Genomic DNA, 72089 nt, shown 5'->3' with positions numbered 1-72089 from the left:
AAGTAGTAGAGATATACTCCCTCTGTCCTAAAATACACTAGTGTCAAAAACATTCTTATATTATGGGACCGAGGGATTATTTATGAGTATCGGTCATGTTGTTAGCTTGTAGCGCCCCGGGACTAGCACTATACAGATCTAGCCAAGTCTACTAGCCTCCTCATAGAATTAATCCCAAGACCATTAAAACTACACACGATTAACACATCATAGCATGCCCGTCATGGGGAAGATATGGTATCACAACACAGTTTACAAATATTCCACATACAACAACAATAATACATATACAGTACCTCATACAACCAAAATCACACATACAAAGGAAATGAATAAGTAAGAATAAAGATTGCCTTAAGAAGGCTGAAATGAAAGGAAATGCGTCCATTACTCTATCGAGACCGCTGTCTAAAGGGCAACCAAGCTAACGTTGTCCATCATTGGGTACTCAACAAGTCTCATCACCAAAGGTACTAGAACTAACAATACTTATAGGTGTGGTAGTGGTAAGTGGCAAGGTTGCACCAAGCGATTAAGAAATATACTACATTAATGTCTATTAGATTCGGGATGACAAAGCATACATGAAAGGGGTCATAAACTAGTCATCTATTCGCCTGCCTAAGCATTCATAACACTACCTTGTCCTCTCCTTTGGAAAGGATCCCCTCGACGAAGAGACAATCAATTCACTCACATGTTGGCAAGTTTTAGTTAAGTTAATTAAGGTTATCTATGGAGCAACATCATGCTCCAACTCGTCTATAACCATGGACACGGATTTTCGAAAAGATTTAACTCTGCAAGGGTGCTCCAACTTCCTGTTATAGGTATCACACACATGAGCCTACCCAACCGGCGAACCAAAAGGTTAGTCACAACAAGACCCTCTAACTAACCACAAACAAATCCAGGCGGCCACCCTCTGAGTCGACACCTGAATCGAGAGCTGGACGTGTCTCTGAATTGGACTCTACCATCAGATGAGGTCAGAAGTGATAGTGGTTGAGTCTCAGGTTGCCACCCCTATATCCCCAATTGCGGACCAATAAGGAGCTCCACCCCAGTGGCCCAAGTTATTTAGAAAAATTCACGGGGCTTGGAACCCCAACAAAGAAAATGCAAGGTTGTAAATGGAAAATCGGTTCGGGCCACCCAGATATGTTTAAAGCTAGTTGGGTAAGTCAATGGGAACCCCATAGAACCCCCACACATCGGTTGGCGTGTGTAGCGCCCCGAGACCGATGTGCCAGGTGTCCTCCAGTTATTCGCTGTTGTTGCCTTGCCATATTGCATTTGTGCTTGTGTCTGTTTGCATTCTCATAATCATCATGTGCATTGTCATATTCATGCATGTTGTGTTGTTGCATGCTCCATGTGTGGCTCTTGCACCATCACTCCTCTTTCCTTCCCTTTCTTCCATTTTTGCAAGTGCCATTTTCCCTTCTCTTTTGATGTTCATCTCTTCTTCAATATTCTAACACCATGTACCTAGCCTCTCTGTCAAATTTCTTCTTAATTGGAATTGTTTTGGTTAAGGTTTAAAATGGTTCAAGTTTGAATTTAATTCAAACTTGAATTATTTTTACTTCCTTTAAAAATCTCCAAACCAATTTTATTAAATAGAGCACATTTTCAGGATCATGAGTATATTTTTATATTTCTCTAGCTCCTCTCCTTTTTCCCCTGCTCTTTCCTTTTTCTATTTCTGTCAGAAGAAATAGAAAAGAAAAGAAAGCAGCAGTGAGTAGAGCAGCAGCCCACTAGTGCCAGTCCTTCCCTGGGCTTCCTCTCGCCGAACAGGACCAACCTTGGCCTCTCTACAGCCTAAGACCGCTCGGCCCATCCATCACCGAGGCCCAGCCTTTGTGCCCTCCTAACCCTAGCCGCCAGGGAGCCCGTTCCCTCGATCCCCTCTCTTTCCCTTGCGCCGCCAGAGCCCCGCTCGATCCCCTCGCGCACCCCATCTCCCTCGAACCCCTCCTCCTCTTTCTTTCCTCCCAGCGCCGCACAGGGAGAGCACCTCCCACTCCGCCGCCTCGCTCCCTTTCCCCGTGCCTCTCCCGTGCGCGCCGCCTACCCCGCCGGCGACCAAAGCCCCCGCTCGCCTGCCCGTCCCTCCAGTTCCCTCGTCGCCCCGCCTCTGTTCGGCTCCCTCGCCGGAGGCCGCTACCGCGACCCTGACGGACACCGGTTCCCGAGCGTTGCGCCCTCAAGGTCCCTGCCTCCACGCCGCTGTCCTCCATGGCCGCTGCCGGCTAAGCTCGAAGCTCCGCTGCTACACCTCGTCGCCGGAGTGTCGCCCCTCTGCCTCCCCTGCAGCTGCTCTCCGGCAGCTCAGCCGACCTCCTCTGCTCCGCCCTGCGCATCCTTACCGTCCAACCACGCCGCCGGACTACTACCTTGCCTCCCCGACCCGAACTAGCTCAGCCCCGGCCATCTTCGGCGCCTCACCGGCCGGATCTGACTCCGGTGGCCCGTCCCCGTCGGGATGACCTCCACCACAGGCCAACCACCAAGCCGTAGGGGCAACGCCACTGCTGCCTTGTTTTTTTCCGCTTCATTCACCTCCGCGTTAGACCCGCTCTGCCGCTGATCACCACCATCGCCTCTTTGTTGCTGCTCAACTGAGGCCCTTGTGATGCTTCATTTCATAATAGCAAGACCATCAAGATCGAGACTGCCCGAACTATGTCATCACGCTGGTTTGTCAAGCGTCGTTTCCAAGGATTATGCCAAGTACACAAGTAGGCGAGGACGCCAAGACCTCCGAGACCGACTTCATGGCGCCAAGTACCAATACGAACGCGAATGACTACAACCGAATTGTACAACTACATGACGCCCGCCAAGTTCGACGACGCTCGCCACCCGAACGACTACCGCTGACGCGTACCTCTCCGTCGCCGTGGGTTTCGTCAAGTTCAATGGTGAACCCCGAAGTCCTCGGATCCGTCAAGTGCAACAACGACTGTGTACTACTATCGGCGACCTTGAACGACTACGAGACGAGACCCTCTACTTCCCCTCCAAAATGTGTACCACTACGCCGCCCTAACGTCTAGGGAACATGTACCACGACCATCGTTGAAGACCCCGTGGACGTCAAGTTCCATGTCGTGACCCCGAACATCTACGGACATGAACCACTACTTCCCTCGGCGTCCCGAGAATGTCTAGTTCCCCTACACCGCATCGAACTCGAACCCCTCCGATAACGCACGCTTCGAAGGTATAACCCCGAGACGACCGCCCGTGGATGAATGCATGTGTGATGTATGAGATGCTCATGCTTGCTCCGTGCTCGAATTGTCGGTGCACGTTGCCCCCCCTTTTGCCTTGCCACCGACATGTGGGAACCCGGTAATCGGGAGCACCCCACCATCTTTTTGCCCGCTCCCGCCACCCTTCCTTTACACTGGTATCTCCGTGATCTACCGGAACCGATATATTGCCGTGGCATCATTTTCGGGTTCGTCGCCGTGACATCTTTCCTTTCCACCACGGTGACAAATGCTTCTTAATGCTCTTGTCAACTTTTAATAAACCTTGCATAAACTTGTTCATGTCATTCTCATCAGGATAACAACAATTAAAATGTTTAAATTGTTGTTGCTAAATTACTAATGCATATGGGGATTTACCGGATTCGTTATTTGTTATATCTGGCCCCATTTAAATTTTTTAGATGGTGTAATTTTGTTTTGTTTCACCTCTTAACATGCTGAACAACATTTAATTTTGTTGGGTACATAACCGAGAGAGAACTAAATAATTGATGTGGTGTTCCGTCAATATGCAACGGAGTTGCATATTGAGCTCCACTTAATTTGTAGGATTGCTTGTGCATTTTGGCATGCCATGCTTCATTAAACCGGACATGCATCATACTTGGTTGTGCATGATGTCATGTTTATGTGATGGTTGTTTACTATGTTGTTTGCTTCTTTTCGGTGAAGCTTCTTCGGCTTAGTTCCGTTAACGTCGCGTTTGTGAGGACCCGTTCGTCTACGTCCGTTTGTCTTCTTCATGGACTCGTTCTTCTTCCTTGCGGGATTTCAGGCAAGATGACCATACCCTCGAAATCACTTCTATCTTTGCTTGCTTAGTTGCTCACTCTTTTGCTATGCCTATGCTGCAATACCTACCACTTGCTTATCATGCCTCCCATATTGTTAAACCAAGCCTCTAACCCACCTTGTCCTAGCAAACCATTGTTTGGCTATGTTACCGCTTTGCTCAGCCCCTCTTATAGCGTTGTTAGTTGCAGGTGAAGATTGAAGTTTGTTCCTTGTTGGAACATGGAGATGTTGTTCCTTGTTGGAACATGTTTACTTTTTGGGATATCACAATATCTTTTATTTAATTAATGCATCTATATACTTGGTAAAGGGTGGAAGGCTCGGCCATATGCCTGGTGTTTTGTTCCACTCTTGCCGCCCTAGTTTCCGTCATATCGGTGTTATGTTCCCGGATTTTGCGTTCCTTACGCGGTTGGGTTATAATGGGAACCCCTTGACAGTTCACCTTGAATAAAACTCCTCCAGCAAGGCCCAACCTTGGTTTTACCATTCGCCACCTAGCCTTTTTTCCCTTGGGTTAGGCCAGCCCAAGGGTCATCTTTATTTTAACCCCCCTCGGGCCAGTGCTTGTCTAAGTGTTGGTCCGAAACAGAGCCACTTGCGGCGCCACCTCGAGGAAACTTGAGGGCTAGTTTTAGCTGTACGTAGTGTTCATCCGGTGTTGCCCTGAGAACGAGATATGTGCTGCTCCCATCAGGATGTCGGTGCATCGAGCGGTCTTGTTGGACTTGTTTTACCATTGTCGAGGATGTCTTGTAACCAGGATTCCGAGCCTGATCGGGGCTTCCCGCTAGAAGGAATATCCTTCGTTGACCATGAGAGCTTGTGATGGGCTAAGTTGGGACACCCCTGCAGGATTTTGAACTTTCGAAAGCCATGCCCGCGGTTATGGGCAGATGGGAATTTGTTAATGTCCGGTTGTAGAAAACCTGAAGTTGGTCTTAATTAAAATACATCAACCGCGTGTGTAACCGTGATGGTCTCTTCTCGGCGGAGTTCGGGAAGTGAACACGGTGTTGGAGTTATGCTTGACGTAGGTTGTTTTAGGATCACTTCTTGATCATAGTTTTATCGATCGTGCCTTGCCTTCTCTTCTCGCTCTCATTTGCGTATGTTTAGCCACCATATATGCTAGTCGCTTGTTGCAGCTCCACCTCATACCTTTACCTTTACCCATAAGCTTAAATAGTCTTGATCGCGAGGGTGTGAGATTGCTGAGTCCCCGTGACTCACAGATACTTCCAAAACCAGCTTGCAGGTGCCGTTGAACCGTGCAGATGACGCAACCAAGCTCAAGGAGGAGCTCGATGAAGATCTTGTCCTTCGTGTTGTTTCGTTTCCAGTTGATCAGTAGTGGAGCCCAGTCGGGACGATCGGGGATCTGTGTAGCATTTGGGGTAGTCTTCTTTTATTTTGGCTCCGTAGTCAGGCCTTGATTGTAACTGGTTGATGTAATGCTTTATTCATGTAATTGTGTGAAGTGGCGATTGTAAGCCAACTATGTATCTCTTGCCCTTATGTATTACATGGGTTATGTGAAGATTACCTCACTTGCGACATTGCTTTCAATGCGGTTATGCCTCTAAGTCGTGCTTCGACACGTGGGAGATATAACCGCATCGAGGGCGTTACAAGTTGGTAATCAGAGCCTTCCCCGACCTTAGGAGCCCCCCTGCTTGATCGAATAGCTGGCGTTGTTGAGTCTAGAAAAATGTTTTGAGTCATTTAGGATTATATATATCGGAGAGTTTAGGAATTCTTTTTACTCCCCAGTCCCTTCATCGCTCTGGTAAGGCATCCTGACGTAGAGTTTTGACTCTCCTCTTTTCAAAATTTCACTAAATTTTTTTAGGATCACGCGGGTATCTTGGAATCGTTCCGATCGATTTGTGACGAGAACATTGTTCTTGGTGCATCCTGTCATTTAGGGGTTGTGGCAGTGTCCCGGGGAGTTGAGCTCCGAGTTGTTGTCATCACAATTTTATCGTTGCAATTCTGGAATACCTGAGTTTAGTTTCGCCGACATCGAAAATCTCTTTTATGTAGTTGTTGGTGAGATAACCTCGATGTCACCCAGTACTGGGGCGGGAGTTCGGGAGTATCACCATAACTTGTATAACGGATGCTTTTCGAAGGTTGAGATAAATGATTTCCGAAGGTTTCTTGGTTATGTGTTGAAGGATGGATACAACTGGATGTAGGATTTGTTAGTTTTGGGTGAGATATTATGCTTCCCATGTATCCCAACACCTGATTGCATAACTGGAAAGTTTCGGGAGTTTATAAGTGGGAATTCAAGTAGCTCTTAGGATATCTTTCCGACATGTGTATGATTTGAAATTGGGGTTCGACGTCTAGTGGTCCGCCTATTCACGGTTGGTTTTACAGTGGTCTCGTTGTGTCTTAAAGAGTCCTTGGCTATGTCGACTCGGGGACGCTTCATATGTCATGTGCACTGCCTTGTACATGATGGTGCTGTATGATCAAGCCCGTGTAGGCCCCACCATGAAAACTTCGGATGAAATCTCTATCATATGTTTGTTCCGGCTTATTCCGCAAGCCAATCCTTTGTTTTGTTTTGAGTTGTAGTATTCGAGTTGCTTCGAAGTCAAATGTTGATTCCATACCTTTCCCAAATGGTGTTCTCAGGCTCCTATGTGAATACTAATCCTTCTTGATCATCAAGATTGTCTTGTCAATCCTTTTCACCGGCGTGTTTCTCTTCAAGTGGATCCGATCATTTCAACATCAGCAAGATCAATTATCTTTTCTTCTCAACGGTGTTCGTTTCATTCTCAACGGTGTTTTCCCACCCTCCCACCCTTGTTTTCTTGAAGGATTCAGATTTCTTGATCAAGTATCCATCTTATTGATGTGAAGTCTCTTCATTCCTTTTCCATCAATGTTCTTTCCCAGTGATGCTCATGAAGATTCTAACGGAGCCTCAAGTTTATCATTCTTTGTTCTTTTATCTTCTCCGGTGGAACCAATTCAAGCATTGAAGATCATATCCTTTCATCGTTTCAAATGTCTGCTCTTGTCGGTTCACCTCATAATCATTCCCCGCTTGCTATTCTATTGTTCCGGAGTGCTCAAGATATCTCGAAGATTCGTGTTTCCACTCTGTTTTCATTCAAACTCTTTTGAGGATGTTATATCATTCAAGCCTTTTAATTCAACCGGTGCAATCTCTCTTTTCAAGTAATCTTTTCAACGGTGTATCTTTTGAGTGGGCCCTAACCCACATGTTTTTTTCCAGGATCTTACCTGACTCTTCTAATTTTCGCGGAGCTATCCTGAAATTCTTTCAAAGTTGACGTAAGAATGCATTATCATCAGTCATATGTATTTCTCTAAGATCGGTCAAATTCTTTTCATCGTTGGCTCAACCTCTTCGCTTTTGATCATCCCAGAGTATCTCAACAATTGATGGTGGTGTTTCTCGTCGTCATTCTCAGATTTTGAAGACCAAAGAAGATTAACTTTTCTCTCAATCTTGCTCCATTCTCTTCAAGATTCATGATTCTAGCTTGCTGCCATCCTCTCATAATTGTTTTGATTGTGAGTATTCTTTTCTCCTATCCGGAGCATTTCATGAGTTGTTTTCCATTTCTTTACTCTGAAGCCCATCATTTTAGAAGATTTATTCATTCTCAGTTTTTAGCCCTCATTCTCCAAATCTTACTGGTGCATCGCTCAAGTATTCTCTAATCAGTTCATGATCTCTTCGTTCTCATGTATCTAAATTCCCTCAAGCGTCTTCATTCGTTTTCTAATTCTTCCCAGTGTTTCTTTATATTTTTTTCCTCGTTCATTTCATAATTCTTCCTGGTGTTTATTTATCTTTTCTTCGTTCTTTTCAATTCTTACGGTGGTTCTTTCAAGATTTTGTCTTCCTTCGTTCATCATATCAATTTATTCGTCGTTTCAACCCGACCGGTGGTTCATGGAAGACCTTTCCAAATTGACGCTATATCTATCTTAATCCTTTCTATGGGAATAAGTAGTATGTCAAATCCGTTGCTTGTCATCAATTTAATTGGTGAAGGATAAGCATAATGTAATTCTTATTCTTGTTTCATCGAGTGAACTCAATTCCCTATTCCGGAGGCTCATCAAATTCTCGGTTTCAATTGTTTCATCTTCTCTTTTTCCCGGAGTTCCAACCTTTTTCAATTATTTCACCATGGAGATTCATTTAAATCGGTACAAGGATTCACCTTGTGTTTTCAACTACCCTTTCTTTCCGTTTGATCATTCTTTTGTTTAACGGAGTTCTTCATGGAGGTTCTACATGATGGTTCATCAAGGATTTAATTCCTTCTCGAAGTGCTCATCAAGATTCTTTTCAGAGGAGCTCAAGCATTATTCATCTTGCATCCCAAAGTCCAATTCGTTCTATCTTATCTTTTGAGGTGGTGTTATGTCATTTTTGATAATTTTCCTATGCGTTTCATGATTCACAAGTTATCAAGAATGAGATATTTTAAATCCATCAATCTCGTCATTGGAGTTATCTTCATCTATATTTCACCTAAAGCTTTCCCTAAGGATTGTTGCTATATATGGTGCTTATAAATGATCCAAGTTCTTCATTTATCCTCCCGATGAAATAAGTTTTCTCGTCTCCTTAGTCATATCAATCCAACTCTTTTTCCCGTGAGTGGCAGGTTGTCACCTCATAATTTGAGATGTATTCCATAAGACCATATCAAGCTTATTCTTTTCGTTGTTTTTTTCCAACAACTCTGTTCTAACATATGTTGTAAGCGTGCTCTCTCAAGATCTTGGTTCCCTTCGTTCATTCCATTCCATTCTTACTTTTGTTCCGAAGGCATTGTGATGTTTCTCTCTTCAACCTATCTTCTTGTTTTATCAGGATCGTGTTCTTTTCGTGCTTATACTTTTAACCGGAGTGTTGTGTCCTCTTCTCAAGTATCCTCTCATCTTGTCAAGTTCAATTCCTTCCATTTATAGGCGGAGTGCCGTCCAAATTATATCATTCTTATTCCTTCTCTATCTTGTTTTAACCGGAGTATTGTGCCCCTTTGTTCAAGTTCTTTTCGCCTTATCAAGCCTTGCATCTCTTTTCAACCGGAGTGCTGTCCGAATTTGTTCTTCCTTATTACTCTTCCCTACCGGAGTGCTTTCAACTTTGTTCTTCCTCGTTCCTCTTTCCTAACGGAGTGCTTTCAACCACGTTCTTCTCCGTTGTATTCTTTTCTCTAAATGGCTTAACCTTTTCAAGGTTCTTTGGTTTCACTCGTTTGCCAAAGGAGCAACTTAGTTTTACCTCTTCTCTTTCTCTTCCGTTTTCCCTCCGGTGCCATCCTAGATCTCGGAACGAGATCCTCTCGTAGTGCTGGAGTGTTGTAGCGCCCCGAGACCGATGTGCCAGGTGTCCTCCAGTTATTCGCTGTTGTTGCCTTGTCATATTGCATTTGTGCTTGTGTCTGTTTCCATTCTCATAATCATCATGTGCATTGTCATATGCATGCATGTTGTGTTGTTGCATGCTCCATGTGTGGCTCTTGCACCATCACTCCTCTTTCCTTCCCTTTCTTCCATTTTTGCAAGTGCCATTTTCCCTTCTCTTTTGATGTTCATCTCTTCTTCAATATTCTAACACCATGTACCTAGCCTCTCTGTCAAATTTCTTCTTAATTGGAATTGTTTTGGTTAAGGTTTAAAATGGTTCAAGTTTGAATTTAATTCAAACTTGAATTATTTTTACTTCCTTTAAAAATCTCCAAACCAATTTTATTAAATAGAGCACATTTTCAGGATCATGAGTATATTTTTATATTTCTCTAGCTCCTCTCCTTTTTCCCCTGCTCTTTCCTTTTTCTATTTCTGTCAGAAGAAATAGAAAAGAAAAGAAAGCAGCAGTGAGTAGAGCAGCAGCCCACTAGTGCCAGTCCTTCCCTGGGCTTCCTCTCGCCGAACAGGACCAACCTTGGCCTCTCTACAGCCTAAGACCGCTCGGCCCATCCATCACCGAGGCCCAGCCTTTGTGCCCTCCTAACCCTAGCCGCCAGGGAGCCCGTTCCCTCGATCCCCTCTCTTTCCCTTGCGCCGCCAGAGCCCCGCTCGATCCCCTCGCGCACCCCATCTCCCTCGAACCCCTCCTCCTCTTTCTTTCCTCCCAGCGCCGCACAGGGAGAGCACCTCCCACTCCGCCGCCTCGCTCCCTTTCCCCGTGCCTCTCCCGTGCGCGCCGCCTACCCCGCCGGCGACCAAAGCCCCCGCTCGCCTGCCCGTCCCTCCAGTTCCCTCGTCGCCCCGCCTCGGTTCGGCTCCCTCGCCGGAGGCCGCTACCGCGACCCTGACGGACACCGGTTCCCGAGCGCCGCGCCCTCAAGGTCCCTGCCTCCGCGCCTCCGTCCTCCATGGCCGCTGCCGGCTGAGCTCGAAGCTCCGCTGCTACACCTCGTCGCCGGAGTGTCGCCCCTCTGCCTCCCCTGCAGCTGCTCTCCGGCAGCTCAGCCGACCTCCTCTGCTCCGCCCTGCGCATCCTCGCCGTCCAACCACGCCGCCGGACTGCTACCTTGCCTCCCCGACCCGAACTAGCTCAGCCCCGGCCATCTTCGGCGCCTCACCGGCCGGATCTGACTCCGGTGGCCCGTCCCCGTCGGGATGACCTCCACCGCAGGCCAACCACCAAGCCGCAGGGGCAACGCCACTGCTGCCTTGTTTTTTTCCGCTTCATTCACCTCCGCGTTAGCCCTGCTCTCCCGCTGATCACCACCATCGCCTCTTTGTTGCTGCTCAACCGAGGCCCTTCTGATGCTTCATTTCATAATAGCAAGACCATCAAGATCGAGACTGCCCGAACTATGTCATCTCGCTGGTTTGTTAAGCGCCGTTTCCAAGGATTATGCCAAGTACACAAGTAGGCGAGGACGCCAAGACCTCCGAGACCGACTTCATGGCGCCAAGTACCAATACGAACGCGAATGACTACAACCGAATTGTACAACTACACGACGTCCGCCAAGTTCGACGACGCTCGCCACCCGAACAACTACCGCCGATGCGCACCTCTCCGTCGCCGTGGGTTTCGTCATGTTCAATGGTGAACCCCGAAGTCCTCGGATCCGTCAAGTCCAACAACGATTGTGTACTACTATCGGAGACCTTGAACGACTACGAGACGAGACCCTCTACTTCCCCTCCAAAACGTGTACCACTATGCCGCCCTAACGTCTAGAGAACATGTACCACGACCATCGCTGAAGACCCCGTGGACGTCAAGTTCCATGTCGTGACCCCGAACATCTACGAACATGAACCACTACTTCCCTCGGCGTCCCGAGAACGTCTACTCCCCCTACACCGCATCGAACTCGAACCCCTCCGATAACGCACGCTTCGAAGGTATAACCCCGAGACGACGGCCCGTGAACGAATGCATGTGTGATGTATGAGATGCTCGTGCTTGCTCCGTGCTCGAATTGTCGGTGCACGTTGCCCCCCCTTTTGCCTTGCCACCGACATGTGGGAACCCGGTAACCGGGAGCACCCCACCATCTTTTTGCCCGCTCCCGCCACCCTTCCTTTACACCGGTATCTCCGTGATCTACCGGAACCGATATGTTGCCGTGGCATCATTTTCGGGTTCGTCGTCATGGCACCTTTCCTTTCCACCACGGTGACAAATGCTTCTTAATGCTCTTGTCAACTTTTAATAAACCTTGCATAAACTTGTTCATGTCATTCGCATCATGATAACAACAATTAAAATGTTTAAATTGTTGTTGCTAAATTACTAATGCATATGGGGATTTACCGGATTTGTTATTTGTTATATCTGGCCCCATTTAAATTGTTTAGATGGTGTAATTTTGTTTTGTTTCACCTCTTAACATGCTTAACAACATTTAATTTTTTTGGGTACATAACCGAGAGAGAACTAAATAATCGATGTGGTGTTCCGTCAATATGCAACGGAGTTGCATATTGAGCTCCACTTAATTTGTAGGATTGCTTGTGCATTTTGGCAATGCCATGCTTCATTAAACCGGACATGCATCATACTTGGTTGTGCATCATGTCATGTTTATGTGATGGTTGTTTACTATGTTGTTTGCTTCTTTTCGGTGATGCTTCTTTGGCTTAGTTCCGTTAACGTCGCGTTTGTGAGGACCCGTTTGTCTACGTCCTTTTGTCTTCTTCATGGACTCGTTCTTCTTTCTTGCGGGATTTCAGGCAAGATGACCATACCCTCGAAATCACTTCTTTCTTTGCTTGCTTAGTTGCTCGCTCTTTTGCTATGCCTATGCTGCGATACCTACCACTTGCTTATCATGCCTCCCATATTGTTAAACCAAGCCTCTAACCCACCTTGTCCTAGCAAACCGTTGTTTGGCTATGTTACCGCTTTGCTCAGCCCCTCTTATAGCGTTGTTAGTTGCAGGTGAAGATTGAAGTTTGTTCCTTGTTGGAACATGGTGATGTTGTTCCTTGTTGGAACATGTTTACTTTTTGGGATATCACAATATCTTTTATTTAATTAATGCATCTATATACTTGGTAAAGGGTGGAAGGCTCGGCCTTATGCCTAGTGTTTTGTTCCACTCTTGCCGCGCTAGTTTCCGTCATATCGGTGTTATGTTCCCGGATTTTGCGTTCCTTACGCGGTTGGGTTATAATGGGAACCCCTTGACAGTTCGCCTTGAATAAAACTCCTCCAGCAAGGCCCAACCTTGGTTTTACCATTCACCACCTAGCCTTTTTTCCCTTGGGTTAGGCCAGCCCAAGGGTCATCTTTATTTTAACCCCCCCCCCCGGGCCAGTGCTTGTCTAAGTGTTGGTCCAAAACAAAGCCACTTGCGGCGCCACCTCGAGGAAACTTGAGGGCTGGTTTTAGCTGTACGTAGTGTTCATCCGGTGTTGCCCTGAGAACGAGATATGTGCAGCTCCCATCATGATGTCGGCGCATCGGGCGGTCTTGCTGGACTTGTTTTACCATTGTCGAGGATGTATTGTAACCGGGATTCCGAGCCTGATCGGGGCTTCCCGCTAGAAGGAATATCCTTTGTTGACCGTGAGAGCTTGTGATGGGCTAAGTTGGGACACCCCTGCAGGGTTTTGAACTTTCGAAAGTCGTTTCCGCGGTTATGGGCAGATGGGAATTTGTTAATGTCCGGTTGTAGAAAACCTGAAGTTGATCTTAATTAAAATACATCAACCGCGTGTGTAACCGTGATGGTCTCTTCTCGGCGGAGTCCGAGAAGTGAACATGATGTTGGAGTTAAGCTTGACGTAGGTTGTTCTAGGATCACTTCTTGATCATAGTTTTATCGATCGTGCCTTGCCTTCTCTTCTCGCTCTCATTTGCGTATATTTAGCCACCATATATGCTAGTCGCTTGTTGCAGCTCCACCTCATACCTTTACCTTTACCCATAAGCTTAAATAGTCTTGATCGCGAGGGTGTGAGATTGCTGAGTCCCCGTGACTCACAGATACTTCCAAAACCAGCTTGCAGGTGCCGTTGAACCGTGCAGATGACGCAACCAAGCTCAAGGAGGAGCTCGATGAAGATCTTGTCCTTCGTGTTGTTTCGTTTCTAGTTGATCAGTAGTGGAGCCCAGTCGGGATGATCGGGGATCTGTGTAACATTTGGGGTAGTCTTCTTTTATTTTGGCTCCGTAGTTAGGCCTTGATTGTAACTGGTTGATGTAATGCTTTATTCATGTAACTGTGTGAAGTGGCGATTGTAAGCCAACTATGTATCTCTTGCCCTTATGTATTACATGGGTTGTGTGAAGATTACCTCACTTGCGACATTGCTTTCAATGCGGTTATGCCTCTAAGTCGTGCTTCGACATGTGGGAGATATAGCCACATCGAGGGCGTTACAGGGTGCTAAACATGGAACATAATAATCAGAGCTTGGTACTTAGGGCGACTAAAATGGAACAAAACAACAAGGCATAAGGCTCAACGTTCCACCCTTCGTCTGGTGCACTACCATATCATCATATCATATAAATCATATAACTTAACATAATAGCATGATATCCCAGATAACAATAACCAAGGTAACCACATGGCAGTAGACAGACTCCGCAAACCATGTGCATGATACTAAGAAAGGGCTGAGCAAGCGGTAACATAGCCATCACAAGGTTTGCTAGGAGGTGGAAGTCATGGTTGTATAGTGGCAACAACATAGGTTGAAGTATCTGGAAGGTAATGAGACAAAATGATAGCATCACAAATGTAGCAAGCAAAGCTAGTAATAGTATCAAGGGTGATGATCATCCTTGTCTGAATGCCCCTCGGCTTGGTGAGAAGGCGGATTCCCTGAAGTGCCCTTGCTCGAAGCTCACATCATCTCCGAGTCCTATCCGCGGAAGTAAACTATCTATCTAATCAATTTTAATAGGGTACACAATTTATACATAGCATTTCCTAAAATATCCCATGACAATTAATTAGTTACTTAAGGTTTTACCCTGAACATCATTTTGAAGTGGTTTACTGGAGAAGAAAATGGCATGGTTGCATTCTACACATTTTATGGTCCAAAACCATATATAAAGTTTTGTGATTTGAGTTACGGCTAATTATTTATAGCATGGTCAAGTTTATGCATTTTTCTGTAATTTATTAATAGCGTAGAATATAATAAACAACACATGGGCCTAAACAGGCGCTACTGGGCCGCGAGACTAAGCGTGAGATAATATGCGGCGCTCTTGGGCGACAAAAAAGCAGCAGGTGCTATTGGGCCACAGCCCACAGGGAAGAGAGAGGGCGCCAGGGGAGGTGCTCACCTCGTGGGTTTTGCGGCCCATGTCGGTGATGCGGCCCAAGGGGCTCACACAACTACCGTCGGCCGGCACCGAAGCCAAACTGTGTATGGACACCACAATCACGCACCGAAAAACTGCACTCACCTTTTAGAACAAATACCATTCCAACAACGACCCAACATGATATACGAATGAAAAAAAACCGCTAGAACATAATTAAAACCCAAGCTAACATAGATAAAATGAAAATGAAACAACCGACCGTAGTAACCTACTAGAGAAAAAAGTGTTAATTCCATTTAGTGAAGAACGGTGTGGAAAGCACGCGTTAGCCTCTAGTGAACATGTATATTCTATGGGATTTTCTAAACTATTTGCAATAGCTAGCCTTTTTGATAGGCTCGTAGAAAACGACGTACTCATTTCTTTCTTCATCAATCGTGGCGTGCAAATTAGATGTTAGGCTTGCTTTTAACACCTATCATGGAAAGATTGAATTAACACCAATCATGTAACAAATTGTAATGGGCTTCAAATAGGGCCATGTTAGGCCTGCTTTTAACTTGACCTAAAAGCTGTAGGTACTGTAAATCTAAGTTGTCGGTGCAACAAACCTCTGTATGTTGCCCAGACTATACACAGGCACCAGGGAAAAATTACTACAGCAACAAGCATCCAGGACAAGACCAAGCCAGAGACATAGCTCTTTGAAGAATCAAAGGGTAGATCAAGAAGACCAAGACAAAGCCAAGGGAACAAGTGTAACGCCCTCGATGCGGCTATATCTCCTACGTGTCGAAGCACGACTTAGAGGCATAATCGCATTGAAAGCTATGTCGCAAGTAAGGTAATCTTCACAACAACCCATGTAAATAAATAAAGGGGAAAAAGATACATAGTTGGCTTACACTCGCCACGTCACTCAAATACATGAATAACATTACATCATCCAATACACTCATGGTCCGACTACGATACCAAAATAAAGATCAACCCCCACATGCGACAAAGTCCCCGATCGCCCCAACTGGGCACCACTACTGATCATCTGGGAAAGACACATAGTAACAGCGAGAGTCTTCATCGAACTCCCACTTGAGCTCGGTCATGCCATCTGGAACTGTATCATCGGTCCCTGCATCTGGTTTGGAAGTAATCTGTGAGTCACGGGGACTCAGCAATCTCACACCCTCGCGATCAAGACTATTTAAGCTTATAGGTAAGGTAAAGGTATGATGGTGGAGCTGCAACAAGCGACTAGCATATATGGTGGCTAACCTATTTGCACAAGCGAGTGAGAAGAGGAGGCAAAAGCACGGTCGAACATCTATGATCAAGAAGTGATCCTAGAACAACCTACATCAAGCATTACTCCAACACCGTGTTCACTTCCCGGACTCCGCCGAGAAGAGACCATCACGGTTACACATGCGGTTGGTGCATTTTAAATTAAGTTAAGTTTCATGTTATCTACAACCGGACATTAACAAATTCCCATCTGCCCATAACCGCGGGCACGACTTTTGAAAGTTCAAATCCCTGCAGGGGAGTCCCAACTTAGCCCATCACAAGCTCTCACGGTCAACGAAGGATATTCCTTCTCCCAAGACAATCCGATCAGACTCGACATCCCGGTTACAAGACATCCTCAATAATGGTAAAACAAGTCCAGCAACACCGCCCGCATGTGCCGACAAATCCCGATAGGAGCTGCACATATCTCGTTCTCAGGGCACACTCAGATGAGACATCCTACGAGTAAAACCAACCCTCAAGTTGCCCCGAGGTAGCCCCGCAGTCTACTCGGTTGGACCAACACTGAGAGGAGCACTGGCCCAGGGGGGTTTAATAAAGATGACCCTCGGGCTCCGGAAACCCAGGGGAAAAAGAGGCTAGGTGGCAAATGGTAAAACCAAGGTTGGGCATTGCTGGAGGAGTTTTATTCAAGGCGAACTCTCAAGGGGTTCTCATTATAACCGAACCGTGTAAGGAACGCAAAATCCGGGAACATAACACCGTTATGACGGAAACTAGGGCGGCAAGAGTGGAACAAAACACTAGGCATAAGGCTGAACCTTCCACCCTTTACCAAGTATATAGGTGCATTAAGATAAACAAGATAATATTGTGATATCCCAATAATAAACATGTTCCAAAAAAGGAACGATCTCCAATCTTCACCTGCAACTAGCAACGCTATAAGAGGGGCTGAGCAAAGCGGTAACATAGCCAAACAATGGTTTGCTAGGACATGGTGGGTTAGAGGTTGACATGGCAATTTGGGAGGCATGATAAGCAAGTGGTAGGTATCGTAGCATAGGCATATCAAAAGAGCGAGCATCTAGCAAGCAAAGATAGAAGTGATTTCGAGGGTATGGTCATCTTGCCTGCAAAGTACTCAGAGTTGCCTAGATCCTCATAAGCGAACTCAACGGGCTCCTCGTTCACGAACTCGTCTCCTGGCTCTACCCAAGCAAGAACAACAAGCAAAAGGAACACAATCAACCACGTGCAATGCTCAAGCAACATGATGCAAATATGGTATGATATGCGGGATGTGATATGTGATGCATATGCATGATTTGCAAAGGAATTAAAGAACCTGGCCTCAACTTGGAAATCCAAGAGTGCCATTGGAAAGGTGAGGTGATTCCGGTTGAAATCGATATAAAGATCACCGGAATCGGATGCACGGTTTGGAAATGGCAAGCAAAACAAATATGGCACCGGTCTGCGATAAACAGCAAGTAACCATCTAAATGCATCAATAAAAACATTCTACAGCACTCAAACATGACAACAAAATACATGGCAGGGATCCACTCATGATGATTGAAAAAAGATGAACACTGAACTACGGCTAATTCATCCATTAACAGGTTCAAACAAGCATGGCAAAAGTGCAAATGATAACAGGTTTCAGACTTAGTGAAATTAACACAAGTCTAGAATTTATCATCAGGAAGCAAACTTTAGAGCATGAAAACTACATTCTACAGGAACTTAACATGGCAAAGCAAGGCATAGCATGAAGCTATTCAAAGCACTTAACAAAAGTTCCTTAGTGACCTTGAGCCAAAAGGGATCAGAAAATACAATTGCAAGCATGTGAACATGGCAAAAACATAAACATATTCAGACTTGGTGAAAAACTGGAGCATGCAAAACAGTTAACGAGTACGCATGTTTACGAGCTCGATGCACTCACTACGGAGCATGACATGACAAACTAAGCATAGACCCATCAAGAAGACATGGCATAGGAGCTATACATGGCAAGAACAACATCATAGCATGCACGGATCAATAGCAACATCCTCGATAAAATCGCTAAACATGTCAACAATCTGCCAGGATCATTTTATAGCAAAAGTAGAGCTCGATTGACTCAAGCTAGGGTGCTCCATACATCCAAACAAAGACATGTATGGATAGAGCACCACAATGTTAACAAAACATCCTTACTGATCATCCTCAAAAGAGGCACGGATCACTAGGAAACAACATGAACATATGGCATAAAAATAAATACAGGACAAGGACTTAGAATAATCCTAAGTCCCTGAAATCAGTATCAACGATTACGTTACTTTGCAAGCTTGTGCTAGTCACCACAAATATCACAAAAATAAATGGCAAGCACCTCTGTAAAGATAACATGACATGTAACAAAACACATGTAGAGCTCAGGATCGTAGCATGCACACATAAATCATGGCAAAAATGACAAATGCCATTTGCTGAAACAGATTTGAAATATTCCTCACATAGCCCTCTTCCAACAGCATTTCGGGCATCAACATGAGCTCAAATGAAAATTATGCAATGATATGAAATGATGTACTCGTCGAGGCGAACATTTTTATATGCTACACGCATGAATCGGAGCTACGGATGCAGAGTTATGGCATGCGGAAAAATGCTAAAAGTTATAGGGTTTCGGGGCAAAAGTCAACCGAGGTATTTCCCAGATCTGGATCCAGATCGTGGCTTCACGCGAACTGAGGATCACCGGCCGGAGTTCATGCTCGCCGGAGTAACTGTAACCGGACTTGGAGTGGGGCGGCGCCGGGGAGGTCGGGGACGACCGGAGAAGACGAGGCGGTGAGGGCGCGGGCGGAGCCGCCGGAACGACGAGGTGGCCGCGGGCTCGGTCGCCAGTGGAGGGACTTGCCGGCGCGGGCGGAGGTCGGCGCCAGTGGTGGAGGCGGCGCCCAGAGAGAGTAGAGGCGGTGGCTCTCGGCAGCTTCCAGGCGAAGCGGGCGACGAGGAGACGAAGGCACGGGCGGCGCGGCTCTACGGGCCCTCGGGGGCCGGCAGCGGGCCGAGCGGGGCCTCGCGGTGCGGCAAAGTGGGCGCGGGGCGGCGGCCAACTGCGTTGCGACACATGGCGGCGGCGGGTCAGGTCGGATGTGTCCGGCCTGGCAGACTTCGTCCGGCGGCGCGAGGAGGGGGAAGGAGCTAGGGTTTGGGGGTGTAGGGATCCTGGATTTTTGTGGAGTGATCTATTTATAGAGGTAGAGGGAGCTAGGAAGCTCAGAATGAGGTGCGGTTTGCGGCCACGCGATCGTGATCGAACACTCTAGATGATGGAGAGGGTTTAGGTGGGTTTTGGGCTAGTTTGGAAGGGTGTTGGGCTGCAACACACATGAGGCCTTTTCGGTCCCTCGGTTAACCGTTGGAGTATCAAACGAAGTCCAAATGGCACGAAACTTGACAGGCGGTCTACCGGTAGTAAACCAAGGCCGCATGACAAGTCTAGTCCAATCCGGAAATGTTTAAAACCCGCACATGAAAAGAGGTAGAAAGGACCACCGGAGGACATAGGAGCGTCGGAATGCAAAACGGACAACGGGGAAAATGCTCGGATGCATGAGACGAACACGTATGCAAATGCAATGCACATGATGACATGATATGAGATGCATGACAAATACAAAACACACGGAGACAAAAACCCAACAACGAGGAAAAAAAATAACTTAGTGCCGGAAACGGCAAGAGTTGGAGTATAGATAAGGTAAATTACATCCAGGGTGTTACAACAAGACTTCACCAAGGAAAAAACCTCCCCTGCCGGGCAGGCGAGCCCGGTCTGGTCGAAGCCCCATTAAGAGCGAGTCACAAGATTTCCTCGGTAGGCCTGCCGAGGTCCCTAGGGGCGAATCTCCTCGCCAAGACTCCACCGCTCCACCACACCGCGATGCAAGTCACTTATCAGTGTGGTGTCGAGCCCTTAATTGATTAAGTGGCTGCCATTTGGCACGTGGCAGCCATTTGGAAAGAAGATTCACCCTGCATGACACCCGTCCAGAGGCATGTCATGCAGGCAAACAAGAGGGTGGTTGAGCGGCGTGGCAGCCTTGCTGGGCTACATCATCAGCATGACACCTAGCAGTGCATTTAATGCACTTTGGCCTAACTGCCAGAGTTAGGTACGATAGCACTGTTGGCTATCTAATCAGTGGATAATGACTGATTTGCCACTGTGGTAACCCCTTAGCCTATAAATGGAGGGCCATGGCAACCTAAAATAGGATTCGGACCCCTGTACACTCTTACGCGCGCAGCTGCTCTCCCCGAGGCAACCTTGCCGAGCTTGAGTGTTGCGTGTTCGTCACGGTCCTCCATCCAATCCACCAAAGCAGGAGTAGGGTTTTATGCTTCACAGCGGCCCGAACATGGGTAAAAAGCTCCCCGCTTCACCGCTATCGTGCTGCTCCACGGCCTCCGCTCTTTGTGCAACGTGCATTCCCCCTTGCCGAACCATAAGGGGCCGATGGACCCATAGGTGATCGTGTTCTGCCACAACAAAAGTGATTAAAACTTGCACAATTAGATGTGCTCACATGATCGATGGTCAGATGCTTTGCCTTTTTGTGTGATCTTTTAGTGTGTCTATCTTTTTTTCTATGTAATCTGTCATATACTTTTAGTTTACAAAAGATGTATTGTGAAAAATATGGAGTGCTTCAATGAGTTAACTCTAAAATATAACCTCTGTACAGTTTAGCAGCAGAAACTACAGATATCTTTCCTTCTAAATGCTACAAATTAACATGAACTTGGTCTATGAAAACACTCAAGTAACTAATCTTACATAAATCTCATCGATTCATTCTGTAGTAAATGATAATCTGGAAACTGAGGCAACCAACTGGGTTTCTGAATCCTAGTGTAGATTTCACTCGATAAATACGAGCCACTGGCCTTCCTTTCACCATTTTTTTAATATTTCTTATCCGTTTTACTGCATTGTAAGTAAATGGCCACCTTATGAGCATTCCCACAGGATACCGACAGCAAGGCAAACTTGCAACCGCCGGTGCAAGTCGGCGATGAAGGGAAAACTGGGCAGCCAAAGACAACTGATGAACCTTTAGGAGATTCTTGTTCATTTTTAGTAGCAGATGATGATAGTAAAAAGGTCTCCCATGAAGACATTGAACTATTAAGATCCAAAGATGTCTAGATTCTCTGTGATTTCTGTGGGGACAATGCTGGTAACTGGAGCTTCGGCTATTAGTAAATAACTAAACATTTTTTGTTGTTGCAGGTCCAGAATTTAATAGAACGATGCCTACAGTTTTATATGAATAGAGGAGAAGTTGTTAGGACTCTTTCTACTCGAGCAAGGATAGAAACTGGTTTTACTACATTAGGTTAGGTTTTCATGTTGAGTTTGTCTTGCAACTCATTTGGCAGCAATGCCCATTTCTCTATTACTTATCACACGGATAATAACAAAAAATAAAAGAGACAAAGAGACACGGATTTTTACGTGGAAACCCTTGCGGGAGAAAACCACAGACACATGAAGGTGCAATCACTATGAGAAGGAGTATTACAAGCACGAGACGACAGACCGTCTGAGATGCGACTACATGGGGTATATATGAGGGCAATACATGAGAGTCCTTGGAGGACAAGTAAAAGATTTGTGCTTGTACGCGTCGGTACAAACGCAAAGGCCCACACTATATGTACTACATCTAGTCCAATACGGTAGAATTTGGATCACAATATAACAATCTCCACCTTTAGCCAAATTCCCTCCAGTAGTCGAAGAAAGTAGACAACTCCATCCAAATCAGCATAAACACCTTGTGCGTCAAAGTCCATAGGACTAGTGAGAAATACTAACTAAGCCTGAGCAAAGCTCAAACTTATTGGTCAGAACTGGCTTTGTCATCATATCAACAGGATTATCATGAGTACTTATCTTGCATACATTCAAATTGCCTTCAGCAACACCATCTCGAATATAATGAAATCTGACAACAATGTGCTTTGTCCTCTCATGATACATTGGATTCTTTGTAAGATATATGGCACTTTGACTGCCAGAAAATATGGTAGGGCAAGATGAATCTCCACAAAGCTCAGTGTACAAACCTCTTAACTAGATAGCTTCTTTGCATGCCTCAGAAATAGCCATATACTCGGCATCAGTAGTGGAACAAGCCACAATAGACTGCAAAGTTTCTCTCCAACTCACAGCACAACCAACAATGGTGAAAACATAACCCGTGAGCGATCTTCTCTTATCCAAATCACCAGAAAAATCAGAATCAACAAAACCAACAAGTCCATCTCTAGTTTCCCCAAACTGTAAATAAGCATTGGAGGTACCTCGTAGGTATCTGAAAATCCATTGAACTGCTTTCCAATGCTTATTTCCGGGATTAGCCATGTATCTACTGACAACGCTCAATGCATATGATAAATCAGGACGAGAGCAAACCATGGCATACATAAGTGAACCAACTACACTTGAATAGGGAACTCTAGACATGTACTCCATATTTGCACTTGACTTAGGACATAAAGCTGATGATAATTTGAAGTGTGCAGCTAACGGAGTACTCATCGGCTTGGCATTATGCATATTAAAACGACAAAGAACTTTATCAATATATCACTTCTGACTTAGATATACTTTTCCAGACGGTCTATCTCTGGATATTACCATGCCAAGTATTTTATTTGATGGACCCAAATCCTTCATCTCAAATTCATTACTCAATTGCTTCTTTAGTTCATTAATCTCTGACATACTCTTTGCAGCAATTAGCATATCATCAACATAAAGGAGCAAATAAATAGTTGAACCATTGACAGTTTTCAAATAAACACAACTATCATAATTAGACCTTTTGAAACCTTGAGAGAGCATAAAGGTGTCAAATCTCTTGTACCACTGTCTAGGGGGTGGCTTCAATCCATAAAGAGATTTCTTTAACTTACACACAAGCTTTTCTTTTCCAGGAATAACAAAACCTTCAGGTTGTTCCATATATATATATCCTCTTCTAATTCTCCATGTAAGAATGCAGTTTTAACATCCAATTGCTCAAGCTCTAAATCATTCATGGCAACAATACTGAGTAAAGTGCGAATAGAGCCTGCTTTATATCTTGTCTCATCATTAGGAGAAACACCTTCTTTCTTCTTGAAAACCCACTTGCAACGAATAGGTTTCTTCTCTCTAGGTAATTTTACTAAATCCCAAGTGCCATTCTTTTCAAGTGATTCCATATCATCATGCATAGCAGTTATCCACTTATTACTATCAGCAGAAATAATAGCCTCGGAATATGAAGAAGGCTCAACATTACCTTCAATTTCTTCTATAACAGATAAAGCAAAAGAAACAATATTGCACTCTTCAATTAACCTGCCAGGTTTATTAATACCCCGTCAAACTCTGTCACATGCAAGATTCCAACTGGGCGGAACAATATGCTGATTTGGAGCGGGGGTGACATTATCATCATTAACGACGGGTTCATCATGTGCATCAACAATTTCATCACCAGATGTATCACCTAAATCAATAACATGCTCCACCTGAACAGTAGGCTCCTGAACAATAGGCTGTTGTTCACTCTCAATGGGAACATTAGTAGATGAAACATCATGTAACATAGAAAATTCATTAAAGATAACATTTCCGCTAATAACGACCTTCTGGGTTTCAGGATTCCACAATTTAAAACCTTTAACACCAGACTTATAACCAAGGAAGATGCAGTTAACATCCCTAGGCTCCAACTTTCCATTATCAACATGAGCATAAGCAGTGCAACCAAAAACTCTCAACTATGAATAATCAGCAGGTGAACTAGACCATACCTCAATTGGAGTTTTCTTATTAAGATCAATAGATGATGAACGATTAATGAGATAACAAGCAGTGGAAGCAGCCTCAGCCCAAAAACGCCTATGCAAACCTGCATTGGACAACATGCAACGGGCTCCGGAAATAATGGTCCTATTTGATGAAGCTATGTACCTAGGGTAGGGTCATGGATCTGTCCAACATACCCTCCCCAAGGACATCTCTACAAAGAATCAGAAGCAGTCGAAGAGAAACCATCATCCACTCGACCATGAAGATGTGCTCACTCGACCACCAGAAGATGAGAAACCCTCCACTCTGCAACGGTCAGGACTTGAACCATAGCTTTATGGGCATTTACAACACTTTACTACAGACGTTACTAGTAACGCCCCTCCTTTATGAGCATTGAACCTTGTGTAACGGAGGAGAGCTGGGGTCCTGGTGCACTCTATATAAGCCACCCCCTCCTCTGGGACAAGGGTTCACACTTTCTGTAATTTGCACACATATATTCAGTCGACCGCCTCTGGGCTCCGAGATGTAGGGCTATTACTTCCTCCGAGAAGGGCCTGAACTCGTAAACTCGTGTGTACAACTCCTCCATAGCTAGGATCTTGCCTCTACATTCCTACCCCCTATTCTACTATCAGTCTTAGAACCACGACAGTTGGCGCCCACCGTGGGGCCAGTGTCTTAGCGACTTGTTGGAGAAGTTGCAATTTTTCCGTCCCCTTCATCATGGTTCTAGGCGGAGGTTTGGCTGAGGGCCGCGAGATACATCTCAGCGCGCTCGTGTTTGTCGCCGACGACTCCGCTTGGCTTCAGGAGGCACCACTCGACGCTGACGCCCTCCCCGCTCACGGGGCGAAGCACTTTCGCGCGTGCGTCCGCGGCGTCCTCCTGCGGCAATCGTCGACCCAGTACCAGTCGACTCCAGCAGCTTTCCCCCTCCCTGCGACCCGCCAGAGCAAACGCACCGGTCGGTCGAGGCTTCAACAGTGAGTGAAGCATGCGGTGGCCCGCCAGTCGGCCACCCCTCAAGTCACGGCGATCGAGCCCGACGAAACTCTCTACGACCTGTTCGATCTATCGAATGGCTCCGTAGAGATCGCATCCGAGTGCGACAGTAGCGACCCGGCGGCGGAAGTTTTGATGGTCAATGGACCATGCAACCCTCCTGGCTTCAACCGCAAATACGGAGGCGACGGGAACGGCGATCCGTCGCGCATTCACGAGGAGTACCGCCCCGAACCCCTTTCTTCGCAGCAGAGGGAGAAACTTCGCCGCCGGAATATGGATGCATTGCATACTCCTATAGTTGGAGAAACCCCTGAGGCCTAGGCCTTGGAGCAGGCGCGCTTGGCCAACCTGGCTGAGCGCACTCGACTAGAGAACCTCCAGCGCGTACTCGACGATCGCGCTCGACAACGTGCTCCTGAGTCCAGTCGACGCCATCTTTTTCCACCTCCGACTCAGGTATACCGAACACCGATCCAGAATCTAGCAGCTACTACCGGGATAGCAGAGTCTATCCAACCTTCCCAATCAGAAGCTGGCCGAGATCTGGTGCAGATCAGAGCCTTGCTCCGGGCAGCAGGAGAGCAGAATACGGCCGTGTCTCAATCGCGGAATAGGATCCATAGCTGATCCATGGTCGCAGACACAGTTTAGTCGGCCCATAGCCCAAGATCGCCCCCGAGGTGTGAGGGACGTGGGGATCGGCGTGATCAGTACAGAAACCGAGAGCAGTATGATCGCCGTGCCGATCGCGATGATCGCCGTCGAGTGCCCACGCCTCCTCCAAGGAGTGGGTCATATGTGCCTCGGCCACATGAAGACAGATGCCCTCACAGTGTCGGAAGAGGTATTCCAGTCGACCCCAGGGAGCCAGGCTTTGATGCGAGATCTTTTCTCGTGCAGGGCTTGGTCGACAGAAACAGAGCTCACCGAGAGGGCCATGACAGAGATCCGCAAACTAGCAACAGGGTGCATGTCTCTGGTCCAGAGTGCTTCAGCAGAGCTATCAGAGCTGCGGTGATTCCCCCCAACTTCAGGTTGGCGTCTGGAGTTAGTAAGTTCAGCGGAGAGTCCAAGCCTGGCACTTGGCTTGAAGACTACCGAGTGGCTGTCCAGATTGGTGGCGGCAATGATGAAGTGGCCATGAAACACCTTCCTCTGATGTTGGAGGGCTCGGCTAGAGCATGGCCGAATCAGTTAGCGCCTGGAGCATCTATACTTGGGAAGATCTCGCCCAAGTGTTTGTCAGAACATTCGAGGGCACTTGCAAACGGCCGACAGGTTTGACAGAATTACAGTGTTGTGTTCAGAAACCGAATGAAAGTTTGAGGGATTATATCCAGAGATGGATCACCCTACACCACATGGTAGAAGATGTGTCAGATCATCAGGCAATTTGTGCCTTTAAGGAAGGCGTCAGGTATCGGGAGTTGAATATGAAATTCGCTCGGACAAGAAATATGACTCTGGCTCGGATGATGGAAATTGCCACCAAGTATGCCACTGGTGAAGAAGAAGAGCGACTCCGGAGTGGCAAGCACAAAGCAGTCGCCCACGAAGCCGGAGGAGGAAACTCTGGTCAGAAACAGAAGTGCAAGGCCGAGCCAGCTGCTCCGGGTGAAGCCTTGGTTGTGGTTCAAGGAAAGTTCAAGGGGAATCCCAAAGGGCCGTGGAACCCCAAGAAAGTAAAATATCAAGATGGAAATGACGTGTTGGATCTACCGTGCCATATCCACACCAAAAAAGATGAAGAAGGTAATTTCATTTACCCGAAGCACACCACTCGGCAGTGTCGGCTCCTAATCCAGCAGTTCCGAGAGAAACAGCCCAAGGAAAAGGAGAAGGAAGCAGACAAGGCTGAGGATGAGGGAGAGGATGATGATGGTTATCCCCGCATGAATTCCACTCTGATGATTTTTGCTGACGTTGAGAGCAAAAGTCGATTGAAAGTCATCAACAGGGAAGTGAACATGGTCGCTCCGGTGACACCCAGCTACTTGAAGTGGTCGCAGACTGCCATTACACTTGACCAGTCTGATCATCCAGCGCACATCGCCACCCCCTGGGAGGCAAGCACTGGTGGTCGACCCGGTGGTCGAAGGCACTCAACTGACAAAGGTTCTGATGGACGGTGGCAGTGGCCTGAACATACTGTATGCAGAAACATTGAAAGGAATGGGCATTCCGATGTCCAGATTCAGCGAAAGCCATATGAGTTTCCATGGGGTCATTCCAGGCAAGAAGGCTGCATCCCTCGGTCAGATTGCACTCGACGTGGTTTTCGGTGATTCCAAAAATTACCGCAAAGAAAAGTTGACGTTTGAAGTTGTGGATTTCCAAAATGCTTATCATGCAATTCTAGGCAGGCCATCTTATGCACGATTTATGGCTCGACCATATTACGTGTACCTCAAACTGAAGATGCCTGGTCCCAGAGGAGTGATCACTATCTTTGGTAACCAGAAGAAGGCGGAAGAATGCTTCCAGAAGGGCTCAAAGACCGCCGATGCCCAGATGGCCGTGGTAGAATTGCAAGAATACCAGAAAAATGCAGATCCGAGTGACTTGCTGCGAGCCAAGAAGCCAGCCACAGATTCAGCATTCCAGTCGTCTGGTGAAATGAAGTCGATTCACATTCACCCGACGGATCCCAATGCAGCTCCGACTCACATTTCAACCACACTCGACTCCAAATAGGAAGAAGAGCTCATCCAGTTCCTCCGTGAGAATTGGGACATCTTTGCATGGAAGCCTTCTGACATGCCGGGTGTTCCTAGGGGACTGGCTGAGCATCGTTTGCGAGTCGACCCGAAGGTGAAACCAGTCAAAGAGCATCTTCGACGGTCCGCCGCCCAGAAAAGAAAGGCAATCGTTGAAGAGGTGGCTCGGCTTTTGGCAGCTGAGTTTATCCAAGAGATTTATCACTCCGAGTGGTTAGCCAATGTTGTCATGGTCCCAAAGAAAGACGACTCACTTCGCACGTGTATTGATTTCAAGCATATCAATTGGGCCTGCCTGAAAGATCACTTCCCTCTCCCTCGCATCGATCAGATAGTTGACTCGACTGCAGGGTGCGAGCGTTTGTCCTTTTTGGACACCTACTTCGGGTACCACCAGATCTGTCTGTACGGACCCGACGAAATAAAGACAGCTTTTATCACCTCGTTTGGGTGCTTCTGTTATGTCACAATGCCATTCGGTTTGAAGAACACCGGAGCCACATTCATGCGGATGATTCAGAAGTGCCTGCTCACTCAGATCAGTCGGAATGTGGAAGCATACATGGATGACATTGTGATCAAGTCACGTAAAGGTTCCGACCTACTGACTGACCTTGCTGAAACCTTTGCCAACCTCAGAAGGTATGATATCAAGCTCAATTCATCAAAGTGCACGTTTGGAGTTCCAGGCGGAAAGTTACTCGGTTTTCTTGTTTCCGAACGAGGAATCGATGCTAACCCAGAGAAAGTAGGCGCTATACTCTGAATGAAACACCCTGTGCGTGTGCATGATGTCAAGAAGCTTACTGGTTGCTTGGCCGCCCTAAGTCGATTCATTGCTCGCCTCGGTGAAAAGGCGCTGCCTCTTTACCGACTGATGAAGAAATTAGACAAGTTCGGGTGGACCCGAGAAGCTGATGCAGCATTTGCAGAGCTAAACGCCCTGCTTTCCACCCAGCTGGTGCTTGCTGCTCCAATCAGCAAAGAGCCTCTACTGCTTATATAGAAGCCACTGGACAAGTCGTCAGTACAATACTTACGGTCGAGCGGGAAGAAGAAGGAAAAGCTTATAAGGTTCAACGCCCAGTTTATTATATTTCTAAAGTCCTCACCCCGTCAAAGCAGAGATATCCTCATTATCAGAAGCTTGTCTATGGGAATTACATGACCACGAAGAAGGTTGCACACTATTTCTCGGATCACTCTGTTACAGTCGTCAGCGACGCTCCATTATCAGAGATTCTGCACAACATAGATGCAACTGGTCAAGTGGCCAAATGGGCGATTGAACTCCTTCCCTTGGATATCAAGTTTGAGGCAAAGAAAGCTATCAAGTCCCAAGCAATAGCAATTTCCTCGCCGAGTGGATCGAACAACAACTGCCAACTCAAGTTCACTCTGAGCACTGGACCATGTTCTTTGATGGATCCAAGATGCTGAACGGTTCTAGTGCTGGAGTAGTTCTGGTATCCCCCCGAGGAGACAGGCTCAGATATGTCCTCCAGATTCACTTTGATTCCACCAACAATGAAGCAGAATATGAAGCACTCCTGTATGGGTTGCACATGGCCATCTCACTCGGCGTCCGTCGCCTCATGGTCTATGGCGACTCAGATTTGGTAGTTAATCAAGTGATGAAGGAGTGGGACGTCAGAAGCCCAGCCATGACTGGTTACTGCAACACGGTGAGAAAGCTTGACAAGAAGTTTGAGGGGTTAGAACTCCACCACATACCCCGACTGAAAAATCAAGTAGCCGACGATTTGGCAAAGATAGGTTCCAAGAGAGAAGCCATTCCCAGCAATGTGTTTTTGGAGCATATTCACTCGCCGACAATTCAGGAAGATCCTTTTACCGAAGAGCCCCCGCAACCTAAGAGCGCCACAGATCCGACTAAAGTCGAGGTCCCAGCCGTGGTCGACCTGATCATGGAGGTTCTGGCCATTACTCCCGACTGGACGGTGCCCTACATTGCATACATCCTCAGGAAAGAACTCCCAGAGGATGAAGAAGAGGCTCGACAGATCGTCCGTCGATCCAAGGCCTTTACTGTGATAAGAGGGCAGCTGTTCAGGGAAAGCGTGACTGGAGTCGGTCAGAAATGCATAACACCAGAAGAAGGTCGAATGATCCTCAATGACATCCACTCGGGGACCTGTGGTCATCATGCGTCCTCTCAGGCCATCGTGGCTAAAGCATACCGAGCTGGATTCTATTGGCCACGAGCAAATGAAATGGCGAAAGATATAGTCGACAGATGTGAAGGCTGCCAGTTTTACTTCGACATGTCTCACAAGCCAGCATCAGCCCTAAAGACCATCCCCCTCATCTGGCCCTTTGCTGTTTGGGGACTGGATATGGTTGGACCACTGAGAACTGGCAGGAGCGGCTTCACTCATGTGCTCATTGCAGTCGACAAGTTTACCAAATGGATCGAAGCTAAACCTATCAAGAACCTCGATGCTAGCACCGTTGTCAGTTTTATCAGAGAATTGACATTCAGATATGGAGTCCCACACAGCATCATCACGGACAATGGATCGAACTTCGATTCCGATGAGTTCAGAGCTTTCTGCGCCTCTCAGGGCACTCGAGTCGACTATGCTTCTGTCGCTCACCCGAAGTCGAACGGACAAGCAGAAAGAGCCAATGGCCTAATTCTCAAAGGACTGAAACCCTGACTGATGCGTGATCTCAAACACGCAGCACGTGCTTGGGTTGATGAACTTCCGTCAGTTCTGTGGGGTTTAAGGACAACTCCTAATCGGTCGACCGGACGAACTCCTTTCTTCTTAGTCTATGGAGCCAAAGCTGTTCTGCCAAGTGACCTGCTCCACAATGCACCCCGAGTTGAGCTCTTCTCCGAAGAGGAAGCAGAGCAGGCCCGGCAAGATTCAGTCGATCTCTTAGAGGAGGAAAGAGAGATGTCCTTGATCCGCTCGACCATTTATCAGCAAGACTTACATTGATTCCACGCCAGAAATGTGAGGGGTTGAGCCTTTCAAGAAGGAGACCTGGTTCTTCGAGTGGATCAACAGAAACCACACAAGCTTGCCCCGACTTGGGAGGGCCCCTTCATCATCACCAAAGTTCTCCACAACGGAGCATACCATCTTCACAGTATTGAGCATCAGAAAGACGAGCCACGGGCTTGGAACGCGGAGCTGCCCCGCCCCTTTTATACTTAAGCACTCGTTTGAATAAAATGTAATAAGAAACACCTTTGTAATTTGTTTATCAAAGACAAGAGCTTATGGTCCTATCATTCGATTGTTGTGTTCTTATTTACTTCTGAAATCCCCCAGTCGGTGGGCTTAGTCGCGAATCCGTTTCACCTAAGTTCGAAAGAAAATCCTACCGAGTGGAGAGCAATCCTCCCACTCGGGGGCTTAACTGAAGTCCAATACTCGCATAAGTTCTCTCACTAGGAGAATTAGCTGCAGTCCAGTACTCGCCTAAGTTTGAAAAAATCCTACCGAGTGGAGAGCAATCCTCCCACTCGGGGGCTTAGCTGCAGTCCAGTACTCGCCTAAGTTCTCTCACTAGGAGACTTAGCTGCAGTCCAGTACTCGCCTAAGTTTGAAAAAATCCTACCGAGTGGAGAGCAATCCTCCCACTCGGGGGCTTAGCTGCAGTCCAGTACTCGCCTAAGTTCTCTCACTCGGGGGCTTAGCTGCAGTCCAGTACTCACCTAAGTTCTCTCACTAGGAGGCTTAGCTGCAGTCCAGTACTCGCCTAAGTTTGAAAAAATCCTACCGAGTGTAGAGCAATCCTCCCACTCGGGGGCTTAGCTGCAGTCCAGTACTCGCCTAAGTTCTCTCACTAGGAGACTTAGCTGCAGTCCAGTACTCGCCTAAGTTTGAAAAAATCCTACCGAGTGGAGAGCAACCCTCCCACTCGGAGACTTAGCTACAGTCCAGTACTCGCCTAAGTTCCCTCACTAGGAGACTTAGCTGCAATCCAGTACTCGCCTAAGTTTGAAAAAATCCTACCGAGTGGAGAGCAATCCTCCCACTCGGAGGCTTAGCTGATGTCCAGTACTCGCCTAAGTTCTCTCACTAAGAGACTTAGCTGCAGTGCAGTACTCGCCTAAGTTTGAAAACATGCTATCGAGTGGAGAGAAATCCTCCCACTCGGGGGCTTAGCTGCAGTCCAGTACTCGCCTAAGTTCTCTCACTAGGGGGCTTAGCTGCAGTCCAGTACTCGCCTAGGTTTGAAAAAATCCTACCGAGTGGAGAGCAGTCCTCCCACTCGGGAGTCTTAGCTGTAGTCCAGTGCTCGCCTAAGTCCGAAACATACCCCTATCCGCAAGGACGACGAGGTGCAAGTCGACTGCAACCTTTTCCTTCGGAGCTACGGCACAAGTACAACGTCCGCTCCATCCCTATCCGCGAGGACGACGAGGTGCAGGTCGACTGCAACCTTCTCCTTCGGAGTTACGACACAAGTACAACGTCCGCTCCATCCCTATCCGCAAGGACGACGAGGTGCAGGTCGACTGCAACCTTCTCCTTCGGAGCTACGACACAAGTACAATGTCCGCTCCATCCCTATCCGCAAGGACGGCGAAGCGCAGGTCGACTGGAGCCACCACCTCAGAGCTGCGTCTCCAGCGCAAAGACTATTCCAAGCAGTGAGCAAAGTCCATTCGAAGGCAAATGCAAGCACATTCAGAAATAAACCAAATTCAGATAAATCCTAAAAATTCCAAGCAGCAAATCAAAAGTACTCGGGCATCAAGCCCGAAGGAGTTCAACGGTTACGACAATCACTCGGCATTCCGAGGCAAATTTAAAGCAGATTCAAGTTTCATAAGTTTATTCACTCGGCCGGAGGAGGGCTGGCAGGCTCCACAAATGAGTCTACGTCGATCCCATCAGTGATCCGAGTGGCGGCAGCAATGAAAGTCTCCATGAAGGACTGGAAGTCATGCTTTTTAGTGTTAGCGACTTTGATCGCAGCCAGCTTGTCTTCACGAGCCTCCATGTAATGGACTCGCACCAAGGACAGCGCCATGTCAGCACCACACCGGGTGGAGGATTTCTTCCATTCTTGCACTCGGTCAGGGATCTCGTTCAGTCGAGTCATTAGGGATTCTAGGTCATTCTGAAGCGTCGCCCCCGGCCAAAGCGATTAGTCGATTCGAGAGACTACCTCCTTCAGGCGCACGAGGTAGCTTGTGGCGCTGGCGATACGGGACTCCAGTCAGAGCATGTTCATCGCAGTTTCGTCGCAGACTGGAGAAGCGATAGGGTCCAGACCTGTCTCGACCCTTCCAGTTTCCTCGTCGAAGTCTTGGCAGAATTCTATAGACAAAAATTAGTCAATCGACCGAGCAAGATCCGATCGCAAGCATCAACATAGTCGGATTAATAGAAATACCTTCTAGCGTGAGATAAAGCTTCTTGACAAGAGTCCTCAGATAAGCTTCCGTGTCATCCCTCTTGCAGATCCCAGACTCCAACTTTTCATTCAGGATGACCTTGTCCTTCTTCAGACTAGTCACTTCGCGGTTAGCTTCATTAAGACAAGATTTCAGTTTGTTCACCTCTCCTTCCAGCGTTTCGATTGAAGCAAGCTTCTGGTCTGCGAGAGCAGTTTTATCTTGGGCTGCTTTTTGCGCGGCGGCGAGGTCCGAGTCCTTCTTCTCCAGAGCCAACTTCATTTTCTCTACAAAAGAAACAATCGAATCAAAGAAGAGATCAAAGAAATATATTGAAAGTCAGTCGACAGTCAGTTACCTTCCATACCAACGGCTTCGTCTTGAGCTTTCTTTAGATTCTGCTGGGCTAATTCCAAGTCGAGGTTGAGTTGCCTCTGCTTCTCCTCAAGTTCAGAAAACTTAGAAATAAGAGTACAAGACTTATGCAGAAGGAAAAATCCGGATCAGTCGATATGATCAAAGGTTGTTTACTTCCGAGTGAATAAAACCTAAAGAAGTTCGCTTAGACCCCAACCGACTGCACACAGTCGACTGCGGTCTCAGGGGCTACACCCAGCGGGTGCACTTGGCGTGCCCCCGCTGACTAAGACTCAACTCGACCGGTCCGCACGGACCAGAGCAGTCGACTGCGGTCTCGGGGACTACACCCAGTGGGTGCACTTGGCGTGCCCCCACCGGTTCGGATCCTACTCGACCGGCTCACCTGAGTCGAGTGTAAGGAGTAAAAAAGAAAAGAAAGAAGAACTCAGACCCCAGTCGACTGCCAGCAGTCGACCGCGGTCTCGGGGACTACACCCAGTGGGTGCACTTAGCGTGCCCCCACCGGTTCAGATCCCACTCGCCCAGACCGAGTGGATGATCAAAACTACCAAAAACAACAAAACACCTAGTGGGTGCTCTAATTCGATGCAAACAGCAGCAGATTATGCAGAAGAAGATTTTTTCGAGTAACACTTCCTCACAGAGCAAAAACGGTCGGAAAGTCTACTCACCTGGACATTGGCCCGAAGGGCAGCACTAGCGTCGTAGGCAGCCTGGCTGTTCTCATGCACCGTCTTCACTCGCTCCATCATCATGTCAGCCTGTTGGATGGCTTCCGCAGCCGCTTCCGACTGGTTGTCCGGGACGGGATAGCTGGTGAAAAAGTGAGCAGTCGACCCAGGTGCGGCGGCTTGGAGCTCCGTGGTGTGGAGTTGGACGACTGAAGGAATCACAGGCGCAGTCGGCGGTGTGGGGTGCTCACTCGACAAGGGTGCAGCAAAGGTCACAGAGGCCCTGCCCGCGTCTTCAGGTTGACGGACGGGAGGTGTTGTAGTGGGTTCTTGCCGAGACATCCTACCAGCTGCTACCTTCTTGCTCTTCCTGGGCTTAAGAGCCACATCTTCATCGTCATATGGAAGATCGATGACGTTGGGTGAGCTGCAAGGCAGATCATTCAACCCCAAGTGAACTACTCGAATGCAGTCGACCAAAGAATCAAGAAGAAAATCGCAAGAGTTTATACCTGGGTTGGAGCTTACCGCATCTTCCATTTCCTCGTCCTGGTACTGGAAAGAAGAGGTTCCTGATGTAGCAGCACTGCAAAGACCTGCATTCAATCGGTTATGTCCGGTTAATTGAGTCGATTAAAAGGACAAGTCAGATGGTTACCCGGAGATGGTAGGAACGGTCACTTTGATCTTGGGCAAAGCTTTTGGCAGTTTGGAGGAGGTGGCTTTCGGTGCTTTCGGCGCTGGAGGCGGTGCAACTTTGGACTGCTTTGGAGCCTTCTCAGTCGGTGTTGGGGAAGACGTCCTGGGACGCTTCAAAGACAGACCAATCGGCGCGGCCACCAAGTCCAGAGCGCTCATCGGGTCGTGAGCGTGTTTGGATCTCCTCTCCCTGCGAGGAGGTGAGTCGACTTCTTCGTCATCAGTCAATTCATCTCTCTCCTCGTCCTCCTCGGCATCTGAATGCTCCTCGCCGCTCTCGCCCCTGCTTGCTTCTTCCTCGGCGTCTTGGTCCTGCACTCCATTGGACATTGAGTACATGTCGATGAGGGCCTGAAAGGACAACGATCAAAGGGAATTCAGTCGACCATAAACAAGATACCACACGGTGAATCGGAAAGATACTTGATAAAACAGAATTATACCTGCTCCGGCTGGTTGAGTTGTCGAATGGAATCACCCTCCTAGACCCCCGAGGATTGTCTTTGTTGCTGGTGATCCCCATCAACCACTTCTCCAGGGTATCCTTGCTGACATCCTCCGGGTGGATCTGAGTGTAATCCTCGAGCCCAGAGTACATACACATCGGATGATCATGCGCCTGAAGCGGTTGGATGCGTCGACCGAGAAAGACCTCCAACAGGTCCATCCCGGTCACCCCGTCGCGGACAAGCTGGACGACCCGCTCGACCAGCACCTTGACATGTGCCTTCTCTTCTCGAACTACCTTCAGGGGGGCGGGCTTCTTCACTCGAGCCAAGGAAAAGGGAGGAAGTCCAGTCAACTAACCCGGGGTCGGCTAATCCTTGCAGTAGAACCAAGTCGACTGCCAGCCCCGAACCGAGTCGGGGAGGATCATGGCTGGGAAGGTACTCTTGCTACTCATCTGGATCCCCAGACCCCCGCACATCTGGATCACTTGTGTCTTCTCGTCACTCGATTTGGCCTTTTTGACCGACTGGGAGCGGCGGTTGAAGATGTGTTTGAAAAGTCCCCAGTGCGGTCGACAGCCCAAGAAATTTTCACACATCGACACAAAAGCAGCCAGATAGACTATGGTGTTTGGAGTGAAATGGTGAAGTTGAGACCCAAAGAAGTTAAAAAAACTCGGAAGAAAGGATGGGGAGGCAGTGAGAATCCGCGATCTATGTGGGTGGCAAGGAGAACACACTCACCCTCCCTTGGTTGCGGCTCGGTTTCATTCCCCGGGAGCCGTGCCGACTTATGGGGGATCAGTCCCCCCTCCACCAGGTCATCGTGGTCGTCCTGGGTGATTGTCGAGCGGATCCAGTCACCCTGGATCCAGCCCGGCGGCAGGCCGGATCTCGACGAGGATCCGCCCCGGCTGGTCCGCTTGCCCTTCGCCTTCGCGGTCGCCTTCTTCGCGCGCTCCAGCGCCACCGTCTTCTCTTTTCCCATGGCAACGGGTCGAGCGAGAGCGAGAGTCCGGCGATGAGAGTGGAAGCGGGCGTGACGCAGAGATCGGGAGAAGAAGAAGAGAGGATGGGAGCGCACGAGGCAGAGCCCTGGTCCGGGGCCTTTTATAAGGTCGTCACCCGAGTGACTGGCTGGTGGACCCAGACAATGTAAACAAATCCCGCAATAGTCGCGCGCGCAGTACGTGGCAAAAAAGGTGGCACGGGGATCAAGGAGACTTGCCTAATCCGTCCCAATAACCTCGGTTCCGTCCGTCTGGCGCGCTTCCCAAAATTCGAATCCCGCGAAATCCGCGGAGAGCAGAGCGACCTGTCAGACTGAAGATAAACATCCTCTACATCATCATTCGGTATTCTACCGTGAAAACTCACTCGACAAAAACCAAGAATGGACCAAGGCGACTGAGAAAGGACTCAATGTCGTCACCTCAACTCATTGTTCCAGAACAATATATACTCATAGCACAAAGAATGGGTCGGAAGTGTTCCCAACTCCTTCCTCACTCAAACCCTGATCCATTCGGGGGCTAATGATGAAGCTATGTACCTAGGGTAGGGTCATGGATCTGTCCAACATACCCTCCCCAAGGACATCTCTACAAAGAATCAGAAGCAGTCGAAGAGAAACCATCATCCACTCGACCATGAAGATGTGCTCACTCAACCACCTTGAAGACACTCGACCACCAGAAGATGAAAAACCCTCCACTCTGCAATGGTCAGGACTTGAACCATAGCTTTATGGGCATTTACAACACTTTACTGCAGACGTTACCAGTAACGCCCCTCCTTTATGAGCATTGAACCTTGTGTAATGGAGGAGAGCTGGGGTCTTGGCGCACTCTATATAAGCCACCCCCTCCTCTGGGACAAGGGTTCGCACTTTCTGTAATTCACACACATATATTCAGTCGACCGCCTCTGGGCTCTGAAACGTAGGGCTGTTACTTCCTCCGAGAAGGGCCTGAACTCGTAAACTCGTGTGTACAACTCCTCCATAGCTAGGATCTTGCCTCTACATTCCTAACCCCCTATTCTACTGTCAGCCTTAGAACCACGACACTATTCATACGCTCAGCAACACCGTTTTGTTGAGGAGTATAAGGAATGGTGTAATGTCTAACAATGCCTTCAGACTTGCAATAATTCTTAAATTGCTTAGAACAGAATTCCATACCATTATCAGTGCGAAGTATTTTTACCTTCTTTTCAGTTTGTCTCTCAATCATAATCTTCCACTCCTTAAATGCTGAGAATGCTTCATATTTATGCTTCAAGAAATAAGGCCATACTTTTCTCGAATAATCATCAATAATAGTCAGCATGTAACTAGCACCACCTAGTGACTTCTTGCGAGATGGTCCCCATAAGTCAGAATGGACATAATCAAGAACTACCTTCGGTTGTATGAGTCGAAGTGTTGAACTTCACCCTCTTGTGTTTGCCGAAGATACAATGCTCACAAAATTTCAATTTACCAGGTTCATATCCATCAAGAAGACCTCTCTTATTTAACTCTGCTAAACCAAGTTCACTCATATGTCCAAGACGCATATGCCAAAGGTTAGCAGCATCACAATCAGAATTCTTTGAAATAACTGGAGTAGTGTTACCTAAAATGGTAGAACCCTGAAGGTAGTAAAGACCATTGGTCGAACTTAAGTCACCTTTCATCACAACAAGGGAGCCTTTGGTGACCTACAAAACACTATCTCCACTTGAATACTCATACCCCTTTGCATCAAGGGCACTAACAGAGATAAGATTTCTCTTCAGCTTTGAAATATACCGAACATCTGTCAAAGTTCTAATTGTGCCGTTAAACATCTTGATTCGAACGGAACCTATGCCTTTAATCTTGCATGGTGAATTTTCAAAACCCAAAACGGAACCAGCAGAAGTAATGAAATCAAAAGTATTAAACCAATCTCTATGTGGACACATATGAAAAGTGCATGCGGTGTCAAGTACCCACTCATCATTGGTCTCAGCACATCCAGCAATAACGACAAGAGCATCATCGTAACTATCATCATGAGTAACGTTAGCAGAATTTTCACCTTGTTTGTGACCTTTCCTCTTTTCCTTGTTCTGCAACTTGAAACACTCTAAGATGTCATGCCCGTCTCTCTTGCAATATCTGCAATATTTTTTGTCTCTGGATTGCGACCGGCCCTTGTGGCCGTTCTTACTTTTGCCTTTGTTTCCATTATTGGAGTTCTTCTCCTTTGTCCTGCCATGAACAGATAATCCCTCGGCTTGATATGAACTCGAACCATCATGAGGCACCATTAATTTCGTCTTCTCCTTAGAGTTCAAAGCTTCATAAACTTCATTAAGTGTGAGAGTATCAGGACTGTATAGTATGGTGTCTCTAAAATTGGTATAAGAACTTGGCAGTGAACAAAGTAACATTAAAGAAGTATCTTCCTCTTCATATTTAACCTCCATTGCAACTAGATCAGATATAATCTCCTTAAATTCAGAAATATGGTTCAAAACATTACCTCCCTCGGGTAACGTGTGCAGGAATAATTTTTGCTCCAGATGCATCTTGCTGGTGAGATCTTTAGTCATGCAAATCCCTTCCAGCTTTAACCATAGAGCGGCGGCAGTTTTCTCGCTCAAAACTTCCTGCAAAATATTGTTATGCAAATGGAGTTGAATTTGTGACAAAGCCTTGCAATCAATTATGTTCTCCTCATTAGTCCAGTCCTGAATTCTGTTCTTCCCAAAACTATCCAATGCTTCATCATAGTCGGACTGTGCCAACAACGCCCGCATCTTGACTTGCCATAGGGTAAACCTTGTGTCACGGTCCAGCAGCGGAAGATTGTACTTCATGGATGCTATGAGTAGATTAATCTGTGTGCAAAAAGTAGTACAAGCCGGTAGAAAAAATTCTTGATAGAATTAGTACACGGGTTAAAGAAATAGAGTAACTAGCACCTGGATATCGTTTGGATGTGGATGTAGCAATTTGAGAAGAAAAAGTAACCCTGTAGCCTTCACGTGTAGGACAGGAGTACTAGTTGAGGTACTTGATGATTGCTATGGTTCTCCGGTCTTCACGCGAGGACGTGACGACTGGCCAGATCCTTTGCTCCCGAAGCCTCGGGCGTGATGCGCTATTGCAGCAGATTAGGCCAACTCCACCGTGCGATCCCATCCTATCCACGCCCGTCCGTTTGGGGTAAAACGGATGAACCAGACGGCACAGCGCGCGGGCGCAAACGGACTTTTGTCCGTTTTCTGTCCGCTTTTGACCCATCCTCGGCCCAAGTTTGCACCGCTTTGGGGTGAAACGGACAACACACAGACGCGCGGGTCATGTATGCGTGTCCTCCCCTGGCCCGCCCGTCAGTGGCACAGGGACAACCTTTTTCTATCCGCCCCCCTCCCTCCCTCTGGCCGCACGCCGTCCATTCTTCTCCATTCTTCCCCACTCTTCCCTCGCCGCTGCCGTCGCTGCCATTGTAGCTGTGCAGTTCGGACGCGCGCTCACCCAGACCCTTCCCCTCCGTGCCCTCGAGCTACCCAACCACGGCCACCTGTTTTGCGCACCCGCCGGCCGGATTTGAGGCGGATCCGGCCGGTCTTGAGCTCGCCCGGCTGTGGTAGGCCGCGCCATGCCATGGACTGGCCGGGCACCGGCCCGGAAGGCCATGGCAGGGCCGCAAGGCCACATGCAAGCAGTGGATCCTCCTCTAGCCACTCGGATCTACATCGTCGGTGGTCCGTCGGCAGATACACGAATGGCGGTCGACCGGGCTCGGTGCTAGCCCAAAAGCTCGTCGGTGCACCATTGCCACTCATTAAGTGTGACCACTGCCTAAAGAAGGTCGTGCGCCGCGTGTCTACAACGCCGGAACATCCCGGATGGGTGTTCATCAAGTGCTTAAACAATGGGGTATGTGCTCTTTTTAGCTTCGGTTTGTACTCTAGATTTGACTAGTTGTGCTAACTTTAAATTTTGTTGTCTAGAATGGATGCATGTTTTGGTATTGGGAAGAAGAGTGTAGATCAATATATTGATAGAGCGCAATTTAGTAGATGTTCGTGCACTTTTAGCTAGCATAGAGGCTGTAGATGAGACAAGTGCACTTGTTGCTAGATTAGAGGCTAGACACGAGACTAGATGCGAGGAAGCAACACCTACTTCTTTAGACTCGAAGAAGAAAGAAACACGCAAGATGGAGGCAGCTCCTCCGCAGATCAACAATGAATGCATCGAGAAGGCACTAATCTAACTTACATGAGCAGTTATGGAAGTTGGATATCTTCTAAAATGTATTCTTGTGGTTCTTGTTTTCTTTGGTCTTGCTTTTCTAGTCAAAATTTGGTGATGTATTTCCATGTACCAAAAATGAATGATGAAAAAAAGTTAAGGGCTTGCAAGGAAAGAAGTACGCGGACAGGATGCGGCCGGGATGTGTCTGCGCATTGGGCGCACGGCCACCGCATCCCAGGACACGCTCGGACACATCCCCATCTCCCTACCCAAACAGACAAAATCAGGGCAAAACAGACGTCCGTTTGGGGTCGCGCGGTGGAGTTGGCCTTATTGCGTGCACAGGAGACAGCCGACACGACGACTTGATATTTGACAACGGTGGGTAGCGGAAGCCTCGGTGGACTGCTCGATTTGTAAACTGATCAACAACGAAAAATCCTGTCGGTCTCGGCGACTTGCGGCTGCAGCGGCTCGTATAGTAGCTCACACCGGAAACTGTCTCCGATCCAGAGATAGCAGGACGGCGGCGGCGTGCACAGCCGAACCCTAATATCTCGTCTCAAATCTCGTATCTGAAACTTGGCTCTGTATACCACTTGTTAGATAATAACGAGAAATAAACAAGATAAAGAGACACGGATTTGTACGTGGAAACCCTTGCGGGAGAAAACCACGGATGCACGAAGGCGCAATCACTATGAGAAGGAGTATTACAAGCACGAGACGACGGACCGTCTGAGATGCGACTACATGGGGTATATATGAGGGCAATACATGAGAGTCCTTGGAGGACAAGTAAACGAGTTGTACTCGTACGCGTCGGTACCAACGCAAAGGCCCATATTGTATGTACTACGTCTAGTCCAATACGGTAGAATTTGGATCACAATTTAACAATCACATAGAAGAACTTGTTATCAGATAATCTTCTTGCAGAATTTTAGATGTTCACTTTTAGTTGCCTAGGAACATGAAGGTTTCTAAGATGAGAGCCCTATCCTGGATACATTATAGTTGTTTGTACATCAGCCGTTACTATTTTGATGTAGTGACTAAATTGAGTACTAATATTATACAAAATACGCCTCAATAGAACATTCACTACTAGACGTGTACTTAAGTTAACATAAAACCTATTATGATCTTGTAGTTATGTACTGTACATCTGTATGGTATTGAAATGAATACTAATCTGTTTTATTCAACATTCTTTCTAGAAAATTTTAGAGCATTTGTTTTGGGGATTTCATAACTCCATCACGCCAACTGGAATTTGAAGGAAAACTGTTATCTCATATGTTTAGTATATGATGCATATTTTGATTTTTAAAATGCCTTATCTTTCGAGATATTTTGATAGCTCAGCATTTAGATGCATCTGTTATAGCACTAAAGCCTTCCTCCACTTCTGTCCTTCAGTATGGAAGAAGCTTGAAGAAGAGAATTCTGAGTTTTTTCAAGGTTATTACATAAGGTTGAAATTAAAAAAAATAGATCAACTTGTTTAATCATTTATTGGAACACCAATCCAATTTGATGAAGTGCCCAATACCCCAGCAGGTTCCACTGGCTCCAACACAGAATGGAATGAGTCCTATGCCTGGTAATGTCTATCCTCATATCATACCCTAACTAAATTAGGTAATGAGGTGTGTTATCTGCCAAAGCTGTGATGTAATATGCAGGATTTACTTTTGTCAGTTATTATTAAAATCCCTATACAATTGATTTGAACCTCATTTGTAAATATGCAATTACAAACTTATATATACGATAATAGAGCATCTCCATCAAATCACCAACACCCCCTTTCCCCCACCCTATAAGTGGTTATAGGGGCTCTACCAATAAACTCATCTCCAGTATACCCCCGATGTGTGGGGCCGACATGTCTGTGAGCCAATTTTTTTCTTCCTCCTTCCTGATCTCTCTCATGGAGCGACGCGGGGAGGCGTGCACCGGCCATTGGGGCGGTGACAACGGCGGCGGCATGGTGGGCGGTAGAGGAGAGGCGCGTGCCGGTGGTGGCGGTGGGATTTAATGGTTACCCGATGAAGTGGCGCTTTTAGGGTGGGTGCCTACTCCTCTATATAGGGTGTGTTGGGGTGTTTCTTTGGTGATCACCAAAAAATGTTTGGGGAAAGGGGATCTGCTGGAGCACGTTTTTTGGTTCAACTCAACCTATACCAGGAATTTTTTTGGGGGGGAGGGGATCTGCTGGAGATGCTCTAACACATTTTTTTAGATTTTATTCATAGTTTTGTTATTAATAAATCCTTTGATTCAGTGTTCGCGTTGTTTATAATAATAATGTGATGTCGCATGTTAGTTGACCTGTTGATGGTCCATGTCACTCGCACAAGAACTCGATGGTTGCTATATCCTGTGTTAGGTTGTTACCTGAAAGACCAATACCTCCCTTACGCTTATCTTCTTACTATCCATGGCAGTCAGCCAATAAAGGACACAAACAAATACTCCCTCCGTAAACAAATATAAGACGTTTTAGTGATTTAAAACGACTTATATTTGTTTACTGTGGGAGTATATGTTTCTGGCAAACCACTATTTACTGATAAGTTTTCGTAATTATAAGTTAAGTCCAGTCGTCATCTTTAAATACAACACATACGACTGGTCCATTGTTTCCCTCGAAGTTTCTAGTTGTAGATGCTGATAAACAATTTTATATACCTTACCTAATAATAAAGGACAGTGGGTTTGCCCGATTTTTTGGTCCACCCTAAAGTTGATAGTAATTACCCACCATGCCACCCATAAGTCACAAAATACCCCTTTGTTTTTTCATAGGTCGTTTCGTTGCATGCAGCGTTTTGCCTCAAAATAGAAATGACTGAACCAGGACTCAAACCATGGTCACGTTGAAGGAGCCCGCATGCGCGAATCAAGTCATCTAAGCCAACCTTGCTAGAGAAATAAAGGAAGGTGTCCTTTTATTGGTTAAGCGAGTTTTCTCAAAAAAAACGCACATGGCTGATTGGCTCTAACTTAAGCGGAATTTGAAAAATATATATTCCAGAAATAGGCTGGGCAAACTTGATCTTAAAGAAGAGAACCTGACCATTGATGACCTGCAGGGTATTCAATCAAATAATGCTTTGATTCATGCGGCAACGCCTGCCCATTTAGTATTGGGCAATTCAATCAAATAATGTTTCGATTCGTGTGGCAACGCCTGCCCATTTAGTATTGGGCCATCGTCCCATTGAGGACGTGAATGAGGTGTGTGTGGGGCACAGCTTGCCCTCACGTCTTCAATAACAATCATGTCAAGCAGTTGGCACCCGTCACCAACATGCTCTAATCCTAGGCGCCGCCTCACAAATGCCCACCCTGCTCGACCAGTTGTCGTCCATCACCAACGCACAAGGGGGACTCTATCGGAATCAAAATCGAAATGTAAAGTCCCTGTAGTGTCTGACATAAATTGGTTTTCAGATTTTTGAGGACTTATTTTTTTCTTGTTGCAACGCATGAGCTCTTTTACTAGTATGACTTAAACCAGTTGAAGGGGCTACCTTGAATCCTTGATTCTAATAGCACTTCTTTTGTTTGGTGTTGCTTTCCTCCATACATGTGCTAATGATGCTCCTGGCAGTAATGCTAATACGTGAGTCTTCTGCCCTGGATTAAAAGATGTCATTACTGTGGCATGTCTGAGTTTCTTATTATCTCATGGCAGATAGTTTTTAAGTTTTCTCTTTTGACAATGAAATGTCATTCTATCTCTGGTATTTTGTGAGTTGATACTTAGCTTTGTTTCATTTTTTATTGGTCTGCTTCTTTTGTGAAGTTCTTTTCGTTTTTTCTTATGCGACTCTTCCTGTCATCAGCGCAGTTAACAATTTGCCTATAGGATATCCAGTACTTCAGAAACCTGGAATACCTGCTGCTGGTCAGCCTCATGTTAATGCAATGGCTTGTGGTCCACCAGGCTACCATATAGCAAATGGAATGCCCTATCACCCGATTCGTATGAGCTCAGCAAATGGGTAAGCATCTTCATTGCCTGGTTTCCATTTGCTTATCTATCTTTTTTGCAGTTTATTTCCAGCGAACCACATTATGATACTTTGGAAAGTGAAACTAATGCTTTTGTCCTGTACATATCATTATCTTGTCCATTTTTAGACTTACATGGGATTATCTGCTTAATCGGTTAATCCATCTAGTAATTATTGTTTCTCTTTTTATTTACTGGTTAATCCTCCAATACAGGGTTCCATACAAAGCATAAAAAAGTCTAGAACAACTTGCCGAATACTATTTTAGCTTTTCCCAAGAAAAATGTGAACTTTAACATAACCAAATGATTTTTTCCTTCTTTTGGTCCATTGTCATTTGAGTTGTACAACCATGATTGTTCTTAGGATGGTGTACAAATCTACCAGCCTACTATAATTAGATTTCTTTTCTCAGCACATTCATTATTCATTTAACGTTTGCCTTGTCTTGCTAAAGCATAATGGACAATGAATTACCTGAAGCTGCACATGCTGCAACAGTCTTTGGTACTGTGTCATCTGAGATTGCTATGAGTTCATCATCCGGAATGTCGAGCAACCATCTCACTTTCACTCCATCTGAGTTATCAGAGATGGATGTGGATGCAGCAGCAGTAGATACCGCCATTGGAGCTGATGTGGCAAATGGAGGGCCTCTGGAAATAGGACTAGATAGCGGTGATGATTCTTCCTTAGGGCATCAGATCTGAGATTTCAGCCTTTCTGATTTATCTGCAGATTTGACAAATTTGGGAGGTAATGTTCTATCTTGGGAGATCTTACCATTTGTTGTCACGCATATTGATACCGCAAGATAGAAACATTGCTTCATTAGATTGGAAATCATGGTATATATGGTGATATATTCGTTTTATAGCCTATCTCTTGTTTAATTGAGGAAATTAGTATGCTAATTTATAGTGGATAGAGATAATTGTGGAATATATGTTCAAATCCTACTAGCAGCAAAGCAAGAATCAGTAATATAGCTGTTATTATTTTATTGCAAAAGAAAAGAGATAAGGGCAACATGCCATACAGTTATAGTAAAAGTGTGCTATTATCCTTAACTTTTCTTCTTGGAATTGACTTCAATAACATGTTGGTCTTTGCACTTTTTGGGTGATCAGAGTACAGACTAAAATAGCAAGCACGTTTCCTGGTGTAACTATGTTCCATTATAAATTTTAGCTAACTCATCTGCCTCAGATCATGAATTTGGTCTAGTTTTTTTATCATTTAGTAAAGGCTGTTCTATTGACTTTCAGACCTGGCAGCTCTTGAGAACTATGCAGGCAACCCATTCATGCCTTCGGATTCTGATATCTTACTTGATTCCACGGAGCATGATGACATAGGTGATTTTGAGTGCTTCTTTATAATGTCAACTGGGACTTTAATTTTGAAAATTTGTATCCATTCATATGCATGTTGATTTGCTTGCAGTTGAGTACTTTGTCGACGCGGTTGATGGACCTTCTCAATCAGATGAAGAGAAATAATGGTAGATGCGCAGGCAAAGCCTGAATACTTGAACTGGGGCAGGCTGATAAGGTCTTATAGTGTTTTTGAAGCTATGATCGTGTATGAAATCCAACTTTATATTGGCTTAAATGTTCCAAGTTGTCTTGACGAGGTCTATAGAATTTTGTAGTTACTGACCTCAATTTTTCAGTAAACAGTGAGGCACCATTTTTTTGCACACCGATCTTTTAAGGTCTTGAAATAATGGAACGCACACCTCTGTTGCTAAAAAAATCCGAATCCACTTTATAGTACATGATTTATTTTTATTTGTTCTCATGCCTGCTGCAAAATATCTAAATTACACTTTTTTAATCAAGAAAACGCAATAAGCTTTGCACCCTGATTTTTGTGAGTGTGTGTGGTGCTGGGGTGGGGCTGATCTTTAAGCCCTAGTAAAGCTACGTACAAGCCTGTAAATGGGCCAGACGCCACGCCCGTGGGAGCAAGTCCCCAACGGTTACCCCTTGAAGGCTCCCGCAAGTGCCTTTTTTTGCCTGGAAGCGTGGCAAGTAGTCATCGCCATGTCACGTGCTGGCTGCATGACGGACGTGGCCTCTCACTGCCTTCATCATTGAAGCGGCGTGTCGGCTGAGGGCACCGCCTACTACACGCCTGACTGAACACGCCTCCTCACCACATTCAAACATCTCCATTAAAACTCGCGCGTAAGCTAAGAAACCTACTCCGACTGCACGTCCGTTCATGAGCAGGGCGACATTAAACACAACGTCGGGTAAGCTCCTCCCATCCGCTCTCTATTTAACGGAGGCCGGACGCCGTGCAAGAATAGCACCACTCCGCTGCTCCCCATCTCCTCCTTCCATCATTTTTTTCACCCTTTCGATGGCATCTGACAAGCAGGAAGAGCAATTCTCCGGCATAAAAGCCGGCTGGGTGGCCCACTGAGCCCGCCGGATACGAGCGAGGCAACTCGCAGCTCTACCTCCCTCGCCTAGCTTGACGGAGCAAGTTGCCGCCCAAGCCGGCGTGTGGTTCAGCAACTCGCTGCTCCAAGTCAGCTTGCCGAGGAGTGGCGAGTTGCTCCAAGCCGCCACGGTGGGAAGCACGGCGGCACGGGCATCGTCACTGCCGTGGACTACGCCGTGTCGTACAGCGCCTCCCGTGCCTGCGACCGCCCCATCCATCATTAACGCGCGCATAACCATGCCCTACCGGCAAAGAAAGAAGCCGCCTGCACAGAGATCGACGAGTCAGTGGCCGACACATCAGTCTCTGTTGCCAGCATCTAGGGAAAGTAGAACATGGGAGGCCGCCACCGCTTGGGTAGAAGGCCACCGCTGGTGTGTTGCTAGCTTGCACAGCCGATGACTTGCCCGGTCCTTCTGCGCAGACCATCATCGACCCCCGCCTAGGCTCCATGGAAGCAGAGCTGCCCCTCTTTCCCCCCAGCTAAAGCACCCTCTTTGCCACTCCGATGAGCATCAGCCAGACATTGGAAGATATGGTGGAAGAATATACCTCTGGGGCTCCCGGCAGTCCGGTGCGCGGGCTGTCGGACATGAGGAAGACAAAAGGATCGACCGCGGCTGGACGTAGACTAGTGTAGTGTATCCATGTCATGGGAGTGGAGCTCCGTGCAACCGTATGTGCACATAGTTTTATCCTTTAATTAAAAATATGTCCAAAATGTAACATTTTTGTCCAGTTTGTATGAAATCTGGCATGTTTATATGAAATCCGGTCATATTTGCATGAATTTCATCCGGTTTGTTGAAAAGGTGTTTGAAATGTATGGGGCAACCCTTGAATTTCCTCTGTCATCCGTTCGCGGATAGGGGGCTAGTCCGTGCGCACGGATGCGGGAGGCCGCCATCCAATGCTGCCCGCATACATTCGGCCTCCCTCATTTATTTAAGTCCACACAATCAAATAGTCGCATACATAGAGTACTGACGTTCAAATAGCCGCATGCAAGACTAGTTCGAATTTTAAAAAGTTCAAATACTACACCCCAACATTGTTGTCCCCTTTAACCGCCCACTGATGCTCAATCAGATCTTGTTTAGCTTCTCGTTAGTTGTTCGGTGTCGAATTTGTTGATGCATTTGAATAAACTCTTCAAATGTGGCTGGATTCTGGTCTAGAAGTTCGATTGAATCACTCATGTTCTCAAATTATAGAGCTGCGACAGCATCCTCACCCTCATCCTCGACAATCATGTTGTGCATGATCACACAACATGTCATCACCTCCCACAAGGTCTCAGAATCCCATTGTTTAGCAGGTCCACGAACAACTGCAAAATGGACCTGCAGAACTCCAAATGCCCTCTCAACACCCTTTCTAGTTGTTTCTTGTCTTTGGGCAAAGTGAGCTTTTCTCTGGTCAACTAGGTTAGAGATGGTGCTGACAAAGGTAGCCCACGGAGGATAGATACCATTAACCAGATACCAGCCCATGTTGTACTCATCAAAATCCTTTTGCAAGGTGGCTGATGGGGAGCTGGAGCTCAAGCTTGCAAAGAAGCAAAAGAACAAACAATCATTGATGGAAGCTGGCAAGATGTCCTTGGCCATGGAGGAAGAAAATGTTGCACATCTTCCCAAATGATTAGTTCACCAACTAGTTCTACTGATGGGGAACTGTATCCCCCTGTAATACCTAACAATGATGTTGCTATGGTCAGAACTTTTATGATGTTTTGGGTTATGCATGAAATTTGTCTATCCTGCTGTAAGACTGCACCTTTAATATGCATTGTCAAGCTATGGAGCACTATGTTAATCAGTTTCTGTGAGTTGTATGATTTTTCTTTGCTGAAGTGGTTTGATTTTAGTCTGATAAGCACAGACTCTGATATCTTTAATCATGAGTAACAACAGAACATGGAACATTTTGAACTGGAATATTAGAGGATTAAATGTTGAGGCCAAGTGGCTAGCTTTGAAGCAGAAAATTGAGGAAAGTGCTTGCTCTATAGTTTGTCTACAGGAAACTAAAAAGAGAGACTTTTGATCTGGCTTATATCAGGAACATCTGCCCCACTAGATTCAACAAATTTGAATATCTGCCTTCCATTGGAGCTTCAGGTGGCTTGCTAGTTGTTTGGAACGGGGCCCTTTTCTCTAGGGAACAAATATTCCAAAATAGATTATCTCTGTCCATTCAATTTACCAGTCACTTATCTCAACCAAGCTGGATTTTGACAAACATCTATGGCCTTTGTGAACACAATGGCAAAGCTGAGTTCATTGATTGGTTCTCAAATATTCATATGCCTCCAGATGTGGATTGGATTGTTATGGGTGATTTCAATTTCATCAGAGATCCACAAGATAGAAATAGGCCAGTAGGAGATGTTAATGATATGTTGATTTTCAATGAGGACATCAACAACCTTAGTTTAATTGAGTTGCCTATGAAAGGCAGAAAATATAGCTGGACTAATATGCAGGATAACCCTCTCTTAGATAAATTGGATTCGTTTTTCACCTCTACCTCTTGGATGTCATCTTTCCCAGATACTTTGGCTCTTCCTCTAGCCAGGCCAATCTCTGATCATGTGCATTGCATGATTAAAATTGGTACCATGATTCCAAAATCTAAGATTTTCAGGTTTGGAAACCATTGGTTACAGCATAGTGATTTTAAAAACATTGTTTCATCTGCTTGGAGCATCCCAGTAGGATATACTGATGCAACTAAAAGTATCAATGCAAAGTTGAAGAATTTGAGAAGAGCACTTAAGAACTAGTCCAAAAGTCTTTCTTGCTTGAGAAGAAAAAATGAGGACATCAATGCTAGAATTTTCCTTTGAGATTTGTTTGAAGAATACAAAGCATTATCTGATCTTGAATGGAACTGCAGAGAGATACTCAAAGGAGAATTGCTGATTCTACTAAAAAAATAGAAAATTTACTGGAAGCGAAAGAGGGAAGATTAAAGGAGTAAGGTTTGGTGATGAAAATACCAAATTCTTTCATACAAAAGCAACAATCAACCACAAACACAATTACATTGCTGTTCTACAAAATGAGAGCAGGTGGAGTTTACTGATCATGAGAATAAAGCAGCAATCCTATGGGAAGCTTTTAAAAAGAGGATGGGAACATCTCACAACACACCAATGCACTTTGATCTTAGCTCACTATATGGCAATGTTGAGGACCCAAGTATGTTTGCCAAGCTAGAAGAACCTTTCACTGATGACGAAATTAACCAGGTGGTTAAAGAGCTACCATCAGACAAATCACCAGGGCCAAATGGGTTTAACAATGAATTCTTTAAGGCATGTTGGGATATTATTGTGCCTGGTGTGAGGAGATTGATACATGAATTTTATAAAGGTGATATTAATTTGGAGAGCATCAATACATCCTTCATCACTCTGATACCTAAAATGGCCAACCCTGCAACTACAAATGACTTCAGGCCAATTTCCCTCCTCAACAGCTGCCTCAAGATCATCACAAAATTGCTTGCCAACAGGTTACAAAAGATTATTTTGAAGTTGATACACATCAACCAGTATGGGTTCTTGCAAAACAAATCAATACATGATTGTCTTGGGTGTGCATATGAATATATACACCAATGTCACAAATTAAGAGGAGAATGTGTGGTTCTAAAACTTGACTTTGAGAAGGCCTTTGACACCATTGACTTCAAGGCTTTAATAAGCATTCTACAAGCCAAGGGCTTTGTAAGTAGATGGATCATGTGGATGAAACCACTATTCCAGAGTGCCTCTTCTGCCATACTGTTAAATGGAGTCCCAGGAAAGAAGTTCTATTGCAAGCAAGGTGTCAGACAAGGTGACCCACTTTCACCACTTCTTTTTGTCATAGCAGCAGATCTTTTGCAGACAATTCTCAATAAAGCAATGAGGCAAGGCCTAATTTCCCCACCTTTGACATTTAACTCAGCTCCAGAATTTCCAGTGGTTCAATATGCAGATGTCACCCTGGTGACGATGCAAGCAAATGCAAGGCGGTTATTCTGTCTGAAAGCTCTTCTAAACATATTTGTAGATGCTACTGGTCTGAAAGTGAATTACAACAAGTAAAATCGTGTTCCAAATAACTTGTCTGAAGAAAGGACAGAGCTCATGATACACACTCTAAATTGCAAGAGAGGAAGCTTCCCAATCACATACCTTGGCATGCCACTCGGTCTGCAAAAACCCATTGTGGAACAATGTATGCCCCTGGTGAGAAAGATAGCTAACAAACTCATGGGGCTTGCTACTTTCATGACTCAGGCAGGTAGACTGCTTCTTGTGAAATCAATCCTCTCTTCTCTGCCAATATTCTTCATGTGCTTCCTGGATATTCCTGAAACAATCAAGGAAAAAATAATTAAATATCTCAGGTACTGCCTTTGGAGAGGTTCTGATATGGAAGATCATAGGCCCGCTATGGTTAAATGGCAGACTGTCTACAGACCAAAGAACCAGGGAGGGTTGGGGGTCAAAGACCTGATATTCAGAACAAGGCACTTATTGCCGAAAAATCTGCATAAATTTTATAACAGGCAAGATATCCCCTGGGTTAATATAATTTGGGAAGCATATTACAATAATGGTTAGCTCCTAGGTGATCAAATGAAGGGCTCTTTTTGGTGTAAGGCAAATCTAAAGTTGGGGCATCTTTACAAAACTATGGCTAAATGCAACTTGGGTGATGGTAAATCAACTGCATTTTGGTATGATCTATGGTCCTCTAATTGTCTGCACCACAAGTTCCCACAGTTACTGTCTTTTGCAAAAGACACACACATCACTGTCCACACTGCCCTACAAGCTGAGTTCATGGAGGATCTATTTCACTTAACATTGACAACACATGCATATCGACAGTTCCTACAACTTGGAGATATATGTGATGACATTAAAACCTCAGAGCACATTGATTTTATAGACACCTAGTCTTACATTTGGGGATCACAATAGTTCTCCACTAAGAAAGCCTATAGGGTTATGATTAGCATAACTACTGTGCCACCACACTTCCAATGGATCTGGAAAAGTTCATGTCAGCCAAGGCACAAAATGTTCTTCTGGATGGTGTTGAATGATAGGGTCAATACAAGGAACCTTCTCAGGAGGAAAACTTTTCACATGGAAACATACAATTGTGCACTCATGGGATGTCAGCACGAAGAAACATTATTCCACCTATTCTGGGAATGCCCATTTGCTGCCAGGTGCTGGGATTTCATATGCCCAAACAGGGACACACCAACATCCATATGGGAGGCTATTCAAGATTTAATCCAGAAACCAAGAGTACCATTTGCAATGGAAATTGTTATACTGGGATCATGGGCTATCTGGATATCCAGGAATAATTTGATCTTTGAAAACATACAACCTTCTTTTAATAGCTGGAAGACAATCTTCATCATGGAGCTCAGATGGCTCAAATACAGGATCAAGGACAAGCATGAGGCTTCATTCACCACATGGCTAGAACACATGGCATGAGAGTTTCTTCTCATTGTAATATAGTTGTAATCTTTTGTTTTGTTTAGCTTACCCTTACCCTTAGCCTTAGCCTTTTCTTTTTTTGCTTCTCGGGCTCCCCTCGAGCCATGTTCTTTTCTTTTCTGCATTCTGTTATACTTCATACCCTTGGGCTTTTATTGATATAAAAATTGCAGTGGGGCTTTGCCCTACTGTGTATAGTCAAAAAAAGGAGGAGCTTTTCCTCCAGTCAACCTTGAAAACAATGGTGATTGCTGCAGCACAATGATGTCATTGTGAGACCCGAGCATGCCAAAAATGCGTGCAAAATCCAAAGATCATGTGATGCAACTCCTTCAAGAATGATGGTGGGCTTCTTAACATGACCTTGATATTTCCCTTGTAAAGCTTTCGGGCACTTCTTTCATTTTCAATGCATGCAGTCAAGAGATCCAAGTAAAACCGGCCACCCTCTTGCTTCTGAGATTGCTAGGAGCCTCTCGATGTGTGCTACAGTTGATTCTCTCAGGTACTAAGGTTCGAACACCTCGACCATGGTAGTTGCAAACCTGACCATGTCATCTCCACATGTGCTGTCAAACACCCGTGGGTACTCATCCCATGAATCAGCGGACGTGCCATATGCAAGAATTCGTAGTGTGGTCATGCACTTCTGATAACCAAAGAAGCCAATCGTTCCCATGGCGCCCTTCTTTAAGACAATGTAGTCATCATAGGACCGGACGCCATGCTACAAACGATCGAAGACAATTTGAGCATCCGAATACACCGGCGAAAATGGTTAGCGAAGAGTGCCTTGGGGCGAAGTAGTCGACCATCAGTATCAAATGGTTGCACGCACTATTGTGGTGGAGAACAAGATGACCCTCGATCAAGCCCTTGAAATTGAGAACATGCTCCTCTACACGCTCCGCGTCTTCAAGGACCGCCTACATCATCACCATCTCATCCGAGTACCCCTCCTCCTCAGGCGACTCAACATAGTGCTCATATATGTACTCCAAATCAGAATCCATTACTGGAAAGAAGGGAAAACTTTTTTAGCTTCGGCAATTCATCAAATAATTGCCAAGCATGGTGAGTATAGCAGAAGCGGATGGTACCTAGCATGGCGGTCGGAGGAGAGGGGTTGAACGATGACGAAGGAGAAGCGGGATGGAGCCCGGCTGGAACGCTGGAGGTAATGGATATGTAGAGTTCCAACAGGGGTGTGGGTGGCGGCCGGATTGGTGGAGCGACGGCGAAGGCAAGCGAGAAAGAAGGAAGAAGAGGAAATAGGGAGGACGGAGGCGCAAGGTCCGGGAAGGGTTTTGGGTAGGCCAGGGGAGTCGAAGTCCTACATGTTTGTTGTTTCATTTTGGCATGTCTGGGTTGTTGAACTATGATTTTCTTTGCTTTGTTTCGAACTGTTGAATTCAGACAATTTGTATCATATGATCGACGTGCATGGATTGCATGGACTTGAGGCTCCGCATTTGAGGTGTCTGGATGTGCGGCAGCCCATATGAGGGGTTGCCGGACGCTGTCCGTGGATGCGCCCGCGGGAGTATAGGTGGTCGGATTTGCCAAGTTGGGCTGTAGATGCTCTAAGTTAGGCAAAGTTTTTATCTTCCAACCAACTAGTTTAGGGGTGGATCCTTGGAGAAGGGGTGGTTAAAAGGGAAACCAATTTGATTATGAACTCAACATAATGGTCAACGGACAACTAAGTGATACTTCTGATAAGATTTTGGCTCACGGTGGTGTGAGTGGATGGCCATGTTGGTTACGTTGTCATCATCGAGAGTGTTGGTCAACGGAGTGCCAGGCCAACTCATAATTCACTGGTGCGGATTGCGACAAGGCGACCCACTATCACCTTTTATGTTATGGAGCCCCTCCAGCAGCTCCTTGACGTGGTTGTCAACGAGGGTGTGCTCTCTAAGCTGTGTGGCTGCATGCCTTCGCTCTACACATCTCTATACGCGTATGATGTTGCCCTATTCATCAACCTGGTGAAGACGGAGGTGGAAGCCCTACGCTCGATCCTCACGGCATTTGGGTTGGCCTCAGGGCTCAAGGTCAACTTCCAAAAAAGTGTCGTGCTTCCCATCCGCTGCGAGCACCTTGATGTACCCAAAATTGTCTCGTCGCTAGAGGCAGGGGTAGCTAGCTTCCCTTGCAAGTTCCTAGGCCTGTCACTCTCACTGCGTTCGCTACGCAAGGTTGAGCTGTAGCCGCTCCTGGACAAGCTGCATGCCCAGCTTGCCTGTTGGAAGGCTAGGCTGTCGGCCCTTGCATGTGGGCTGGTGCTCCTCAACTCGGTTTTGTCGGTGACCACAGTCTACTGGATGGCTATTTTTGCCTTGCCACCTTGGGCATGCGAGGAGATTGACTAGTTACACCGCCCATGGCTCTGGCGCGGGGAGGAAACCTACCATGGGGGGCACTGCAAAGTGGCATGGGGGCACGTCTGTCAACCACCGGATCTAGGTGCTTTGGGCATCATCGAATTGGGCCGGTTTGGGGTGGCCCTTCGTCTGTGCTGGCTCTGGGCAGAACGGACTGCGGCCGCGCCCTAGCTGGGACTACCCACCCCGGTGACACTGCCGGAGCACCGCATGTTTGCAGCGAAATGCGTGGTTACGACCGGAGGTGGTGAAAGTGCAACTAATCCCTGGGTGGTTTTGGTAATTCATAACGACATATAGCTCATTGAACTAACATCCTTTCAAGATGATTATTTCAGAAAGTTCAATGATTGGCATGGCATGGCGTAGAGATATGGACCCCTCAAAATGCTAAGGACAAATATTGGCAACAACTCAAGACTCTTCATTTCTATTTTAGTGATCCAAGATCACATTGAGTCCATAGGAAAGCCAATACTATTAAAAGGGGATGAAGTGTTTCTTAATGGTCTACTTGCTCAAAATGCTTAGTGATATGCTCCAAAGCCCTCAACCATTTTCTCAAATCCAAATATGTCCTAAACCTAAAGTCAAACTTGGCCCACCATTTGATTCATCCGGCGTCACCGAGTTCACTTGACATAGCCATAGCCAGAAACCCTAATCAGTCCTGTCTCACCCACAGGGATCTCGGTCTCACTAAGATGGGACTGCAAACTCTCTGTTTCCCTTCGTAACGTTTAGGTCTCACCGAAATGAGCAATCGGTCCACTGAGTTTGCAGTGTTAACTCTCTATTTCTCTTCTGTAAATTTTCGGTATTACCGAAAGGAGCGATCGATCCCACCGAGTTTGCCTGACCAACTCTTTGTTTGCTTATTACTAAAATCGGTCTCACCGAGTTGAAGTAATCGGTCAAACTGATATCAAGTTTTGCCCTAACCCTAGCTCATCGGTCCCACTGAGTTGATCATGTCTGTCCCATCGAACAACCTAACGTTCACATTTTGAACTGAATCGGTCTCACCGAGTTCATCTATTCGGTCTGACCGATTGGCTCTTTTGTGTTTAATGGTTATATTTTGTGTGGAGGCTATATATACCCCTCCACCCTCCTCTCCATTAGTGAGAGAGCCATCATAACGTGCCTACACTTCCAGCCTTCATTTTCTGAGAGAGAACCACCTACTCATGTGTTGAGATCAAGACATTCCAATCCAACCACAACAATCTTGATCTCTAGCCTTCCCCAAGTTGCTTTCCTCTCAAATCATCTTCCCCAAGTTGCTTTCCTATGTGAGAGAGAGAGTTGAGTGTTGGGGAGACTATCATTTTAAGCACAAGAGCAAGGAGTTCATCATCAACACACCATCTATTACCTTTTGGAGAGTGGTGTCTCCTAGATTGGTTAGGTGTCACTTGGGAGCCTCCGTCAAGATTGTGGAGCTAAACCAAGGAGTTTGTAAGGGCAAGGAGATCGCCTACTTCATGAAGATCTACCCAAGTGAGGCAAAAGTCCTTCGTGGGTGATGGCCATGGTGGGATAGACATGGTTGCTTCTTCGTGGACCCTTCGTGGGTGGAGCCCTCCGTTGACTCGCCCAACCGTTACCCTTCATGGTTGAAGTCTCCATCAACGTGGATGCACGATAGCACCACCTATCGGATCCACGCCAAAAATCTCCGTGTCTACATTGTGTTTTCCTTTCCAAACCCCTCCCTTTACCTTCCTATGCCATGTTTTACATTTCACTGCTATACTCTTAGAATTGCACATGTAGGTTGATTGCTTGACTTGTGCTAAGTTGTTAAAATATGCCAAGACTTAAAATTGGGAAAAGGCTAGGTTTTTATTTGGTCAAGTAGTCTAATCACCCCCCTCTAGACCTACTTTCGATCTACAAGTGTTATAATAGATTTGGTCTCCATTTGCCATGATTTCCATAGCTTCGTGATCATAATCCTTGGTTTCACAACCTAGGAGAGTATGGCGTCTAGTGAGGGAAATTACCACCATAGAGGTCCTTACTTTCATGGCACTAATTTTGCTAGTTGGAAGCATAAGATGAAGATGCATATTCTTGGACATAACCCCGTCGTTTGGGCAATTGTGTGTATTGGCTTGCAAGGTGAATTCTTCAATGGAAGAGAACCAGATTGTGAAACAACTGCAAAAGAATTGAAGATGTTGCAATACAATGCTCAAGCTTGCGTTATCCTCTTCAACGGATTGTGCCCCGAAGAATTCAACAAAATCAGCCGCCTTGAGAATGCAAAGGAAATTTGGGATACTTTGATTGATATGCATGAAGGTACCGAGTCCGTCAAGGAATCCAAATTGGATGTGCTTCAAAGTCACCTTGACAAGTTCAAAATGAAGGATGGTGAAGGTGTCGCTGACATGTACTCTAGGCTTACTCTCATCACAAATGAGATTGCCAGCTTAGGAAGTGAAGAGATGACTGACAGATTCATCATCAAGAAGATCCTAAGAGCCTTGGATGGAAAGTATGATATTGTGTGCACATTAATCCAAATGATGCCCAATTACAAAGATCTCAAGCCAACGAAAGTCATTGGAAGAATTGTTGCTCATGAGAAGTCACTCAAGGATAAGGAAGAGCTTCACAATAAGTCTAGTGGTGCATACAAAGCTTCATGTGATGCTCCTACATCATCAAGTGAGAAACAAGTCTTCAATGAAGAATTGAGCCTAATGGTGAAGAACTTCAACAAGCTCTACAAAAGTTGAAGCAAAGAAAGGAGTTCCAAGTCAAGGTCCCACAATGACAAAAGATCTTCTAGTCATGATCGCAATTGCTACAATTATGGAAGACCCGGACACTACTCTAGTGAGTGTACGGCTCCCTACAAAAGAAGAGAAGAATCACCTAAAAGGAGAAGCAAAAGAGAAGAATCACCACCAAGAGAGAGGAGTAGAGATGATCGTTATGAACGAAGATCCTCTCGCAGAAGCAAGGATTCGGGAAGGAAGGACAAATCATCAAAGAGCTACACAAGACAAAGACATCAAGGTCATGTTGGTGAATGGGCATCAGGCTCCGACTCCGACAACTACACTGAGAGAAGCTATCACTCCGACTCCGAATATACTCAAGATGAAGGTGTTGCCGGTCTCGCACTTGTGTCATCCAACTCCTACGACATATTTGATTCACCAAATGAAGGGATTGTAAGATGCTTCATGGCTAAAGGCCCCAAGGTATCACACCCCGAGTATGTTGATTTCAATAGTGATGAAGATGATTTGCTAGGTGATGATGATTTACTTGTTGATAACTCTAGTGATGAAAACTATGTTAAAATTGCTATTAATCATGCTAATGAAGATAAAATGAATGACGATGATAATAAGGAGATTGAGCGTCTAACTAAAGAACTAAACACTCTTAAGTTAGCTCATGAAACTACCTTATAAGATCATCGAGAGCTTTTAAAGACTCATGAGAAGCTACGCTCTGAAAGGCTCAATCTAGAGCAAGAGCATGGGTTCTTAAAAGCAATCAATGATGATCTTCGTAAGAAAAGTTCTACTTACATTGCCAAGCGTTTACTCTTGTCTACTTACATGCCACAAGTAAAATTTAGCAACAAGAGTAAGAAAGATACTTCTTCTAGTAGTAACAATAATCATGCTAAATCCAATGTTGTTACTTCTAGTAGTTCTTTTGATTCCACTAATGATTCTCTTAGCCAAGTTACACTTGAACAATAAAATAGCTTATTTAAGGAAATTATAGAGAAAGCTGTTTACAAGAGCCTTGCAAGGAGTAAGCAATTTGAGGAAATTGTACGCAAGCAAGGAAGGCACCGGAAGAATCAAGGTGTTGGTTTTGAATGCAAGTTCAATGCCAATGGAGTTGAGTAGAAAGAAGATCAATACCCCAAGATGAAGTTTATTTCTCAACAAGAGAAGTATGATCCCACAGCTTTCAAGGGAACACAAGCTCAAGATGATCTTCCACCACAACACCACAAGCTAAAAGGCAAGGATAAGCTTCAAGAGGAGATTGATGCATTTGAAGATGCTCCTAAGGCCTTGGCCAAGTGGGTTCCCAAGACTACACCAAGTTCTACTTCATCAAGTATGACTACAACTCCAAGGATTCCCATCAAGATGATGTGGATCCCGAAGAAGAAGAACTAGATAGTTCTTGAGGGTGACTCTGCCAACATACTTCACTCATATTCATTTGGCAAGGACAAGTGCAATCAACTTTCACATCATGCACTAGTTCATGGAGTCCCAAACCCTCTTGTTGGTAAGACAAGGGACAAGGTAACTGTTGGGGAACGTAGTAATTTCAAAAAAATTCCTACGCACACACAGGATCATGGTGATGCATAGCAACAAGAGGGGAAAGTGTAGTCCACGTACCCTCGTAGATCAAAAGCGAAGCGTTACCACAACACGGATGATGTAGTCGTACGTCTTCACGATCCGACTGATCCAAGTACCGAACGCACGGCACCTCCGAGTTCAGCACATGTTCAGCTTGATGACGTCCCGCGAACTCCGATCCAGCAGAGCTTCACATGAGAGTTCCATCAGTATGATGGCGTGGTGACGGTGATGATGTTGCTACCGACGCAGGGCTTCGCCTAAGCGCCGCTACGATATGATCGAGGTGGAATATGGTGGAGGGGGGCACCGCACACGGCTAAGAGATCAAGAGATCAATTGTTGTGTCTATGGGGTGCCCCCTGGCCACGTATATAAAGGAGTGGAGGAGGGGGAGAGGGCCGGCCCCTATGGCGTGACTTGAGGGAGTCCTACTCCCACCGGGAGTAGGATTCCTCCCCTTCCAAGTAGTAGGAGTAGGAGACAAGGAAGGGGAAGAGGGAAGAGGGAAGAGAAGGAAGGAGGGGGTGCCGCCCCTCCCCCTAGTCCAATTTAGACTAGTCATTGGGGGGCAGGGGTGCTCGGCCCGCCTCTCTCTCTCTCTCTCTCCCCCATAAAGCCCAATAAGGCCCATATACTTCTTCCCCTGTATTCTCGTAACTCCCCAGTACTCCGAAAAATACCCGAACCACTCGGAACCTTTCCGATGTCCGAATATAGTCGTCCAATATATTGATATTTACGTCTCGACCATTTCGAGACTCCTCGTCATGTCCCCGATCTCTTCCGGGACTGCGAACTACCTTTGGTACATCAAAACACATAAACTCATAATACAAATCGTCACCGAACGTTAAGCGTGCGGACCCTACGGGTTCGAGAACCATGTAGACATGAACGAAACATGTCTCCGGTCAATAACCAATAGCGGAACCTGGATGCTCATATTGGCTCCCACATATTCTATGAAGATCTTTATCGATCAAACCGCATAACAACATACGTTGTTCCCTTTGTCATCGGTATGTTACTTGCCCGAGATTTGATCGTCGGTATCTCAATACCTAGTTCAATCTCGTTACCGGCAAGTCTCTTTACTCGTTCTGTAATACATCATCCCGCAACTAACTCATTAGTTACAATGCTTGCAAGGCTTATAGTGATGTGCATTACCGAGTGGGCCCAGAGATACCTCTCCGACAATTGGAGTGACAAATCCTAATCTCGAAATACGCCAACCCAACAATTACCTTTGGAGAAACCTATAGAGCACCTTTATAATCACCCAGTTACGTTGTGACGTTTGGTAGCACACAAAGTGTTCCTCCGGTAAACGGGAGTTGCATAATCTCATAGTCATAGGAACATGTATAAGTCATGAAGAAAGCAATAGCAACATACTAAATGATCAAGTGCTAAGCTAACGGAATGGGTCAAGTCGATCACATCATTCTCCTAATGATGTGATCCCGTTAATCAAATGACAACTCATGTCTATGGTTAGGAAACATAACCATCTTTGATCAACGAGCTAGTCAAGTGGAGGCATACTAGTGACATTCTATTTGTCTATGTATTCACACATGTACCATGTTTTTGGTTAATACAATTCTAGCATGAGTAATAAACATTTATCATGATATAAGGAAATATAAATAACAACTTTATTATTGCCTCTAGGGTATATTTCCTTCAGTCTCGCACTTGCACTTGAGTCAATAATCTAGTTCACATATTTATGTGATTAGTTCACATCTCCATGTGACTAATACCCAAAGGGTTTACTAGAGGTAATAATCTAGTTCACATCACTATGTGATTAAAACCCAAAGAGTGATCATGTTTTGCTTGTGAGAGAAGTTCAGCCTACGGGTCTGCAACATTCAGATCCGTATGTATTTCGCAAATTTCTATGTCTACAATGCTCTGCATGGAGCTACTCTAGCTAATTGCTCCCACTTTCAATATGTATCCAGATCGACACTTAGAGTCATCTAGATGGATGTAAAAAATTTGCATCGACGTAACTCTTTATGACGAACTCTTTTATCACCTCCATAAACAAGAAATATCTCCTTAGTCCTCTAAGGATAATTTTGACCGCTATCCAGTGATCTACTCCTAGATCACTATTGTACTCCCTTGCCAGAAAGATACTAAAGTATACAATAGGACTGGTAAATAGCATAGCATACTTTATAGAACCTATGACTGAGGCATAGGGAATGACTTTTCATTCTCTTTCTATTTTCTGTCGTGGTTGGGTTTTGAGTCTTTACTCAACTTCACACCTTGCAACACAGGCAATAACTTCTTCTTTGACTGTTCCGATTTTGAACTATTTCAAAATCTTGTCAAGGTATGTACTCATTGAAAAAACTTATCAAGCGTATTGATCTATCTCTATAGATCTTGATGCTCAATGTGTAAGCAGCTTCATTGAGGTCTTTCTTTGAGAAACTCTTTTCAAACACTCCTTTATGATTTCTAGAAAATTCTACATTATTTCCGATCAACAATATGTCATTCACATATACTTATCAGAAATGATGTAGTGCTCCCATTCACTTTCTTGTAAATACAAGCTTCACCGCAAGTCTGTATAAAACCATATGCTTTGATCACTTTATGAAAGCATATATTCCAACTCTGAGATGCTTGCACTAGTCCATAGATGGATCGCGGGAGCTTGCTCACTTTGTTAGCACCTTTAGGATCGACAAAACCTTCTGGTTGCATCATATACAACTCTTCTTTTAAGAAATCCATGAAGGAATACAGTTTTGACATCCATTTGCTAGATTTCATAAAATACGGCAACTGCTAACATGATTTGGACAGACTTTTAAGCATCGATATGAGTGAGAAAATCTCATCGTAGTCAACACCTTGAACTTGTCGAAAACATTTTGCGAAAATTCGAGCTTTATAGATAGTAGCACTACTATCAGCATCCGTCTTCCTCTTGAAGATCCATTTATTCTTAATGACTCGCTGATCATCGGGCAAGTCAATCAAAGTCCATACTTTGTTCTCATACATGGATCCCATATCAAATTTCATGGCCTCAACCCATTTCGCGGAATCTAGGCTCATCATCGCTTCATCATAGTTCGTAGGTTCGTCATGGTCAAGTAACATGACATCCAGAATAGGATTGCCGTACCACTCTGGTGCGGATCTCACTCTGGTTGACCTACGAGGTTCGGTAGTAACTTGATCTAAAGTTACATGATCATCATCATTAGCTTCCTCACTAATTGGTGTAGGAGTCACAGAAACAGATTTCTGTGATGAACTACTTTCCAATAAGGGAGCAGGTATAGTTACCTCATCAAGTTCTACTTTCCTCCCACTAACTTCTTTCAAGAGAAACTCCTTCTCTAGAAAGGATCCATTCTCAGCAACAAGTATCATGCCTTCGGATCTGTGATAGAAGGTGTACCCAATAGTTAATTTTAGGTATCCTATGAAGACGCACTTCTCCGACTTGGGTTTGAGCTTATCAAGATGAAACTTTTTCACATAAGCATCACAGCCCCAAACTTTAAGAAACGACGGTTTAGGTTTCTTGCTAAACCACAGTTCATACGGTGTCGTCTCAACGGATTTAGATGGTGCCCTTTTTAATGTGAATGCAGCTGTCTCTAATGCATAACCCCAAAACGATAGTGGTAAATTGGTGAGAGACATCATAGATTGCACTATATCAAATAAAGTACGGTTATGACGTTCGGACACACCATTACGCTGTGGTGTTCCAGGTGGCATGAGTTTGTGAAATTATTCCACATTGTTTTAATTGAAGGCCAAACTCGTAACTCAAATATTCGCCTCTGCGATCAGATCGTCGAAACTTTATTTTCTTGTTATGATGATTTTCCACTTCACTCTGAAATTCTTTGAACTTTTCAAATGTTTTAGACTTATGTTTCTTCAAGTAGATATACCCATATCTGCTCAAATCACCTATGAAGGTCAGAAAAATAATGATACCCGCCGCGAGCCTCAACACTCATCGCACTGCATACATCAGTATGTATTATTTCCAACAAGTCTGTTGCTCGCTCCATTGTTATGGAGAACGGAGTCTTAGTCATCTTACCCATGAGGCATGGTTCGCAAGCATCAACTGATTCTTAATCAAGTGATTCCAAAAGCCCATCATCATGGATTTTCTTCATGCGCTTTACACCGATATGACCTAAATGGCAATGCCACAAATAAGTTGCACTATCATTATCAACTTTGCATATTTTGGCATCAATATTATTAATATGTGTATCACTACGATCGAGATCCAACAAACTATTTTCATTGGGTGTATGACCATCGAAGGTTTTATTCATGTAAACAGAACAACATTTTTTCTCTGATTTTAATGGAATAACCGTATTGCAATAAACATGATCAAATCATATTCATGCTCAACGCAAACGCCAAATAACATTTATTTAGGTTTAACACTAATCCTAAAAGTATAGGGAGTGTGCGATGATGATCATATCATTTTTGGAACTACTTCCAACACACATCGTTACTTCACCCTTAACTAGTCTCTGTTCATTCTGCAACTCCCGTTTCAAGTTAATTACTACTCTTAGCAACTAAACTAGTATCAAATACCAAGGGGTTGCTATAAACACTAGTAAAGTACACATCAATAACATGTATATCCAATATACCTTTGTTCACTTTGCCATCCTTCTTATCCGCCAAATACTTGGGGCAGTTCCGCTTTCACTGACTAGTCCCTTTGCAGTAAAATCACTTAGTCTCAGGCTTAGGTACAAACTTGGGCTTCTTCACTTGACCAGCAACTTGCTTGCCGTTCTTCTTGACGTTCCCCTTCTTCCCTTTTCCCTTTTCTTGAAACTAGTGGTCTTGTTACCATCAACACTTGATGCTTTTCTTGATTTCTACCTTCGTCGATTTCAGCATCACGAAGAGCTTGGGAATTGTTTCTGTTATCCCTTGCATATTATAGTTCATCACGAAGTTCTAGCAACTTGGTGATAGTGACTAGAGAACTCCGTCAACCACTATCTTATCTAGAAGATTAACTCCGACTTGATTCAAGTGATTGTAGTACTCAGACAATCTGAGCACATGCTTACTGGTTGAGCTATTCTCCTCCATCTTGTAGGCAAAGTAATGTCAGAGGTCTCATACCTCTTGACACGGGCATGAGTATGAAATACCAATTTCAACTCTTGGAACATCTTATATGCTCCGTGGTGTTCAAAACATTTTTGAAGTCCCAGCTCTAAGCCGTAAAGCATGGTGCACTAGACTATCAAGTAGTTATCATACCGAGCTTTTGTCAAAATGTTCAAAATGTCTGCATCTGCTCCTGCAATAGTTTTGTCACCGAGCGGTGCATGAAGGACATAATACTTCTGTGCAGCAATGAGGATAATCCTCAGATCACGGAGCTAGTCCGCATCTTTGCTACTAACATCTTTCAACTTATTTTTATCTAGGAACATATCAAAAATAAAACAGGGGAGCTAAATGCGAGCTATTGATCTACAACATAGATATGCTAATACTACCAGGACTAAGTTCATGATAAATTAAAGTTCAACTAATCATATTACTTAAGAACTCCCACTTAGGTAGACACCCCTCTAATCATCTAAGTGATCATGTGATCCAAATCAACTAAACCATGTCCGATCATCACGTGAGATGGAGTAGTTTTCAATGGTGAACATCACTATGTTGATCATATCTACTATATGATTAATGCTCGACCTTTCGGTCTCCAGTGTTCCGAGGCCATATCTACATATGCTAGGCTCGTCAAGTTTAACCTGAGTATTCTGCATGTGTAACTGTTCTGCACCCGTTGTATGTGAACATAGATCTTATCACACCAGATCATCACGTGGTGTCTCAGCACGAAGAACTTTTGCAACAGTGCATACTCAGGGAGAACACTTTTACCTTGAAATTTAGTGAGAGATCATCTTATAAAGCTATCGCCGAACTAAGCAAAATAAGATGTATAAAATATAAACATCACATGCAATCAAAAATATGTGACATGATATGGCCATCATCATCTTGTGCCTTTGATCTCCATCTCCAAAGCATTGTCATGATCTTCATCGTCACCGGCATGACACCATGATCTCCATCATCTTGATCTATATCGATGTGTCGTCACATGGTAGTCTCGCCAACTATTGCTCTTGCAACTATTGCTATCGCATAGAGATAAAGTAAAGCAATTATTTGGCACTTGCATCTTATGCAATAAAGAGACAACCATAAGGCTTCTGCCAGTTGCCGATAACTTCAACAAAACATGATTATCTCATACAACAACTTATATCTCATCACGTCTTGACCATATCACATCACAACATGCCCTGCAAAAACAAGTTAGACGTCCTCTACTTTGTTGTTGCAAGTTTTACGTGGCTGCTACGGGCTGAGCAAGAAGCGTTCTTACCTACGCATCAAAACCACAACGATAGTTTGTCAAGTTAGTGTTGTTTTAACCTTCTCAAGGACAGCCACACTCGGTTCAACTAAAGTTGGAGAAACCGACACCCGCCAGCCACCTGTGTGCAAATCACGTTGGTAGAACCATTCTCGCGTAAGCGTACGCGTAATTTTGCTCTAGGCCGCTTCATCCAACAATACCGCCGAATCAAAGTGTGACATGCTGGTAAGCAGTATGACTTGTATTGCCCACAACTCAGTTGTGTTCTACTCGTGCATATAACATCTACGCATAAAACCTGGCTCTGATACCACCGTTGGGGAACATAGTAATTTCAAAAAAATTCCTACGCACACATAGGATCATGGTGATGCATAGCAACAAGAGGGGAGAGTGTAGTCCACGTACCCTCATAGACCGAAAGCGGAAGCGTTAGCACAACGCGGATGATGTAGTCGTACGTCTTCACGATCCGACCGATCCAAGTACCGAATGCACGGCACCTCCGAGTTCAGCACACGTTCAACTCGATGACGTCCCGCGAGCTCCGATCCAGCAGAGCTTCACAGGAGAGTTCTGTCAGCACGACGGCGTGGTGACGGTGATGATGTTGCTACCGACGCAGGGCTTCTCCTAAGCACCGCTACGATATGATCAAGGTGGAATATGGTGGAGGGGGGCACCGCACATGGCTAAGAGATCAAGAGATCAATTGTTGTGTCTATGGGGTGCCCCTGGCCACGTATATAAAGGAGTGGAGGAGGTGGAGAGGGCCGGCCCCTATGGCGCGCCCTGGAGGAGTCCTACTCCCACCGGGAGTAGGATTCCTCCCCTTCCAAGTAGTAGGAGTAGGAGACAAGGAAGGGAAAGAGGGAAGAGAAGGAAGGAAGGGGCGCCGCCCCTCCCCCTAGTCCAATTTAGACTAGTCATTGGGGGGCCGCGCGACCTACCTCTCTCTCCCCTAAAGCCCAATAAGGCCCATATACTTCTTCCCCGTATTCCCGTAACTCCCGGGTACTCCGAAAAATACCCAAACTACTCGGAACCTTTCCGTTGTCCGAATATAGTCATCCAATATATTGATCTTTACATCTCGACCATTTTGAGACTCCTCGTCATGTCCCCGGTCTCATCCGGGACTCCGAACTACCTTTCGTACATCAAAACACATAAACTCATAATACAAATCGTCACCGAACGTTAAGCATGCGGACCCTATGGGTTCAAGAACTATGTAGACATGACCGATACACGTCTCCGGTCAATAACCAATAGCGGAACCTGGATGCTCATATTGTCTCCCACATATTCTATGAAGATCTTTGTCGGTCAAACCGCATAACAACATACTTTGTTCCCTTTGTCATCAGTATGTTACTTGCTCGGGATTTGATCGTCGGTATCTCAATACCTAGTTCAATATCGTTACCGGCAAGTCTCTTTACTCGTTCCGTAATACATCATACCTCAACTAACTCATTAGTTACAATGCTTGCAAGGCTTATAGTGATGTGCATTACCGAGTGGGCCCAGAGATACCTCTCCGACAATCGGAGTGACAAATCCTAATCTCGAAATATGCCAACCCAACAAGTACCTTCGGAGACACCTGTAGAGGACCTTTATAATCACCCAGTTACGTTGTGACATTTAGGCGCACACAAAGTGTTCCTTCGATAAACAGGAGTTGCATAATCTCATAATCATAGGAGCATGTATAAGTCATGAAGAAAGCAATAGCAACATACTAAACGATCAAGTGCTAAGCTAACAGAATGGGTCAACTCAATCACATCATTCTCCTAATGATGTGATCCCGTTAATCAAATGACAACTCATGTCTATGGTTAGGAAACATAACCATCTTTCATCAACGAGCTAGTCACGTAGAGGCATACTAGTGACATTCTGTTTGTCTATGTATTCACACATGTACCAAGTTTCTGGTTAATACAATTCTAGCATGAATAATAAACACTTATCATGATATAAGGAAATATAAATAACAACTTTATTATTGCCTCTAGGGCATATTTCCTTCAGTAACCTAATGCTTTCATGGACAACATCTTGTGTGAATTTCACTCTATGACTATGGATATCCTTGTATGTTCCTTGTGGGACTAACCCATGTAGGTATTGAAAGTGCAACTCACTCCAATGGATTGCTCCAAATGATCTACATCAACATTGAGCAGCTACATCTTCAACACCCACATGAAGTCATCATCAACAAAACCCAAGGTTAGTTCATCCCTCTTAGGGGGTATATCACATCTAGGGGGAGCTTTGCTCTAAGAATTGAGCTAAAGCAACTCCAATGGTGTGAACACAACAATGCTTTATGTAAAAGTGGTAACCCCATTTGTACTTAAAAGATGAGTATGACCTACGATCAAATGTTCTCATTTGACTCTTGCTATCTTATTGTGTGAGCATGTTGGTTGCATATTTTTCCCATTCAAGGACATCCATTTGTTGCTTTGTATGTTTGGCTTCTTCTATTTGCCAAATGGATGGACAAGAATGCCTAAGAACTCCCTCTAGCTATCTATACTTCTCTCATCTTAAACTCTATTCATGCTACATCACAAAGTTTGAATAAGTCGAATTCGGACCCTCCGGGTGAAGAGCACTCGGAGTTACCGATCCGTCAAGGGCTTAACTTCCAAAACCTCTTAGTGCATTTCAGTCTGACCGATCCATTCCATTCGGTCATACCAAGTTCATTAATTTGATCTAGGTTTTAATCTCGATGCAACCGATTTGAACCCTTCGGTCACACCAAGTTGCAGCAACCGCTTACGTTTCTGCATCTCGGTGCCACCGAGTCGTTCCACTCGTTCACACCAACAGAGTCTGGATATATATACCTAGGCTGAAAATTTGAAAATTTCTCCAAACACTTTGCCCACGCCTGTCCAGCTCCACTGACTCAAGGTCTCCGGATCGTCTCCTCGTCGCCCGCGACCTCCTGCCGTTGGTGTCCTTCACCGTCAACGGAAATCCTCGCCACTGTTGTCGCCATAGCGGGTTCATCACCAAGCTAGGGTATGAACTCGAACCTTTGTGCTTTCCTCTCTCCAATTCTTAGCGCAAAGATCAATGCCATGATTCTTGCCATGATTGAAATTGTCTTATCCAATTAAAACCTCCTTTAGATTAGTTTTGATCCAAAAACTTAGGGTTAGGTCTCCGCTGAACTCATCTCGGGCCGCCCGGTTTGAAAGTTCGGTCTCACCGATTTAGCCCAGGCCATTGCACATTTACTACTTGGTCTTACTGAAGTGTACAAATCGGCGTGACCGAGTTTACTTTCTCAGTGAAACCCCAGCATCTCGGAGTTATCGAACTATGTCTCGGTCTGACCGATTTCACACGTTTAGACTCTAAAGTTGCTTCGGTGTCACCGAGTTTGTCATATCGGTAGCTCCGAAATGCTTTCTGCAGAAAACAAATATTAAGTTTTTGATTCATTCTTTTTGACAAAACAGTTGTACTTTGTGATGCTCATCTACTCTACCTATACCCATCTGTTCACAGGGTCATTTTCAGCAATGTCAGGCCAGAGTGACAGCCAGAACAAGTCAGAGGAGCATCAGAATCTCAGGGAGGAAACTAGTCCCTCAAGCAGCTCTGATGATGGAACCAAAAGCACACCCAGCAATCTGCCTAAGGCTGCTACTAGGCATAGGAAGAAGAGAACCACAGAATCTGAAGATGAGGACTATATTTTTGATAAGGAGGTCACTTCCAAGAAGAAGTTGATCAAGAAAGAACATGTTGCTTCTGCTGGCATTAAGTCAGGCATGAAAGTAAAGGCTCTTGCTCAGAGAAATCCTATGTCCAAAGCCAGGGCCTCAACACTTGAAATCTTGAAATCAAAGGAACGAGAGGCTTCTGGAGGCAAGAAGATAAAGGAAAGGGTCAAAAATACCATGGCTAGAGTGATTGGAAAGCCTTCCGTGATGGATGAGCCTGATGAAGATCAAGAAGTAGAAGAAGATGCTGCACCAGCTCCCAAGACACAAAAATTGATGGGAGATGCAATCAAGCCATGGGCTGCTCCTTCTAAGCCCAAGACTGCTCCCAAGCAATATTCACAAGCTCAAGCTCCTAAGCAATCTGCACCTAAGATAAGCAAAAGAAACATCCCAGCTGCCAAGAAGAACAAGTCACCAGTGCCTAAAGAGAGGAAGGGCCCCAAGTGCTCAAAAAGCTCAAGCCCAAGATACCTGATCATGATGACAATCATCCCATTACAGAGAACATGAAGTTAAGGAAAGATGTAGGTCTCAGACTATGGAGGCAAACTGATCCTTATGCTACAAGAAGAAGAACTGCTGTGGACTATAGGTTCCACACCAAAGAACAGCAGGACTTCTATGAGACTGTCCTCCTGGACAAGAATCCCATAGTTAGTGACATGAGATGAGTTGATTGGACTTTCATTAGTGACAATGAAGATCACTTTCCTGGAGTTCATGAGAGCTTCAGAATGAATGTAGTTGATGCTTTTGTGGGTCAGAAACTGACCTAATGGAATGATGAGGTGGTGATGCAGTTCTTTTCCACAACTCATTTTTGCCCAGATGGCAAGATTGTCTAGATGACAGAGGGTACAAGGTACCAATCTTCCATTGCTGAGTGGGCTGAGCTAATCCATGCACCCGAAGAAGGAGAGAATGACACTAATGTCTATGCTAACCCCAGGAAAGGCCACAACTCCATGGCACACATGTACAAGGAGATACCAGATGATGCCTTGGAGACACACAAGTTTGGCTCAGTTTACCATCTTCTATCAAGACTGCCAACAATCAACACTATCCTGAAGCACACATTGTTGCCCAAGTCTGGAGATGACAGGATTATTAGAGGGCATTCAATTAACTTGCTACATATGTTTGATGTGCCACAGAAGTTCAAGGTGATGACCTTGATAATTGAGACAGTTAAGAGAACTGCAGTTGATTAGAAGAGATCATGTGGATATGCCCCACAGATTCAAATGCTCATTAATTCCAAGGTGGGCATAGACACATATTTGCTCGACAGAGAGCACCTTCCCCTGAGGCCAGATTTTGAGGATAACACAGTTGTCATGGATGCTACACATCCTACTTCTGTATAGGCTCAGGAGAAGAGAGAAAATGCTAAGGCAGAAAAGGCTTCAAAATTCCAGATGCTTCAGTTGCAAATCTCAAGACCAAGCAGGACCAGCTTAGCTATATGCTTGAAGCTACAATAAGGATTGAGAAAGGACTAACCACCCTGACTCAAAACCAAGAAAGTCTTGAGAGAATCATTGAGACTAAGTTTTATGATCTAGACTTGAAGGTCACAGAGATTCGGACTATAGTTGAGCAACTCTAAGAAGAAGCAGAGGAGAGGAGAGGAAGATCTACCACAGATTCTTATCAGAGGGTGCCTAGAGCACAAAGGTCTGCAGCTGTGCCAGTCAGTGACATAAGGGACACAACTTCAGCACCTGCAGCCACAACCTCAATTGCCCCTCCAGTGGCAACCCCTCCAGTTCCTCAGACATCAGCCGTAGTCTTTGCAGATGTTGTTCTCTCCACGCCATCTTTGCACTCCGGAGCTCCTGGAGATCGGGCTTAGAGTGTCGTATAGCACTACGCATTTTCAAGCGTTTTGGTAACTTGTTGCCAAAGGGGGATAATGTGTATAGATCATAGGCTTCGAGTGTGTGTGTGTGTTTTGCTTCTTATTTGCCTCTCTTGCTACTTATTTGCTCGTGTGTTTGCTACTTATTTGTGCTTCTGTGTGAGATACTCTTATGATCATGTGCTTGATCATATTATGCTTTATTATATGTGCTTTAATGATGTTATGTTATCATTTGTGTATGATCAATCATATTTGTCGTGGTGATGAGTGCATGTTATTTTTAGTCTATCATTTTGAGCACTCCACCAAGATGTACGTGACATGGAAGAGTAAGCCATGATCCTAATTGAGTGTGCATTTGCATTCAAAAGCAAATCATAAATAATGCACAAATTTATGGGGAGCTCTTGCTTATCACATACTTCTCAAAGCGACAATATATTTCATTCTTATTATCATTTGTCGAAGCTTTGATCTATATGTTGTCATCAATTACTAAAAAGGGGGAGATTGAAAGTGCAACTAATCCCTGGGTGGTTTTGGTAATTCATAACAAGATATAGCTCATTGAACTAATATCCTTTCAAGATGATTATTTCAGAAAGTTCAATGATTGGCATGGCATTGACTAGAGATATGGACCCCTCAAGATGCTAAGGACAAATATTGGCAAAAGCTCAAGACTCTTCATTTCTATTTTAGTGATCCAAGATCACATTGAGTCCATAG

General features: G+C 45.4%; 1 pseudogene; it reads left to right on the top strand.

Moving 5' to 3' along the window:
* Positions 1-21163: 21163 nt before the first annotated feature.
* LOC123109813 (uncharacterized) lies at positions 21164-46054 on the top strand (annotated as a pseudogene).
* Positions 46055-72089: the final 26035 nt, after the last annotated feature.

The sequence above is a fragment of the Triticum aestivum genome, chromosome 1A (genome assembly GCF_018294505.1).
Source record: "Triticum aestivum cultivar Chinese Spring chromosome 1A, IWGSC CS RefSeq v2.1, whole genome shotgun sequence".
NCBI lineage: Eukaryota > Viridiplantae > Streptophyta > Magnoliopsida > Poales > Poaceae > Triticum > Triticum aestivum.
The sequence above is the reverse complement of the archived record's forward strand: the minus strand, read 5'-3'. Positions and strand labels throughout refer to the sequence as shown.